At 41.8% G+C, this 72,089-nt stretch overlaps 1 protein-coding gene and 1 long non-coding RNA gene across 2 annotated transcripts; one reads left to right on the top strand and one right to left on the bottom strand.

The window, feature by feature from the left end:
- Positions 1-33,038: 33,038 nt before the first annotated feature.
- LOC143473467 (uncharacterized) lies at positions 33,039-36,281 on the bottom strand. The gene is made up of 3 exons (XR_013120534.1): positions 35,448-36,281; positions 35,188-35,314; positions 33,039-35,092 (listed from the first exon to the last, which is right to left on the bottom strand). It is a non-coding gene; the product is annotated as an uncharacterized LOC143473467 (long non-coding RNA).
- A 1,108-nt stretch (positions 36,282-37,389) lies between these two features.
- On the top strand, positions 37,390-62,693 carry LOC143473456 (uncharacterized). The gene is made up of 2 exons (XM_076970462.1): positions 37,390-37,528; positions 55,896-62,693. Exon 2 carries the CDS (start codon positions 55,983-55,985, stop codon positions 57,630-57,632), a length of 1,650 nt encoding a protein of 549 aa, XP_076826577.1. The 5' UTR covers positions 37,390-37,528; positions 55,896-55,982; the 3' UTR covers positions 57,633-62,693.
- Positions 62,694-72,089: the final 9,396 nt, after the last annotated feature.

Here is a 72,089-nt window from a genome sequence, read left to right as displayed (position 1 = left end):
TATTTTGTTTGAATTGATTTGTGATCGTGTCTGTCCAAATTGCTGTTCTCTGTACCCGACCGTTTTTGTGTTTATCCTGTTTCCCGTGCTCCCTGTCTTGGTATGCCTGTCTTTGCGTGTTTCTCGGACTGCCCTCCTGCTATCGACCCTGCCTGGCTATCTGACGACGAGTATGGTATTCCCTTTAATAAATCTCGCTCTTCTCAGCGATTGTGTCCGTCTCCTCGCTCCGTGGCGCGAGCCACGTTACATAATACCAGACCCCCCAAGGACACAGCGAGAGAGCGAGACTCTGGTGAGTTCAAACACTGTAATGAGATGTTGGCTGGTTTAATCCGGTTCGACTCTCCAGTATTTCAGTGCGAACAAGCCAGAGACAGGAATACCCCTGGCGCTGTGGGGACAAGGAGGTCTCGTCGCAGACCTAAGAAAGCGCAGCCACTTTCGGCTTTGGCTGGCTTTTGCGACGAGACTCCTATTGAGCGCTATATGTCTGCCCGGCTTGAATACTACGAGGAGGAACAACCTGTAGTACAAGTCGTGGGCAGACGGTTAGAACACACCGACGAGCGTTCACTTAACCCTCGGTTGGCTCTCCATAACAACTGCGAGCTCCCGACGCCTCGAGGGAGGCGGAGCCGTCGCAGGGAGAGCAACCGAGGAGCTTGTGTGTCTGTGTGTTCTGCCAGGCTCACCCAAGACCCTGAGGAGGAGGACCCACCGCCTTTGATCCTGCCGGCTACTCCACATGACAACCCCAAGTATTTTTTGGGGGGGAGTACAAGCCACGTCGGCTTGGCGGTCCCGCCCCCCGATGACGTCAGTATGGCGGTCCCGCCCCCCGATGACGTCGGCTTGGTGGTCCCGCCCCCCGATGACGTCAGTATGGCGGTCCCGCCCCCCGAGGACGTCGGCTTGGTGGCTCCGCCCCCCGAGGACGTCGGCTTGGTGGCTCCGCCCCCCGAGGACGTCGGCTTGGCGTACACGCCCCCCGAGGACGTCGGCTTGGCGTACACGCCCCCCGAGGACGTCGGCTTGGCGTACACGCCCCCCGAGCGCATCTCCTCACCCCAGGTTCCAGTCCCCGCTGCCCGTCGGCAGTCCACGCCGGTTCCGGTCCCCGCGACCCAGGAGAGGTCGTCCACGCCGGTTCCTGTCCCCGCGACCCAGGAGAGGTCGTCCACGCCGGCTCCTGTTCCCGCTGCCCGCCAGCGGACCCTGCCTGTTCCCGCTGCCCGCCAGCGGACCCTGCCTGTTCCCGCTGCCCGCCAGCGGACCTGGCCTGTTCCCGCTGCCCGCCGCCCGGCCACGCCTGTGCCCGCTGCCCGCCGCCCGGCCGCGCCTGTGCCCGCTGCCCGCCGCCCGGCCACGCCTGTGCCCGCTGCCCGCCGCCCGGCCGCGCCTGTGCCCGCTGCCCGCCGCCCGGCCGCGCCTGTCCCCCAAGAGACTGTGCTGCCCCCTGTTGGGCATGGACTCCGTGTACTGTCTGCTCCGCCCTGTGTTCCTGCTCCTATGCCCGGGTTCCCCATGTTCCCCAGTCCTGTCCCTGGTTTTGTTTTGGTTCCTGTCCCTGTGGTTGTGTCTGTCAAGGTCTGTGTTCCTGTTCCCGTGTCTGTTTCCGGTGGTGTCCTCTCTGTCCCGGTTCCCGTGTCTGTTCCCCAGATTGTGACCCACTTCGTTCCTGTCCCAGTCTTCGTCGTCCACGCCGTGTTTGCCTCTGTCCTTGTCTCTGCCCTGTCCCCTGGCCCCACTCCTGTGTCTGTTCCCAGTCCTGTCCCGTCCAGCCCTGCTCCCGTGCCTCGTCCGGTCCCTGCCTGTGTTGCCATTCCCCGGCACAGCTCATGGCCAGCCTCCATGTCCCCTGTCTTTGTCCCTGCCATGCCCCAGGCCCCATGTCCTGTTCTGCCCGGTCCTGTCCCTCTGGTCTGTCCTGTGTCTGCTGTTCCTGTCCCTCGCCGTGTACCGTAGTTCCCTGTCCTGTCCTAGTCTGTGTCCCTGTCCTGTCTGCTCTTGCGTACCCCGGAGTGGCACGCTTTGAGGGGGGGTTCTGTCACGTAGGGCAACGCCCCCTCTCGTAGCTGTCACTCTGGGTTCCCTCATGTCCGTGTTCCCTGCCTGTTTGTCCCGCCCTGCTCGTTGGTTTTGATTTCTCGTTTGTTACCACACCCCTGTGTCATTGTCATCACCTGCCCCTCGTTAGATTCCTTGTATTTAAGCCCCTGAGTCTCCCTTGTCCTTTGTCTGGTATTTTGTTTGAATTGATTTGTGATCGTGTCTGTCCAAATTGCTGTTCTCTGTACCCGACCGTTTTTGTGTTTATCCTGTTTCCCGTGCTCCCTGTCTTGGTATGCCTGTCTTTGCGTGTTTCTCGGACTGCCCTCCTGCTATCGACCCTGCCTGGCTATCTGACGACGAGTATGGTATTCCCTTTAATAAATCTCGCTCTTCTCAGCGATTGTGTCCGTCTCCTCGCTCCGTGGCGCGAGCCACGTTACAAATACTAGTGATGTGGAAAAACTAATCCATGCATTCATATCCTCTCGTCTAGATTATTGCAACAGTCTTCTAGCTGGATGTTCTGGTAAATCGATAAACAAACTCCAGCTGGTCAGAACGCAGCAGCACGAGTTTTAAACGAAAACTAAAACATTTGATCACATTAGTCCTGTACTATCGTCATTACACTGGCTGCCAATTAGATTCCTCGACTAAAAAATACTTTTATTAACATAAAACACTACATGGCTTAGCTCCAGACTACCTTAGTGAACTTATTGAACATTACAACCCAGCACGTTCACTTCGCACGCAGGACGCAGGGTTATTAACTGTTCCTAGGATCAAAAAGATCACAGCAGGTGGAAGAGCCTTTTCTTTTAAAGCTCCACAACTGGAGAATAATCTTCTTGCCTCTATTCGGGACTCAATGTTTAAATCTAGACTAAAGACTCATTTGTTTACATTGGCCTTTGATTAATCTGTTACATATTTACCACATCACATATCTTTCTTCTCCGAGGTTCACCCGGGGAGTAACACTGCACTCGGAACCTACAATACCAGTATCATTGCTCCGACACGGAATGAAAACCTGGAGTTCATCACAAGACATTTACAGTGACAATATCAACACCCAGAATTTTCATTCTAGTTACCTTATACTTAGTCTGATTGTGTGATTTGTGTGTGACTTGTGTGTTCGTCTGTATAATTTGATTTTGTGTAATTTGTTTGTTAAGGGGCCGCCCAATGGAGGATGGGTTCCCTTTTGAGTCTTGGTCCTCCCGAGGTTTCTTCCTATTCCCCACCATCATAGGGAGTTTTTCCTTGCCACTGTCGCCTTTGGCTTGCTCATTAGGCATTTGGACCCATAGGACCCATAGTATTGTTAACCTTGTAAATCCTGTAAAGCTGCTTTGTGACAACATGTGTTGTGAAAAGCGCTATACAAATACATTTTGATTGATTGATTGATTGATTGTTAGGCCTTGGCTGTAATGTTTTCCCAGAGGGCGTGGACATTTTCTTGGGCGGGGGTGGATGTAACAGGTAGGACCTGTTTTAGAGGGAAGATGTTTCTGGTAGGACCCATGGGAAGCACTAGGAGTAGGCCTGTGTTGAAAAAATCGATTTTCCGATTCAGAATCAATTCGCATATGATGATCTGATTATCGATTCGTACGTCCAAAGATCGATTTTTTAGTGAACTTTTACCCCCGCCTCAATTCACGCTGGCGTGCTCGGTCTAACTAACTGTAAAACAACATGGTGTCGGACAGTGACGGTAACGACGATAGTCAAATCGGCAATCTAAAAACAGAAGGACAGTTTATCCAGTGTCAGTGACTATTTACAGTTAGTCCGTGTCACTGACCATTTACCCAGTGTTTTTACAGTTTAAAAAAAGTTTTAAATGTTCTTGTAACGTTGGGCGCAAGGCGATGAACGAGACAGAATCCTTTGCACTTTCCAAATCGTTACATTTATTACATTTACCGAAGCGCAGACAGCGCACATAAAACACGTTTACATAGAACATGTGTGACTCAAACAACGACGAGCACAGGACGCTGCGCGAGCGCAAATTAAATAGACAAACCACATCAACCCCACATGACGAGACGAGCCACAGGTGAGGACTATCACAAGACGCACCCGCACCCACGGAGATACACCGACGTAGACGATTAGACGCAGACGACGTTAACACGCCCAAAACGGAGGGGTCGGTGACCGTAACGTGAGAGTTCTGTTCTTATATTCTCACTTTAAAGAAAAATACACGTTTACATTTTATACTTTCAGTTTATTAAGTGTGAGCACTTTTAAAATAAAAATGCATTTGGTAGCAACAGCTTTTGGGTGAATTCTTAATTATTTCAATCATAATAATAATGCACTGGTTAGTGTCCCAGTAGGAGCCCACTGTTGCAGATGTCCTCTGTTTATTGTCCTGGATTAACTTTCTTGAAGGTAGATTTATGATGACCCTTTTCACCAGTCTTCCAGCCATCAATAACTACCAACTACCAGTAACTATTTGCTGATTAATATCGATATAATACTAGTTTTAACATGTTGCTTCTGTACACAGTCAGGAAACAGCTCAAATACATTTTTAATAACACTAAACCCCGAATTGGATCGAATCGATTAAATCGGATTAAATCGAAAAAAATCGATTTTTAATCTTCAGAATCGGAATCGGATCGATTCTTGGAATTTGAATCAATACCCAGCCCTAACTAGGAGGAGAGGAGGGGCTATTTTTCCCCCTTTATAGGTAGCACTGGGCAGCGCCTACAGCTATCCGGACATGCGCAGTATCTGGACATGCGCAGTAGACGCGTTAATGTAAATGGAATATGCCTATATATACGTGGACAGGCGCAGTAGCATTTGTTTGCCGTGGTGAACTCACGTAACATGAGATTTGCAGCCCATTGTGGATGCGAGTAATTAAGATACCCAGACTAGACTGGTTACAGTAATTTGGTTATTGCATAACATTGGCTACGGGAGTCCGCACATGTCCTTGCTATCAAAGTACATACAGGAAAATAGGTATGCCTGTGTGTACGTGATGCGTGCGCACCTTTTCCTTTTTGAATCTCCCTCCTTAAACGGTACTGCACATTGTGATTTTGTCCGCTGTCTGTTACAGGTCGTTCTGTGGGGGTACCAGCCACTGTTTTTCCTGTTATAAAATTTTATATAAATATATGTTTTTTATTTCCCATTCATCACAGAGTAGTGTGTGTGTAAGCCTGCCATTTAAAGGTAGTGTTCCCTACAGTGTGAGTGGAGGGGGTTCTTGGATTCATTAATTGTTCCTTTTTTATTTTTATATAGAATAATAAATCGGTTGGCAATGGTTAAATTATATATATATATATATAATTTAACCATTGCCAATATATATATTCCATATATTCCTTTTGCTGTATCTGCCCTTTAGAAGTTGTTTTATTTTTAAGTCTGTGTATTATTATTGTGTCCCTACACGATTTTAGGCTGATCGCCGACAGAAACTGTGGTCGGAGGCAAATCGGCGATCACTCGTCGCTCGCTCAGTCGTGTAGTGTGAACTGCTGAAAGACGCTGTTGTGATTTGGGGTTTTTTGCTTAGCAATTAACACATGCTTTGTTTACTCTTTTAACATAATACAGTATTCTTTTAACATAATACAGAAGTAAAATGTAACCACTGTTTAATGTAGAAGTAAAATGTAACCACTGTCTAAAGATGTGTCCGAGCTGTGAACCCTGGGGGGAGGATGTTGAGCAAACCACACTGTAGAGTGAGACCTAAAAAGCAGAAGGCGTAGGCCTGATTGTGCCGATGTTGAGGAAATATGAATTTACAGCATCTTCATGGATGGTGGCCTCTTTCCGGCCTATCAGTCCATCGGCAGGGACCACAAGTCTATTAGGGAAAAGTGTTGGGGGTGCAGAAAGAAGAAGTGTGGTACGTGTGGATGACATTACCATGTAAGGCAGGGGTGGGCAATTAATTTTTACAAGGGGCCACATGAGAAACCTGAATTGTGTCAGAGGGCCACACAAACAATAATGATGTCATCACAGTGGCTCCGCCCACCTCCGCGTCACATTCTGTGCAGAGTTCTCCGAAACGATGTGTGTTGGTATAAAGAAACACCCCTCAAAAACAGCGGTGACCAATTTACCATTTACCTGACCAATTTTAATGTTGCTTTTTGTTTCAGATTTGAAAAGTGCTGGAATTTAGGCTAAATACTTGAAAATGTTTGAAATTGTCACTACTTCGTTTCACAACAAATAGCCATCTGAATGAGCAGTTTTCTTGTATTACGTTAACAAATACGAGCCTCTTGTAATTCCAGGACGAAACATGAGAGAACGTGAAGACAGATTGGGCGTTTTGAAAATAAACAATAATTAAATAATGTGATAAAAAAGCGAATTATTTCGGATCACTTCGAATATATGTATAAATATTTAACTTAATTAAGTTTAATGTGCTGAGAAATATTGAAATGGACCTTGAAAGTGACGTATATTCCACCTTGTAAAGGTGTATGAACCCTGCAAACATGACTTTGTTCATTGCGCTGAAGCGCGGCGCGCGCGAAGTTACAAAATTCGAGAGGTGCACGACCTCGCGAATCGACAGCGCGCGAGGCCACCGTAATTACGTCATTTTCGCCGCGCGGACCCTCGCACGCGTCAACTATAAACCAGGCTTAAATCTAGCTTTAAAGCACTTCTATGGCACTTTCAAGGTCCATTTCAATATTTCCCAGCTGACTCAGGTTCTCTCTTAAGCTCGATTTCTGGAACGGAAAACCTGAGCTTTCGTTAACTCTGAGTTTACTTACCCGCTTTCTGGAATACCCTCCTGTTCAGTCAGCTATTTGTTGTGAATCGAAAAACAGTTACATATTCAAGCATTTTCAAGTACTTTAGCCTAAATTCCAGCACTTTTCAAACCTGGAACACAATGCACAATTAAAATTCGTCACGTAAATTTTACGCCGTTTGCGGAGGTTCGCGCGGTGCAACGTTCACTCCCGAAAGTATAAATTCAGCCTTAACTTGTCGCTGATCACCTAGTGTTCTCGCACAGCTCACACACACACGCAGGTATGTCCACACGGAATTAACACAAACGTAGCGCTTTCAAAATAAAAGCGTCACAGTTGTATTGTACGCACGACATAGATATTTGTTTCATTTATGATTGGCCTCTCGCGGGCCGTGGTTTGCCCAGGTCTGATGTAAGGTATAGAAGAGTGGACGGAGGGGTGGAGAAAACAGTATATAACGACTGCATCTAATCATACTCTTTGAGAATTCTCTGATGCACAGGTAGTGTTGGTGTCTCTGAGATTCTCCCGAGATATATCTCTGATTTTTTAATAAAGCCTTTTGATAGCATTGCAACAATTTGGCTGGTGGCTCCTGTTTTCTCCTACAATCGAACGAACACGCTGGGCTGAAGTGGTGGGAACGTGGTCAGCCCTCAACAACGCTCGCCGACTGAGAGTCGGCAGCAACGTCTAGCTACAGCCAATGGGAACGCGGAGAGAGAACCGCGGCACCGCTGAAGATATCTCTGAAGAATGTAAAAAACTTTCAAGAATACTTTCAAAACAGTAACCCAGCAAACACACAAAATCCTCACCTTTCTTACAACTTTACTACAACACTGTGTTTAAGTTATTGTGACAGCACTGGAGAAATAGTGCGATTGATTATATTTATGTTCACTTGGGACTATGGAGTGTTTAAACGGTAAAAAAATAATAATAACGAAAATGTGGAGTACATGTACATTGTTTTTTTTTCTTCTACGTGGTGTTGCTGGTTCTCGCGAGAGTTTCTTTTCGTGTTCTCGCGTTTTTGGACGGCAGCCAGATGAGTCGGCGATTCCCCAGTCGTGTAATTCGTGAGCCGCGTCACCGATCAGTCATGTAGTGTGAAAGCCACAACAACTGAAAGACTCGCGATTACAGCACAACCAGTCGTGTAGTGCGAATGGCACAAAAACCTGACAACTGAAAAGTCGTGTAGTGTGAACCAGGCTTTAGCTGATCTAGGAAAATTTATTAACTAAATCTAGGTGGGTTACAACGAAAATGTGTAAACATAGTGTTTAAAATGTGTATGTTTTCCCTACAGATTATTCTTCTTAGCCATAACAAATGAACGGCTTGCGTCCTAACTTTCAACACTAACAGTTGTTTTAGCTATCAAGCTAGCTAGTTAACGTAGCTAGGTTTGGATTAAATATAACGTCAGGCATTACATCCTCAGATAATTTTCTTTCTTTCTTTGTATATTTGTTCTTTTACACATTGATAACCAAATTAGAGAAACCGGATAAAAAGTTAATTACTTACCTCAGTGAATGATTTCTCCAACGGATTAAAAAATACGCTTTCAGTCAGGCCAGGCGGGAGAAGGTTCTAGACTTTCGTTGGGGGCGGGGGCACACGAGAGGAGGCAAGGCAATGGTTTATTCCATAAATCTGAAGCAGGTACATTCACTTTGTTGTTTTAACTTTGTTAATATTTTGAATGAATTTAGTTATTATAACTGCTTCACAAGTTAAACTATATCAACATGCAATTTATTTGTTTGTGTGCCAGAGAAATATCCAGTTCTACTATCATTTGCTTGAGCTGAGGTATAAAATTCTGTACTATGTAAAAATATCTCTTTTGTAAATGGTATTTAAAAGTCCATTTTTAAAAATATTAGGGTCATTCCAGGATTTTGGTACATTTCAGGGGTGGTAACTTCTGAAAATTTGATCTTCAATTTGATCATTTTAAATCATATATTTATAATCTACAGGTTATAAACTATCAAAAAGTTTGATTTGTCAATCTCAGATATGGAAGAAGTTTTTTCTTTATTAGATTGGTGTGCAGTAAATTGGTATGCAGTAACAGGATTGCGACTAACAGGGTTGCAAATTTAGGCTAAGTTGTGGTCTACCCCAGGAACAGATGCTCACTGTAAAATTTAGCTATGTATACAAGATCAAGGACAAATATGGTTATATAAGTATATAAAGTAAATTTTGACTCTACTCAATATTAGTCTTACAATATGAGGAACAGGGTTGCATTCACTGAGTGACACACACAACTTGGACAAACATATTTGGAAAAAAACCTTGAAAATTGTTAGAGCACTTACCATTTTTCTTGCCATGTGGATGCAAATTCCTTTGTGCTAGTACACAAATATTTTTAACCCTTTCTCTGCCAGATAAAATTCCTTATGGTAACAGGGTTGCGCGCATGTTGTGGGACACAACTTAATAGTGTAAAAACTGTGACATGCAATACAATGTAGACCAAATAAGTTGTTTTCATAAGTAAAGGAGATGCATTTCAACAATATACAAGAGGAAGTAATTTATTTAGAGCTTATTTTAATTGTTAAATTTGGCAAAGGAGTTGGTCACCCAATGTGTGGGACAAGAGAAAATGGCCATTTTTTGAGGTGGTTCAAAGGTATTCGGTCTTTTGAATAATATCTAAGGCGCTTATTTTTCCACCAAATTTTATAGTTTGTCTTATAACAAGTACAATGTTTAAAAAAAATACTCATTTAGATATTTTGGATATGTACATTTGAAATTTAAGTGGTGGGACAGGAAATGTACCAAAATCCTGGAATGACCCATTAGGCTGTTTTAAAATTCAGGCCCACAAATGTAACTGAACTGGGGCCCAAATAGAACCTTTAAAAATACCTGCTCTAAGCCCATGCCCAGATAAAACCCATACTGCCCAGTTAAATCACATGTGGGGCCCATGTGGACATGTTGGCTGGGACTATTTGATGTGATTTCATCAATAGAATCTTCTACATGTGAACTTGACCCTTTACCAACATATTTTTTATATCATTATCTAACAATGTTCTAACAATTGTTAATCAGTCTCTGCAACTGGGAATTCCATAAAATTTTGGCCTGGATTTTTTCTTATTTTTCATGTCTACACATATGTTTAGAGAATGTATAGTCATTAAAATTTGAAAGTCATGGAAACGTCATGGAAATTAATTGTCAAAAAAGTGTATGAACCCTGCAGGGCTGGGTTCAGGACCATCCCTCCTGTCGCCACTAGAGGGAACCCGCGAGCTGATTCTGTCAGGGCTGGGTCCAGGACCATCCCTCCTGTCGCCACTAGAGGGAACCCGCGAGCTGATTGTCAGGGCTGGGTCCAGGACCATCCCTCCTGTCGCCACTAGAGGGAACCCGCGAGCTGATTCTCATGGGAGACGCAATAAGCGGTGAGGACCTGCAGCTGTGCCTTCTCCTATTTAACATGCACGGTTGCAGTGCCTCACTGCTGAGTTGTCTGTTGCCTCTCGCTCTTGCAGCCAGCCAGTATCCCAGTTACCTGAGTGTTCATTTTCCTTCTTCTCTCTACTCTGTTTTTCGAGGTCTCTTCTCCTGCGCCCTTACCGGCCTTTCTCAAGTTTTCCCCCACACTGTTTTTTCTCTATTTTTGGTTTTTGTTCTTTTAGTTACAGCCAGCTCCTTTCTCTGGCTTATATTTATTTTGTTCGTTTTGTGCTCATGTTTGATCGCCGACACGTTGAGTGGTTTTCCTCCATCTACTTTTGTTTACAGCCAGCTCCTTTCTCTGGCTTATATTTATTTTGTTCGTTTGTGCTCATTTTTGATCGCCGACACGTTGAATGGTTTTCCATGTGTGATTTGTTTTTCTGCCAGTCCGTTTCTCTGGCTTGTATTTTCTTTGTTCATTTGCGCTCCCTTTTGACACGTAGAGTTCTGTTCTCCTCCGTGTTTTTTTGTTGTTGTTGTTTTCACTTACCTGGGGGGTATTCCACGAAGCGAGCTAACTCAGTAAGCCAGGCTTTTTAAGACAAGCCTGTCTCATTTTGCTCAAATTCGGTTCCACGAAAGAGGCTAGACTTAAGCCTCGCTCAGTTACTACAGCAACATATACGTTTGAACAAACCTGCTCTGTACCAGGCTAGAGTTGAGGCTTAGCTTAGCTGGACCGCTTCTATTGGCTGAGCAGTGTGACGTCAGTCTCGCCATCCGGGAAACTGAATTGAGGAACAAGGTTCCGCTGCAGTTCTATCCATTAAATTGCTGTGGATGTAGCATATCAATTGAGTACTGTAATTATTAGTTTGAAATGATTGCAGGTTATTATCAGAATTTATTAATTATATTCCCAACTTAGTGGTGTGCTGATAACGGCCAACCACTAATTAAATTTAACTCTCTTGCAGATAGTGATGTGACATTTGAAGCGATGCCTCGGAGCTTGTATCGAGCAAAAAGGGGCGTGCCAGATGAAGCATCGGTTCGAGGCATGTGTCATTACCGTAAAAATCACGTGACTGCTGACAAACGAGGCCTCGGATTCAGTGGGCCACGTCATCATTTCATTTTGAGTGTCACAATCACATAAAGGGGGTTTGAGCCTTGTGGCTCTTTGTGGGTTTTGAGTCTGCGTTTGGTGTTGTGAGAGGTGTGCATTGGTTAAATAGTTAGATTTAGTGGTTGAAGTTCTGTTATAATATAGATTAGATTACCTATTCTTTATTATTATTAATAATATTAATATTAATAATTATTACTACTACTATTATTATTATTATATACTTTAGGCTAGTTGTAAGCTAGGTAGGCTTCTGCCTGTCACCATGGAGCCACCATGGAGCCACCCAGAAAGAGGAGGACTTCTCCTGTATGGGAACATTTTGAATTGGTTGCTCAGAACAAGGTAGATCATAGCTGTATTTAAGTTTCATCATTATAACCTTCTCCATAGCCTATATAACCTTTCCTTATGTTTTTTTTCATAATGAAGGTAAAGTGTTTGCTGTGTCATAAGGAGCTCACTTACAGCAACAACACATCCTCCATGCTATGACATTACAGAGCAATACATGAGCTTGCCCAGTCTGCTGACAGTGGTCCAGACACCTGTCAAAGTAATAGATAACACAGGTCAACAAAAAAAAAATTTACTGGTGCCCAAAATATTTTAATGAATTTGGGGTATTTTTGGGGTGCTGATTCTGAATATGCTATCAGTTTTGCCAGATTGGCTCAAGTTTTTGAGATTTTTGGTATCTTATTTATAGCACTTATATAGCATTAGCATATAGCATTTATAGCACAAGAAGAAGTTGTAATAATGATCCAGACACATTCTGTTACATTTGTGGTGAATATACACTGCAAAAACATAGAAGAAACATAACAGACTTCATAAAAAAGTGTATTTGGCCTATTTTGGGGTTATGCTTGGGGACCAAGACAAGTCTTGGGCACCACACATAGTGTGTTTTTTTTTACACATTTCACGAAAAATCTCAAAAACTTGAGCCAATCTGGCAAAACTGATGACATATTCAGAATCAGCACCCCAAAGTTACCCTAAATTCGTTGAAATATCTTTGGCCCCAAAAATGCTGTTGACCTGTGTAATCTTTCTTGAATTATTTATATCATTTGGTTGGCCCCTATAATGTCCCCCTTTACATTTTGTTTCAGATTTCAGAAAGAAAATGGTGGATGATGCACTAGTTAATATGGTCATCAAAGACTCCCAGCCCTTTTCCATTGTGGAAGATGTGGGTTTTAAGGAGCTCATACGTGTACTGGATCCAACATAAGTTCTGCCAACCAGACAGGTGCGTATTGTAGGAACATGGATTAAGTGTTTCATTGCTACTTGAACATTAAATGAATAGTAGGCTACATATTCATATTTGTGTTTACAGACTCTGAAGGCAATGGTGGACAAGCAGTATGAAGAGGCTAAGGAGAAGGCCAAGGAGAAACTCCAACAAGTTGTGTCTGTCAGCCTCACATCAGACATGTGGACTTCTATCAACATGGAAGCATACCTTGCCGTGACCTGTCATTTCATTGATGGAGAGGACCAGCTTGGGACAATTTTGCTTGGGGTAGAGCATTTTCCAAGCACTCATACTGCTGAGAATTTGGCATTGGCTCATACAAGATTCCTGGAGGAGTGGGGCATACAGGACAAAGCTAAATGTCTAGTGACAGAAGCTGCAGCCAACATGATTGCATGTGTTAACAAACTGAATGTAAGACATGCTCTATGTATAGCACAATCTTTGAATTTAATTGTCAAAAAGTCATTTGATGAAGTACCAGGTCTGTCAGAGTTGAGAGAAAAATGATGCTAGATGGTTTCATATTTCCGAACCAGCACCACTGCAACAGAAACACTGACACAAGTACAGAAGCAGATGGGACGACCTGTTCTTAAGATGATAATAGAGGTGGACACCAGGTGGAACAGCACATACAACATGCTGGAGCACCTGTATGACCTCAGAGAACCAGTTGGAGCAGCTCTGGCCTCTCTAAGGACCCAAATAACCCCACCAACATCTTCGGAGTATGCCACCATCAAAAAGACAATTCAGGTTCTCTGTGCATTTCAGCAGGCTACTGTAGAGCTTTCAGTGGAGAAATGGGTGAGTGCATCTAAAGTTATACCCATGCTGAAGATGCTAAGCCCAGTTTAAGACTGAGAGCTTAACAACAAACATGGCAAGGCAGCTTGGTGCCAATTTGGTACACCGGGTCATAGACCGTTAATTGAAAGCAGAGGCAATAACTGTGATGACCATGCCCACTTTACTGGACCCAAGATTTAAAAAATTGGGTTTCTTCAGCCCAATGAAATTAGAAGAAACAATTACAAGGCTGAAAGGAAATTGTGCCGAGTTAATAAGAAATACTCCATCTTCAACCCCCCTTCGACAACCAGAGACTTCACAACCTGGACAATCTTCAGACAATAGTAAGTCTTTATACAGTTTAGTAATATTATATAATGTCAATGTCATTAATAGATGATTTCCCCCCTTGTACACTTATAGGTGACCTTTGGCATCTCCTGGATAGCACTGTGGCACAGAGCAGGCAGAGCGCAAGTGCAACGGCTGATGCTACAATAGAAGTAGACCGTTACTTGTCTGAGGTTAACCGGCCAAGATCTGAAGATCCACTACTATACTGGAGCAAACAAAAACTACAATTTCCTCATTTATATCAGCTAGCACTGACATTTTTATGCACTCCTGCTTCCTCTGTACCATGTGAAAGGGTGTTTTCTAAGGCTGGGGATATTGTGTCCAAGAAAAGGAATCGACTCAACCCCAACACTGTTAAAAAGCTTCTTTTTTTTAATAAAAATCAGTAATTTATATTTGTTCCATCTGTTGCAGTTTCCTGTCTTTCTGTTCCATAAGCACTCTTGTACTCCCAGTTCCACAAGCATTTATTTTAAGTATTTACTTTTAAGTGTTCAATATCACTCAAATAATAATATTTCCATTTAAAAACAAACACACTTTTATATTCATTGAGACGTGGCAAAAATATTTTATTTCATACACAGACATTGCAGGATTCTCTGACTCAGGATTCATTGAGTGTCATATATCCTTTTGCACAGCAGGTGTCACTAGTGAGAATGAGGCTTCGAGTAATGAACCTTTTGGTGAACCTTTTAGCTGGAAAGCCCCATTGGTTCATGAAGTCTCGTTTTGCCATCACTACTTGCAGACCGTTTTTATCAGTATATATATATAATATATATCGAAATATATTATATACTGATAAAAACGGTCTGCAAGCGAGTTAAATTTAATTAGTGGTCGGCCGTTATCGGTGTTAATGGCGTTAACGGCCCACCACTATTCCAAATGCAATTTATATTTCGATCTTCAGAGTACATAATCAGTGAGGTTTCTGCACATTTCAATGTATTGGTTTAATCTTAACAAATTCAGGTCAGTGTAAAATGGAATACAGTGTATAATCGCAGTTATGGTCAACAAAGATACATTAGCATACACTCTATATCACAAAAAATAAAATTATTTGTACCTGAGTGCAAGTTTTGCACTTCTTTGCCAGTGGCACATTTCTGTACAGCGTTGGGGATGCAGAACATCTTAGTAAGGCGACGGTCTGCCACGAAATTCAAAATGATTTTTTTTTATTTACTCAAAAAAATCACTTGTAATAAGTTGACAATTTTTTAAAAAGTTTGCTGAACTTAAACTTTTTTTTTTTTTTGCTCTGACATCTTACGTGATGAAGACCATGGAGCAACTGCTGCTAAGTCACCTCAGACTTCAGGTCCACCATGCTGAAGATTCACTGCAGTTTGAACCCTGGGAGAAGGTGGGGGTGGAAGACGCCATCCTACATCTCCTGCACAGAGCTCACTCTCACCAGGACAAGGGGAGTGGTGCTGTGAGAGTCCTGTTCTTTGACTTCTCCAACGCCTTCAACACCATCCAGCCCTTACTGTTGAGAGACAAGCTAGTGAAGATGGAGGTGGACATGCACCTGATCACCTGGATCATGGACAACCATACTGGGAGACCACAACATGTCAGGGACTGCTCCTCTGATACAGGGATCAGCAACACAAGAGCACAACAGGGGACCATCCTCTCTTCAGTCCTGTTGACCATGTACACATTGGACTTCAAATACAACTCGGAGTTGTGCCACATGCAGTTTTCTGACGACACTGCAATTGTGGAGTGTGTGCATAATGGACAGGAGATTGAGTACAGAAACCTGATTGAGGACTTGATTGGTGTGGTGCAAAATAAACCTTCTGCAGCTGAACATCACCAAAACCAAGGAGATGTGCATAGACTTTAGAAGGTCCAGGCCCTCTCAGCAGCCAATCTCCATCAATGGGTTCGATGTGGATATGGTAAAGTCCTACAAATACCTTGGTGTGCACCTGGATGAAAGGCTGGACTGGTCAGTGAACACTGTCTCCCTCTACAAGAAAGCACAGAGCAGACTGTACTTGCATCATTCAGGATCTGCCAGAAATTCCTGCGGATGCTCTACCAGTCTGTGGTAGACAGGCTGGTGAGGAAAGCTGGTCCTGTGCTGGGATTAGAGCTGGAGTCCTTATCACCCCTGGCAGAGAGAAGAGTCCTCAACAAGCTGCTGAATATCATGGACAATGTTCTTCATTCTCTGCGCAGCGCGATCACCAGGCAGAGGAACTCGTTCAGCGGCAGACTGCTGTTGCAGTCCTGCTCCACGGACAGACACAGAAAGTCTTTTGTCCCACAGGCCATTAGACTGTTTAACTCCTCACAGACTAAGAACTAAGAACTCTGAGACACTTTCATTCTGGTCACTCTAATGGACATACCCCCATCTCTGCTGACACACCCTCCTAGTTACCCTATTTTTATTATTTTTACTTTTTTACCATATCCTGCACTATTCTGCAATATTAGTTTATCCAGTGTGCACTGTTTACATATTGCAAAATTGCACTGCTAATTTTAATCTTTTATAATTTTTTCATATACCCACATACTTGCACTGTCTGTATGGTTGGCATCAGTCATTTTCTCAATTTGCACAGCAACTGGTGTACACTGTCGTTCTAGTTAGTAGTTAACTGCACTGCCTCCACTACATAGTCACACTAAAATACTATACCTTTATAACTTAATTTTATACTTTATATTTTATTGTTTATTTAATATATTTCTACCGTATGTCTTAGGAGTGTCACGATTTTGATATTTAATCGAAATTGATTCAAATTATGTCACAATCTCGACATAATTTACGTAGTAATTTATGTACTTTCTGGAGCTGTAAGTTGTGTTGTGTCAATAGAAAAAATTCCCAAATTTTTGTGTAAATTTGTGTAAATTATTTTTTTGTGTGTAAATACTGCATTTTAGCACAACATACATTTTGTTTTGCTTCTCTTTTTTGAATGTTATTTCCATGATATTGGTGATTTTCAGTGGTGAATAAAACCACTATATCAAAAAAGGCCATTCCAATTTTTCTACCATATAATCAGCACATATCAAAGTATATAACATAACAAAAAATAAATATAGGTATTTTGGGAATCAGTGTCCAACATAGACAACAAGTGCTATCTGCTGAGTTCATGCTCATTTAAGTACTCAACAAACAGGTGAGTCTTCTTTCTACGTTTGAAGACGGCAAGAGACACTGCACTCCGAGCAGCTATTGGAGGATCCTTCCACCATCTTGGAGACAGGACAGAGAATAGTCTTGAATTTTGTCTTCCGTGAGACTTTAAGCATGGAGTCTCATAAATCATACAGCATATATAAAGCATAATGCATTACTTCATGTTAGTCAACACCACTTACTCTGCACTTCATATAAACACAGCATTAACTAATGCAACTGTTACATGTTTACTTAACGTTAGTTAATTATTGTTAGTGTGTTACTTCATGTGTTGTTCATGTTAACTAATGCATTAGTTAACATTAGTTAGTCAACACCACTTACTCTGCACTTCATATAAAGACAGCATTAACTAATGCACCTGTTACATGTTCACTTAACGTTAGTTAATTATTGTTAATGTGTTACTTCATGTGTTGTTCATGTTAACTAATGCATTAGTTAACGTTAGTAAGTAAAGGTTTAATGTAAAGTGTTACCACCATATCTTTACCTAGTGGCAGTTTTTCAAAATACAAAAACTATTTTAAATAAGGTAAAAAAAAATCAGAGCTATTTTGACTGATGAAAATGCCACTTATATGCCACTATAATTCAAATATTATGTTTGTGTCAATTTCACATTATTTCAACCTTTTACAAATCAAATCTCAAACATATCCTGAGATGAGCAGACTTCTTCTTGCAAGAGAGCTTGCAGTCTCATGAGGCAGCCAAAGGTGTGTATTGAAAGGTGTGTCAACAGCAACAGCTGACACATGCCTCATTTACATAACACTGGAGGTAAGAAGGGCTAATCACACCTACCAAGAGAGCAAGAGACTTTACCGTTCAAAAGTTTGGGGTTACTTAGAAATGTTATTATTTTTTAAAGAAAAGCAGTTTTTTTTTCAATTTAGCTAACATTAAATGCATCAAAAATACACTCTATACATTATTAATGTGGTAAATGACTATTCTAGCTGTAAACATCTGGACATTAAACATTTTAATGCAATATCTACATAGATGTATGGAGACCCATTTCCAACAACCATCACTCCAGTGTTCTAATGGTACATTGTGTTTGCTAACTCTGTAAGGAGGCTATTGGATATTTAGAAAACCCTTGAAAACCCTTGTGCAAATAGGTTAGCACAGCTGAAAACAGTTTTGCTGATTAGAGAAGCTATAAAACTGACCTTCCTTTAAGCTAGTTGAGAATCTGGAGCATTACAAATGTTGGTTCGATTAAACTCACAAAATAGCCAGAAAAAAACAACTTTCAATTGAAACTCAACAGTCTATTCTTGTTCTGAGAAATGAAGTCTATTCCATGCGAGACATTGCCAAGAAACTGAAGATTTCCTACAATGGTGTGTACTACTCCCTTCAGAGGAGAGCACAGACAGGCTCTAACCAGAGTAGAAGGAGAAGTGGAAGACCCCGCTGCACAACTGAGCAAGAAGACAAGTACATTAGAGTCTCCAGTTTGAGAAATCGACGCCTCACAGGTCCTCAACTGGCAGCTTCATTAAATAGTACCTGCAAAACACCAGTGTCAACGTCTACAGTGGAGAGACGACTCCGGGATGCTGGCCTTCAGGGCAGAGTGGCAAAGAAAAAGCCATATCTGGCTAATAAAAGAAAAAGATTAATATGGGCAAAAGAACACAGACATTGGACAGAGGAAGATTGGAAAAAAGTGTTATGGACAAATCAATCAGTTTGAGGTGTTTGGATCACACAGACGAACATTTGTGAGACGCAGAACAACTGAAAAGATGCTGGAAGAGTGCCTGACACCATCTGTCAAACATGATGTAGGTAATGTGATGGTCTGGGGTTGCTTTGGTGCTGGTAAAGTGGGAGATTTGAACAGTGTAAAAGGGATTTTGAATAAGGAAGGCTATCACTCCATTTTGCAACACCATGCCATACCCTGTGGACAGCGCTTGATTGGAGCCAATTTCATCCTGCAACAGGACAATGACCCAAAGCACACCTCCAAATTATGCACAAACTATTTAGAGAAGAAGCAGGCAGCTGGTTTTTTATCTGTAATGGAGTGGCCAGCGCAGTCACCAGATCTCAACCCCATTGAGCTGTTGTGGGAGCAGCTTGACCGTATGGTACGAAAAAAGTGCCCATTAACCCAATCAAACTTGTGGGAGCGGCTTCTGGAAGCATGGGGTGAAATTTCTCCAGATTACCTCAGCAAGTAACATAAAACAGGAAGATGATAAATCCTGCACCTAACATCCGGAGTCATGCAACAGGCTTGGCTAGGATGTATTAACCAACCAACAACCATGATCCAACAATACCTACACAATACTACTAAGAAGACAAGATAGATTTCACACACCCTATGCACACACTAGTTGCTTGAACAGAACATAGCAGCAGCTACAATCTGATACTGGCTCGACAAGGATCCAGAAGCACAGCGCACTATGTTCATGGTCCATTGCCTCAACTGCCAAGTACTCAGACCACCAAACAAACCTGGACTGACCTTCAAAACAAAGTGACATGGACACACACAATACCTTGCAAGCTTTTCCTTGGGGTCATCAGGAAGGCACCTCCCTTCGTTGGTGTTTCGATGACACAATGGCAAATAATGACACAATGGCAAATTAACAGCTAGAATGCCAAAGGTCTGCAATGCTGTAATTGCTGGGGAGGGAGCATTCTTTGATGAAAGCAAAGTGTAAAGTAGAAAATTATTTAAAAAAAAAAAAAAACATTATTTCTACCTTGTCAATGTCTGGACTATATTTCTATAAATTTTGCAACTCATTTGATAAATAAAAGTATGAGATTTCAGGGAAAACACAAAATTGTCTAGGTGACCCCAAACTTTTGAACGGTAGTGTGTCATTTGACATAAGTTGGGAGTCTAGTAGGGAGTCTGTCTAAAGACGAGGGTTTGGTAGTTCTAGTGTTAAAGGGGTGTGGCGATAAGGTGATTGACAGTTAATAGCTGCGTTGATTGACATCTAATACCAGACGCTCAAACGTGAACACGCTCAGCAGCAAAACTCTATCAAAACTCGACAGCAGTATTAAAACCTTTTACCTTTGTTTATTTTGTAAAACGTCAAAAGTGTATTTATACCACACCTCAATGTTTTGTTCTGCAGTAAATTGTTGTAACAGACCATTAGGGTCAAGTTCTTTGCAATTCTTTCAGTAAGTAGCTCAGTTAGATATTTGACTAGCTAGCCAGATGTTAACTTTAAATAGTCACTTGGACATTTTTTTTTTCAACATTACTTAATCACATTTAAAATAGTTTTATTAGATGCAGCACAATATAACAAAAAAATGCCTTAATTGTCAAATTTGATCAAGCAAGTCCAAAGATATTCAAATTTAAATCAGCCCTATTTTTTTAATGCAATTAACCTAAAACAAAAGGAAATCTTGTGATCAAGAAATGTGCTCTAGTTTTAGCATGTGGCTAGTTTTTCTTTTCCGTGTCTGCCGTGATCATGTTTCATCGGACCAACACGTTGTCTTGGGACCCTTAAAAAACTACCTGTCACAGTACGGCGGCCCCCTACTGGTCGCCCCCGTCTACAGCAGCAGCTTGTCCTGTGGGTGTGGCATTGTGTTCGTCCCTCAGGTGGGCGGAGCCCGCGATCCGTCTCACCTGAGGGTCGTTTGTTCGTCTATATATGCTTTGTCTTTGTACCAGTTGACTGCTGGTTATTATATCCTTAATTCGGATCAGTTCACGGGCTTTGGTTTGCGCACTTTACATATTAAACCATCCTATTTCCCTGAGACTTGGCGTGATCGCTTCCATTTATTTTCGCTCACCCTACCCGTCACAGAATAACCAGCCACTTTCGGAAGCCGCCAGTCTCCTTTGCTTTCTCCTTCGTTCGTGGTCATGTCTCGTGGTAAGTGTTTGTCTGCGTGGTGTTTTGTTTGTTGTTGAAGAGCCCTGCCGTGCTGAAACGTTGTGTGTGTGTGCAGCACGGCGGTGACCAGGGCAGTCGACCCCGGTCGGGCTCTTCGTATATGTGGTCACAGGTATGTGCATGTGTGTGTGTGTGTGTGCGTGAACGGAAGTATGGAACATTGTGCGTCGCTCGCTCGTGTTAATTGTTGAATGTGTTGTGTGTGACGCTGTCGCCGCTCGTCACGGTCGCCTCGCTCCCCCGTGTGTCTAGTGTTAAATGTGGGGAGCGACTGCGAACTTGAGCGGCGCGTCACCACTATTTGTGTAGAGCGCGCATGTGTGGGTCCTGTCCGTTTGCCGTTTTGCACCGTGCTTTTGTCTAGTCTTTGTATGTTTTGTTTTAGCATGCTTGTGAACTGTTGTGTGTAATTCCACACATGCTCCTCCCCCTTGAGTGTGTGTGTGGGGATGGACCAGTGATGGTCCTGAGGGCGTCGCTCCTAAGGGAGGCCCTGACCAGCAACGTGGGGGGTTCTCCTGAGCAGGTGGAACTCCCCTGCTAAGATGGAGACCCCTCCTCCATTGTAAGGGGGATCAGGGCAGTGCGCGTCTGTGTTTTGTGTTGGTGTGTGTGGGTGTGTGTGCATTTTGTGTTTTATGTGCAGGTGCTTCTCCCTGGTGTTGGATCGTGGCAGTCCTGGACCTTGTGGGGGTCTCCAGCTGGCAGGAGCCCCCTTATGTTGTGGGGTGACCGGAGCCCGGTCGGAAAGAGCCCCTCCCTAGAGGGCTGGGGTCCCCGGATGTTTGGGGACACATACACCCCGGACGGACACGGAGCCGTGGCCCGCCGTCCTCGCACCTGTGGGGCTATGCTGCTTAAGGCCGGTTAGGGCGTGAGGGCCCTGTGACCGACCGGGGCGTGGTTTTGTCTTGTTGACGGCCCAGTCGGTCCAGGGTCCCGCCCAGGTAGGCGAGCTAACCTGTGTTTGTGTTTTGTGTTTCAGCTCCGGGACTACAGGGGGTGTGTCCCTTGTCCCTGCCTGCCTGCCCCTTTGTTTTGTGTGCTGCTGCTGTAGGCCGCACAGCCGGTGGAGGGGAGTGCGGCTTGGAGGGGTGATCTGTCACCGTACGGCGGCCCCCTACTGGTCGCCCCCGTCTACAGCAGCAGCTTGTCCTGTGGGTGTGGCGTTGTGTTCGTCCCTCAGGTGGGCGGAGCCCGCGATCCGTCTCACCTGAGGGTCGTTTGTTCGTCTATATATGTTTTGTCTTTGTACCAGTTGACTGCTGGTTATTATATCCTTAATTTGGATCAGTTCACGGGTTTTGGTTTGCGCACTTTACATATTAAACCATCCTATTTCCCTGAGACTTGGCGTGATCGCTTCCATTTATTTTCGCTCACCCTACCCGTCACACTACCTTAAACTGTACAGACTGGGATAAAATTTCAGGAAACAATAAACAAGAATATAATGTAACGGTCCACTTATCTATTAATATCTTTTGAACAGTCCAACGATGTTTTTGAACGGTCCAAACGCAAAGTTAAATTTCAAACAGGCTAAAAAAGAAACAGAAACGCGAAATTCTTCTAATGGGATGAGAGAAAGCGCTCATTCAATTACGCCATATTACAAAAACTCTGGGAAGAACCTCCTACAAACCGATGAAAACAGCGATTTATTTACAGCGCCATTGCGATCACTGACCTCGCATAGACAGTGTGACTGGAGAAAAATGGCCGCGGTTCAATCATTATCATGTGGGGAAATCCAAGTCAATCAATCAATCAATCAAAGTTTATTTGTATAGCGCTTTTCACAACACATGTTGTCACAAAGCGCTTTACAGGATTTAAAAGGTTAACAATACTATGGGTCCAGAACCCTAATGAGCAAGCCAAAGGCGACAGTGGCGAGGAAAAACTCCCTATGATGGTGGGGAATAGGAAGAAACCTCGGGAGAACCAAGACTCAAAAGGGGACCCATCCTCTATTGGGCGGCCCGTTAACACACAAATTACACAAAATACAGACAAATACACAAGTCACACACAAATCACACAATCAGACTAAGTAAAAGTAAAAATGAAAGTTCTTCCTGAAGGTTATGATATTGTCACTGTAAATGTCTGTTGATGAACGCCAGGCTTTCATTCCGTGTCGGAGCAGCGATGCTGGTATTGTAGGCTCCGACTGCAATGTTACTCTCCAGGTGAACCTCGGAGAAAAGATACGAGATGTAGTAAATATGTAACAGATTAATCAAAGGCCAAACTAAACAGATGAGTCTTTAATCGAGTTTTAAACATTGAGACTGTGTCTGAGTCCCGAATAGAGGCAGGAAGATTATTCCACAATTGTGGAGCTTTAAAAGAAAAGGCTCTTCCACCTGCTGTGATCTTTTTGATCCTAGGAACAGTTAATAACCCTGCGTCCTGCGAGCGAAGTGAACGCGCTCGGTTATAATGTACTCCTCAACTACAGTGATACCTCGAGATACGAGTTTAATCCGTTCCAGACCCGTGCTCGTATCTCGAACTGCTCGGTTCTCGAAGCAATTTAACAATGTAAAGTATTGTAATTGGTTCTGGTCCTTAAAAAAGTCACAAAACTAGCGTAAATGTGGAAAAAAAGACATGTTCTTTATTAATAAAGGCACACGCAACATGTATAATTAAACAATAAAATAAATGTAGGAGAAATAGTTATTACAGTACTACAAAAAACGTTTGTAGTATTGAAATACTGTACTGTATACACCGTACTGTTACTCGTTGCAAAGCACATGTGCGAATGGCTGTGATGACCGGGTACAGGAGTCGACCTTACCAACACCTCAAGAATTTAAAAAACGCTATTGGCTGCTAGAACCAAATGACGTCATCTCCGCACATACAGGTATGTTTGTGTTTTTGAACCTAAGGTTGTGGGGGAGGGAGAGAAAGAAAAGCGTTTGAGTGTGTCTTTGAGCTGATTAATGATTTCTTTTTTCCATATAGTACTGTACTGCCACCTAGTGGTTCATGCTCGTATCTCGAGCGTGCACTCGGGTGTCGAACAGAAATTTTGCTCGTCTCGGTGCTCGTATCTTGGATTGCTCGTATATAAAGCAGCTCGTATCTCGAGGTACCACTGTACTGAAGACAGGGGGAGTTGCAGTTGACCCGACCTGATGTAGAGGCCCACTGATGAGAAGCTTGGTGGAATACCCAGCCACCTCTGCAGATGCTTGTTGATCCTTCTCTCAATGGTCTCGGTGGTAGTCATGGGAAACTTGTAGACTGTGAATAGCCAGAGGAGCCTGGGCAAGAGGCCGTGTTGATACAGCCATGTCTTAAACTTGCCTGGGAGTAATGACTTATCAATCTTCTTCAGCCACTCCTCGGTCTGCTTCACCGCCTCAGCAACATTGGCACCATCCGTCAGTGATGCATTAAACCTCTTTCCCAGGCATTTTACTGGGTTGCCCTCGATGGATGAAATGACCTTACCCTGGACTTGAAGATTAAACCTGCTGGTGACTCTGCCCTTTTTGATGATCATACTCCTGGACTTCCTGGCCTTGAACAGCATTCCTGCCCAGGAAGCAACGCTGCCCAATGTATCCAGCACCCATCTTGCTTGGACATGCGTCACAGTGGTTACTGTGATATCATCCATAAATGCTCGCGGCACTGGCTGCATGACGCCAGTCTCCAAACTAGGGCCCTGGGTTATGCCCTCTGCTGCAGATAATAGAATGTTCATGCCCATAATAAATAAGATGGGGGAGATGGTGCACCCTGTTGGAATACCCTTTTGGAGGTCCAGCCAGTTAGAGGTCTGCGCGGGACTGCTTTTTTTATCCTACTCCCACCCGCACCTGCATGTTTTAATCCCGCTCCCGCCCGCACCGGCCAAAAAAATCGCTTGTTTTAATCCCGCACCTGCCCGCCACATACACGTTTCTGTCGTCCCCGCCCGCAATCCTAATATGAATTGAATGAAGAAAATTTCAAGTACTAAATTTAATTATGTATTAAAACAGCAATATAGCGATGGATCGCGCTGTCCCATTTCTTACCACAGTCCAAACACATGGCGTCGTACAGGTGACGTACACCAACACACACAACACACAGTCTCAAACCAAACAACAAACAAACTAGGTAGCGGTGATACACTAACGCTAGCTAGCATCGCCACAACGGGCGGAAATTATCACAGTTAAGCCCGCCCACTAAGAGGGAAGATATGATTGGTCAATTTTACTGTCATTTGAAATTGGCATTGCGCTGAATAGACTACATGCATGCGCTATTTCCGGGTTTAACTGAGCCAGCCTACTTTCTTTCTGCAGAACAGGAAGTTATGAGCCGTCAGCAGCTGCCGTCCGCTCTACATCTCTTTAAGATGTCTTTTTACACAAGGTGTTTACGAGACCTTCCACCGGATCATTAGACTTGCATCCATTTCCGTTTCTTCAACCAGCAAGAGAGAGAAAGGCTTCAAGCTTTATGTCAAGCTACATCAACAACTACGAGGGTAAGTTAGGCAACTAGCTATTTGAACCTCAAAGATCCTATTTGGCTTTACTAATACTTTTACTGACTTTTTATGTGTATAAAAACATTAGTATTTCAGTTATGCAGTGTTTTTGTAGCAGAGACGCAGTTACGACCTTGATTATTTCAGTAAGTTTTGTTATTTACATGTGTTTTCCTTCATTTCTCAGTCTCTAATAAAGAGCAGGTGACAGGAGAGGTCAGCGTAAGGGCGATATGCTATCGTTCATTGAGAAAGATGGAGAATCCACACAGTTTGAGAGTAGGGTTCTAGTTAGCGACAGAATAAAAGAGAAAGTTTAGCTAAATTATTTGATTGTTTTGTTAATGTGATTAAAATAGTTTCTTGAAGACCCTTGGAATAAATAATCCTATGTTCTTATAAGTTGTGACGCTGGGACAGAGGCAGCAGGAGGCAGAGGTATCGGATGCTCGGGTTTATTATCCATAGCAAAACGACAACAAAAGGACTCAGGCTCAAAGGCAAAACAGGTATTAAACAGAAAGGTGAACACCGAAGTAAAACTCTTAAGTTGAAGTGGCAGGACTCTCCCGCGTAGCGAGGCGCTGAGGTAGGTGAATGAGCAGCGCTGGAAGGATCGACCTGTGGGAATATAAAGGGAGAGCCTAACGCGGAACAGGTGTCAGAACACAGGTGATTGGGAGCGTGGGAGTGTCCTGCGCTGTGAGGGTGTGTGTTGTGAGATGGGGGGCGTGGTGGTGCGTGTGCGGGTCGCTTGGGACGCCCTCTGGTGGCGTCCGGGCCGACTCACCGTGACATAAGTGCCAATATAATATGCAAACTTGACAACCATGTCTTTAGCTTTTTTTGTATTATCAGGTTGATGCTAGTTTCAGGATGGAGAAATTTATACAGTTACCTGTAAACGTATAATAAACATAACACAAAGGGTGTTGATGAGAGAGTAGAACAAGAGAATTTCTGTATTGCGACTGTGAAATCAAATTCTTAATCTTCAAGAAACTGCTTTAAACTGTTATTCATTACATATAACTCACTCAGCAGATATCACTTGTTCACTTACTATGCAGTATGTCTTATTTACCATTCTGTTGCAAATTGTGTTAAAGGACTCCAAGCCTGTGATTTTGACCCACTGTCAGTGCTCTTGTGTTGCTGGAACAGTTTTATGCAACCATGCAGTTGCTTTACTGTACAAGACAGCACATTACAGGGTTGCCAACTTTTGAAGATTGCTTGGAATGAGATTTGAACCCGGAGGAGGTTATTTCTGTGGTTGGCACCAGAGCGAACTAGTAACTAATTGAATCATAGATGTGTAGAAATTGTTTTTTGGCGATGCGTGTGTCTCATGCTCAATGCATGAGAGTTAGCAACCCTGACATTATTCCCAGCTGGGAATACATGCAGTTCCTCCTGTCCGTAGCTGCACAGAGAAGGAACAGGCTTGGCACAAACCTCGAACAATGGTATGCCTGTTTGAAAACTTTTTGAATAGTGAAGTTTTAAGTAATATTACCTTATTTACATGTTTTTGTTTATTTTGATATTGCCAGGGAATAAAACCAGGCCCTGTGGAGAGTATGGCAATTGTTTCAGCAAGGCCTGAAGACAGGAAAGTGGCTGAGGGAGTGAGGTAAGATATAAAACATATATCATTTTAATCAGGGCCGGCGCTAGGGGGGGGCAGAGGGGGGCATTGCCCCCCCAAATTGTGTCTTTGCCCCCCCAAGCACAATGCAAGCAACGGCTTTTTTTAATTATCTCTGAACCAATCACAAAAATGCATTTTGCTTTACAGCGTGAAGATATTTCCTTGCTTATTCCTGATTGGCTCTTTGAGTCATATAAAAATCGGCAGACCGCCCCAAATGGTTCAGTTCGGCAGTATATGTTCTGTTAGTGTGAGTGAAAGACAGGTATACTGGTAAACACTCTTCTGAGTTTAAACTGACTTCCACATGGTAATATTTGCTTAACTGTGGTTTTTCATTGCTTTAATGTTACTCACCTCTTACATAGGTGTTGCTTAAATTATTTTATTAGCCGTTAGCGGTTAGGCTAACTTGGTTCTCCTAAACCTGCGCGAACGGCGGAAGCGTTTAAATACTTGCCGCGCAGTGTTGTCCGAAACGATATGTGGTAATAAAAAACAGGGGAATGAACATTTACCTGACGAATTTTAATGTTGCTTTTTCAGATTTGAAAAGTGCTGGAATTTAGGCTAAAGTACTTGAAAATGTTGAAATTGTAACTACTTCGTTTCACAACAAATATCTGACTGAATCGTTCTCTTGTCTTAGGTTAACAAATACGAGCCTCTTGTAATTCCAGGACGAAACATGAGAGAACTCGCGACGCTTCGCGCTGCAGTGACTTCGCAGGCTACCGTTGCATTGTGGGGAATGTAGTGTTTGTGCGTACAAAACACCATCGGGCGGCTGTGGCCTGCGGGCTGGTTCTAATAGTAATTCAATATCATCCAGGGGGCCCTAGATAATCAATTCGCGGGCTGGATCTGGCTCGCGGGCCTTGACTTTGACATATGTGGTTTAAACCATGAGCCATGACGGCTTGCACGGGGGAAAGAGCAGCCTCGCGCGCTGTCGTGCACCTCTCGAATTTTGTAACTTTGCGCGCGCCGCGCCTCAGCGCAATGAACAATGTCATGTTTGCCGGGTTCATACACCTATACAAGGTGGAATTAAAGCACTTGTACCTCACTTTAAAGGTCCAATTCAATATTTCTCAGCACGTTAAACTTAATTAAGTTAAATATTTATACATATACTCAAAATAATTTGCTTTTTTAATCACACTTTCAAAACGCCCAATCTTAACGTCTTCACGTTCTCTCATGTTTCGTCCTGGAATTACAAGAGGCTCGTATTTGTTAACCTAAGACAAGAGAACGATTCAGTCAGATATTTGTTGTGAAACGAAGTAGTTACAATTTCAACATTTTCAAGTACTTTAGCCTAAATTCCAGCACTTTTCAAATCTGAAAAAGCAACATTAAAATTCGTCAGGTAAATGTTCATTCCCCTGTTTTTTATTACCACATATCGTTTCGGACAACACTGCGCGGCAAGTATTTAAACGCTTCCGCCGTTCGCGCAGGTTTAGGAGAACCAAGTTAGCCTAACCGCTAACGGCTAATAAAATAATTTAAGCAACACCTATGTAAGAGGTGAGTAACATTAAAGCAACGAAAAACCACAGTTAAGCAAATATTACCATGTGGAAGTCAGTTTAAACTCAGAAGAGTGTTTACCAGTATACCTGTCTTTCACTCACACTAACAGAACATATACTGCCGAACTGAACCATTTGGGGCGGTCTGCCGATTTTTATATGACTCAAAGAGCCAATCAGGAATAAGCAAGGAAATATCTTCACGCTGTAAAGCAAAATGCATTTTTGTGATTGGTTCAGAGATAATTAAAAAAAGCCGTTGCTTGCATTGAAGTAGTAGTTACCATTTAAAACATTTTCAAGTACTTTAGCCTAAATTGCAGCACTTTTCAAACCTGCAACACAAAGCAACATTAAAATTCGGAGTCGCGCACTATGGTCACTCGCGAAAGTATAAACCTAAATCAGCAGTCAGAGCAGACATCAACGTTCAGCTATCCCCCTTCTCAAAAATGACTAAATGTAAGGTGGACACTGAGAACGGGTTTCAAGCCAGGTGGGAGGCAGAGTACATGTTCACGGAGGTAAAAGGTAAACCTGTGTGTCTTCATGTGATTTTTCTTTGAAGGAAGTTTGCTTTTATCTGTTTGCCTGTTGAAAAATGTTTTCACTTGAAATTACTGACAGATCCATAAGAAAATATTGCTTTATTCATTTAAACATTAAATAATATACACTGTGTTAGGTCTTGGTTCAATAGGCTATGTGCAATCATTTCAATATGTTTTAATAAACATTGAACCAGTCCGGCCCTCGGCTTGTAGCAAATTTGTTTTTTTGGCCCTCGGTGTATTTGACTTTGACATCCCTGGTTTAAACAATTCCTCGCCATCACAGCCAGTATTGTTATACTGTGCATAAATACCGCATTGTACCAGTACGTTTCATAACATCAATTAAAACTTCAATACTTTACCAGATTTTTTACCATTAAAGTGCAGTAGATAGATTTCTTATTTTATGTACTTTCATATTTTTTTCTTTTTCAAAATAGAAATGTGACGAATACTCCCTTTTATAACAGAATTTGTATTCTTTTGTTTTCTTTATATTTTAATTTCCCAGTAATATAAATATTCTCAGTCATTCCTATTTCCATGTTTGAATATTCTCAGTCTGTGTATAGGTACATTTGTCAGCCTTTCATGAAATAGAGTTGTTCTATTAGTAATGGCAGTATTGAAATGAAATACAATTAGATAATCTTTGTTCTCCATTTACATAATCAACATGTATTTTTTAATCATTGTGTTTTAAGTTTTAAGTTCGAAAATGTGCATTTTTATTTCTTTACCTAATACATCACTTTAAGCCAGTATCAATAGTCATCATTCATGCACAAATCAAGCCTTGAATATATTTCTGGCTTCATAAACATGACTATCAACATGCCCCCTCATTATGTTTTACTGCCCCCCCAAGCAAAGCAGTCCAGAACCGGGGCTGATTTTAATTCTGACTTTGAATTTCAGTAAAATACAACAAATAAAAAAAAATATACACAGATTGTGCTTGGTAGAATTTGTTTTGTTTTGTGTTTTGCGCAGGAGCACAGTCTTCAAAGCTGGGGGATCTGCATGATGTTTCAGTGCTTCGAGTGGCAGAGGTATGCTGGTTTCAAGAAGGGTGCACCGATGATTACAACAATGGACATGTCCCCCGGTATTCCATTGGTTGACTCAGCCTTTGGTAAAGTTCAAGCAGGTAGTGTGCTTTCTTATTAGCAGCCAGCAAAGAAATCCCCGACATCACACGACATAAGGATGCTCCACCTCCACCACTTTTGCCATTGAAGGACTACCATCTTGAGCAATCTCAGTGCACATTTGTACCCAGTGAGCAGGAGATGTTACACCTGATTTCATTGGCACACCTGAGATCGCTAACCAGATTGAGAAGGCAACAAGGTCACAGAGTTCATCCCGAGAATGGCATGAACTACGGAAGCCACTCATGACAGCTTCACGCTTCAGAGAGATTTGCCATATTAGGGGGTGGAGTTCAGCAGAAAATCTGGCTGAAAGAATTTTGAAGGGCACTCACCAGACAGCTGACATGAGACGGGGGCTGGCAATGGAGGCTGCTGCTGTGGAAGAGTACTGTGGCTTGAGAAATGCGAACTTCTCACCTTGTGGTTTTCTTGCTCCTTGGTTGGGGGCCTCTCCTGATGGTCTCATTTATGATCCCAGAGAGTACCCACCTTATGGCCTTGTAGAGATTAAATGGCCAAATATCAGGAGTTCTGTTGACTGCACTTACCTTGGTGCTATGAATGGCACCCTTGCTCTGAAGCACCAGCAAGCCTATTACTGGCAAATTCAGGTACAGCTGTTGATCTCAGGGCTGAAATGGTGTGACTTTGTGGTTTATACACATGATGACATATTCATTGAGCGAATTCACATTGATAGCCAAGTGAGAAAGACAATAAGAGAAAAGTCAGATTTTTTTTGTCTTTCTTAAAAGATGTGTTGATATAATAGCTCATTTGTAGATACACCACATAAGCCCAGAGTTGAGGACTTCCCAGTAAGGTTTCCCCCCCCCTATTGGTAGGCTTGATTATTTATAAAAATTGTTATATTGTTAAGTAATCCTGTTTTGTTAAATACTTACCTGGTTTTGTGTCACGGTGAGGGGGCCGGGTCGCCACAGGAGGGCGCGCATCCCGGCCAGCAGCCGATCCCAGCACACACCCCCGAGCACGCAACTCCCACAATCACAATCACCGGTATACTAAACACAGGGTTTGTACGGTCATGAAAAACCTGGAAAAGTTATGGAATTTGAAAATAGCAATTTCCAGGCCTGGATAAGTTTTGGAAAAATAAAAAATACTCAAATGTTTTGGAAAAGTCATGGAAATTTGCTTGACACAATAAATGTATGTTGTTCTGATAACCGGAAGAAAAAATAAATATATATATAATATAGCCATTTTTTTTCATTGTGAGGACCGCTAGCGTAACTTCACACGTTAGTTCACTGCGTTAGCGTCGGACTCCAAGCGGAGCTGTAGATTGTACTTTGATGACATGTAAATCAGCGTAATGCTGGTAAATGCCGATTCAACAATGGCTGCTTCAGTTGGACAAATATAAGCTATGGCTTGTGAAAGACAAGGACACGGGGCATGCAAAATGTGCACTCTGTGGTTAACCAATCGGTTAACGATGGGGTTAGAGACTGAAAAGTCCGTCGTAAAGCAGTTTTCGTTGTTAAACGCGACCCTAGATTTAGATACGTTTTGCTCGTAAACACAGTATAGAAAAAAAAACTAACGATGTTTTTGTGAGTACAACGTGAGAAAGAGCGATCGTGTTGCCGAGATGGGCTGCAGTGGAGGCTGTGCTGCCTCAGCTTATCGTACACTGCTCCTCCGCGCACCACGCGAAAAAAAAAAAGTTGGTCGTAACTCTGGTTTATATTGATATTGAAAATACGGTAAATGTTTATTTTTTCAATTAAACCACATGGCTTGTCATTAATTTATGATATAAGCCTACTGTGGAATTTTGGCCTGGATTTTTTCTTATTTTTCACGTCTACACATATGTTTAGAGAATGTATAGTCATTAAAATTTGCCTCAAAGTCATGGAAATTAATTGTAAAAAAGTGTATGAACCCTATAAACACCTGTTTCTTGTTACGTTGCTCTTCTTAAGCCCGCACGTCGTCTGGTCCAGTGCTGCACATCGCCGCTACAAGAGCATCTCTGGATTTGGGGAGCACTTCACCTGTGTTCCTTTCCTGTGTGTGCGCTAAGAGCTTTACTGGTGTGCGCTGAGAGCATTACTTTGCATCACTTTCAGTGTGTGCGCTAAGAGCTTTACTGGTTTGGTTACCATGGAGAATAAACTCCTTTCTGTTCAACCCACGTCTCTGGCTGCCTCTGTCCCGACGCCACTGGCGTCACATTTTGTATGACACAATGTCATGTTTTTGTTGTTCAACAGGCAAGAATTATTTCAGTGTTTATTTTGTTGCCTCTTAGTTCATTAACATTTAAAACATGTTTTCATGTAATGCAGAGTTCATAATGTGTACACAAGTTATTAATTTTTTCCACACAATTACTTTTGTTTCTTCAAAATACACATGATGAAATTTAAAACTTTCATTTAATCATTGATTATTTTTAAGGTACGATCAATACTACAGACATGTATGGGAATAATACTACAGAAATACAAGCAAGGGTAAAATGTGTAAATGTTTATTTGTAATATTTGAACTTCAAGTAACAAAGTAACATTCTAATTTGAATGAAAACTTTAGTACTGACACATACGATACATGGGTAGAACAGAACATTGTATAAGTAGATTTGATGATTGTACAGCATTGTGTGTAAATAAAAATCCTTTATATTTTTGCAATGTTTTGCTGCTGTTTGACTTTAAAACAAATAGAATAGTCAAAAGTGCATACCTGTAAATCTAATTAGTCTTAATTCCTCCATAAGTACACAGCATGCAATTTGGTAATCAAAGTTAAATAGCAAAACAAACATGTAATTTCATCAGTAACTTCTAAATTAGATTCACTTTTTAAATTGCTTTGCTGTTTGTGTGTAAACTTTGTCTATTGACCCATTCTTTTACTAAAGGTCCATTCTGGTAGTTCACTAGTAGACACGCAGCAGTGTAAAACTGGTTAAAAGTTCCTGTGATGCTCAGAGGGATAACTGTGTCAAAGAGCTTGTGCTGCTTCACCCTGCGTATCAGGCGCTCCACGTAAACCCAAAGTCATGCAAATGACTGTGTCTCCCTGACCTCAGAGGCTGGCATCTGGGATCTGCTGGACAGGAAAGCAGGTCTGTGGACTTTACATGGAGTTAGTCAGATTGTTACACGTCATCCACAAGAAAGCCTCTGTCCACCATTATACAGGGTTCGTACGGTCATGAAAAACCTGGAAAAGTTATGGAAATTTGAAAATAGCAATTTCTAGGCCTGGATAAGTTTTGGAAAAAATAAAAATACTCAAATGTTTTGGAAAAGTCATGTAAATTTGCTTGACACAATAAATATATGTCGTTCCGATAACCGGAAGAAAAAATAAACATATATAATATAGCCATGTTTTTTCTTTGTGCGGACCACTAACGTAACTTCACAGGTTAGTGCGCTGCATTAGCGTTGGACTCCAAGCGGAGCTGTAGATTGTACTTTGATGACGTGTAAATCAGCGTAATGCTGGTAAATGCCGATTCAACTATGGCTGCTACAGTTGGACAAATACAAGCTATGGCTTGAGAAAGACAAGGACACGGGGCATGCAAAATGTGCACTGTGTGGTTAACCAACTGGTTAACGTTGGGGTTAGAGACTGAAAAGTCCGACGCAAAGCAGTTTTCGTCGTTAAGCGCGAACCTAGATTTAGACACGCCTTGATCGTAAACACAGAATAGAAAAAAACTAACAATGTTCTCGTGTGTACAGCGTGAGAAAGAGCGATCGCATTGCCGAGATGGACTGCGGTGGAGGCTGCGCTGCTTCAGCTTATCGTACACAACACTACACAACACAACACTCCACTACACTCCACAACACTCCACAGAGCTGCCACTGCACCTCCACGCACCGCGCGAAATTAAGAAAAGTCGCTCGTATCTCCGTCCGTCGTTAACCAGACCCGTCGGTAAAAGGGAACTCACCAGCTTTTAGCCCGGATACGGCTTATAGCTACAACATTTTCCATTAAAAAAAACTTAGATGCGGCTTATATTGATATTGAAAATACGGTAAATGTTTATTTTTTCAATTAAACCATGTGTCTTTTCATTAATTGATGAATATCATTGATGATGATACTGTGGAATTTTAGCCTGGATTTTTTCTTATTTTTCGTGTCTACACATATGTTTAGAGAATGTACAGTCATTGAAATTTGTCTGAAAGTCATGGAAAAGTCATGGAAAAGTCATGGAAATTAGTTGTCAAAAAAGTGTATGAACCCTGATTATAGCCATCTCTGGTGTTAGCAACTGCACAATTCCTGACTCCTTCAGAATTTGTTTGTCGCTGATAGAACCTGCGTTTAAGGCAGAGACGAAAGTGACAGCACCATGAGGTGCCATGCCAACCAAGCCCTTGAAAGTGCAATGAGACTTGTAGCTTGAGAACACTTCACTTTGCAGGAGAAGAGAAGATGGTGTTTGACAACGCAGTTCTGTGCAATCAAGGATGACCAGTGTATCTTCATAGTCCTCGAGTTCTTCTGGTAGGTGAGCCTTGACTGCTTTCTGTGACATCCATATGCACACAGCCCCAAGCACTGTGTACAAGTAATTTGCCCATGTTACCAGAATTTGACTCACAGTGGACTGACTGATGTTAAATCTGTGGGCCAGGTCCCTCTGTTTCAGTCCCAGGGAGAGGCAGTTCATAAATTAAAAAAAATTGTCTTTGGGTTGCAGGGACTGTGTCTGGAAAATGATATATATGTTTGATGCATAAATCATATCTCTCTGAGCAAAATCATTTAGAAATTACATTAGTTCATGTAGTTTATTAGACTTACTGCAGGAGAAGAAATGATGCCTTTATTCTTCTTGGATGCTGCTCTTGTTCTGGTGATATGCAACATTTTGCCCGTTGATGGTTCTATAAGGCTCCAAAATGCCATTAGATGGTTGTATGTTGCACACCTGTGTTGTAGAAAAAAACACTGGCTTAGATCATCTTTAAACCAGCTTCTGGAAAATGTTATTCTTAACTATAACCTCTGCATCAATATCTTGGTTGAGTACGGTAGCTATGCATACATCATGTTTAACCTACCATGTATAGAAGTGTATGTCTTCATCAGAAGGTGCAAATATCCTCAAACAGAACTGTTGTCTAACCGATAAATCTTCTACTTGAGACCTTAACCTCGCTACCTCTTCACGCAGCTCATCAGTCTGCTGGAGTTCCAGATCAAGGGCCGCAGGATCAGGGACAGCGCAATAGTCATGTTCAAACAGGTGATTTTCTTCCACTGGCTCCTCTTCACTCAGAGGTTCTTCAGATGGATGTTTTCTCCTTTGCCAAATGCTTGGTCTCAATACTGGAATACTGTAGTTGTTCCATTGAAATAAAACTGGAACAGCGACCTTGCGAAGTCTCAGATGTCCGTTAGTTTTTGATGGTAGATCCTCTTGAAGGAAATGTCGACTGCACACCCATGTATGGTTGTTAATAGCAAAACTGTCCCAATCGAATGTTTACAATCCATGTTTTACGTAAATCTTGATCCACCGTAAAAGTGTGAAAGCTAAGCGTACTTAGGAGAAGCATCACACAGGGATACACAGCAATGTTTTGCTGTAGAGCCAATACATCGCTGCTTTTTAAGCGGTCTAAAGCTCATGTTCAGTAGGAGAATTGTGGGCTAATAGGTAACACAACAGCGAAAGAAAAAATGCAAAAAAATGGTCAAATGTGTTTACAAATAGAAACCGCACTCACCGCCGAACAAGCTATTTGCTACTGTAAACACCGCTCCGGAAGTAACCAAACTGGCTTGTTTTTAGGCGGAAATACGTAGGGACTACTTCGTGCATAGAGTCTGTCATAACTGCCTGGTCCTCTGTAAATGAACAGCAGGACCACCAATCACCAACATTCTGCGGAGGCATCACAGTCCTGATAGGGGGAGACACAGGCTCACAGGCTTCCACTTAACCCCTCACCTTCCAACACAGATTGAATAGACATGGTTGAATTATATATTTGCTTATATTTTTGTAATTGTTTAGATGTCGATTGTCAAATTGTAAGTAGATAAAATAAAATTGGATAATTTTATATATATATATATATATATATATATATATATATATATATATATATATATATATATATATATATATATATTATATATATATGTTTTAAGAATACTTTAGGCACTCTGAGAGGGCGTAGAGGGCCCTGATGGTTCTCCACTGGGTTCAACACTTCTCTTCAATTAATACTCTGAAGACCACATGTTGTCCACAGGTTTAATAACGTAGAAAGTGTGAAACTGAATAAAAAATATAACAAAATACAATTACAACATATACTATTGTAATCATACACGGTCCCTACAGTGTAACATAGCATACATTGACACTGTATTACTGCACTATAAACATGTGGCTTCAATAACATATGACAGCTACAGAATAAACTTATTTGATATTGCAAAATATAGTGATAGAACTAAAGATAAGTAAATAATAAACAATATACATACAGATGATACCACGAAAGACAAAGGATGAAGGCAGATGCATGTGGATTACTGTCAGTCATCAAACACCAGAGAGGCAGTGAAAGCTCACCACAAGTTGGATGCATATAATCACTTTCTCAGTGGAAAAGTTAGGAATATTTGTTTCTACTGTGCAGAGGGAATCAGAATTGTATATGGTGAAGTTGGAGCAAACTGCCAAACATGTCAGTATTTCTAAAACATACTGCACATGGTTTCTTAGTAAGGAGTGGGGGTTCTGTTTTGTTAAACGCTATATTTAATCATATATTTTCTATGGTTTAAACATTTCTTCAACTTATCAGAGACAACCGTCCGTTAAAAAACACTTGAGCAACATTTCTTTTTTAATTAGTCGATTAAAAAAAATTAATGTATAGTAATATGCATGGAACGAATGTATACTGATTATAGACGCTTAATATTTGTTTTTAAGTTTTGAAGGATTACGTGACCCCCCTTTATAAACCACACAGTGGTTTGGTCCACTGCCCTACCGTCACCATCGTGCATTTCAGACCACAGGTTTCTTAACCTTAATATCAGCATCCGTCGTTTAGTTGTGTTGCATCTATTAGTCTACTGTGTTGGTGTCTGGACGTGTTGGACTACTGGTTGACCTTATGTAAGTACTTAACTTAGTAGTACGTAACACGAACACGTAACATTTTTAACCAGATTATTTTGTTCGTTCCGGTACCTCACGATTGAATCTCGTGTCATGCTAAGTTGGTCGAAAATTCAATGTTGTAAGCTGTTTTTATAATAAATGATCTACCGCTAACTAACCCAGCCAGATATATTATTTGTTACTGTACAAATATTACTACATTTGGTTCTTTTGTTTAGTAGCTCAGTGACAAAGAAAAAAGCTAGTTAGTAGTAGTAGTATGCTAGTAGTTTTGTTATAGTTATTGACGTGCGCTTCGGATAATACACCGGCGAAAAGGAATAACTCACTGAACACGGACATAACTGGTTAAACAGGAAATAATATCATTCCTTTACTGTGTACAAAAAATATACAATTTCTCCGACATTTTATCTCGGTCAGAGTTGTCGACTGGTGCAGTAACAAAGCTTCCCGCGGAGCATGCGCAGTACACATGTTCACATGACTGGTGATAGCTAACAATGTAAATGATAGGATTATCACGTGTCGTTAAAATCCTTGAAAGTTTGTGAATCTGAAAAAATAAGTTCAAGGCCCTGGAAAGATTTTAAAAACGGGCATAAAAGACAGCCGTCCTTGAAGGTCCTTGAATATTTTAGCGGGTTTGAAATTTCACATGGATGAAGACCTCGGTCAAGGAATAATAGGGCACAGTTGGTAGGAAGTCAATATTTACAAAAGATTGCAATGAAAAAGATTGTCATGATGTTTTAAATTTCTCGTCCTTTTGATGAAAAATATGATCTGATATGATGTTATAAAGATTTTAAGAATGTCTGCAAAATGATTCCTTTAGCATTGATTTAATTATCGGTAATCAAAAATGTCATTTTATTTTCAGAGTTGACTGTTTCGATGCCCATGTTAAAAGTAAATGACTGTAACTTAGTTGACTTCAAGTGTAATTAGATTATCACTGATGGTACGAGACAAAAGATATAATAGAGATTCTTTCAAGAGACATCCTAATACAAATTATAAAACATTTACATTTATGGCATTTTGGCAGACGCCCTTATCCAGAGCGACTTACATTTTTACCTCATTTTTATACAAGTGAGCAATTGAGGGTTAAGGGCCTTGCTCAGGGGCACCTCAGTCATAGCCTCAGGTCTGGGAATCGAACCCACGACCCTCCGGTCACAAGACCAGTTCCCTAACTACCAGGCCATGACTGCCCACAATGGCTTGTCAAATAGCCCATATCTTCTAAAGTACGGTAAAAGAGACTCATTTCAAAATAATAAATAAGATACATCCTGTAGCCATGTTTCTTGAAAGAAGATTTAAACTTGATGTGGATTCATGAACCTTTTGTAGGTCAGAAGATGAATCCCAGGAGCATTTGTTTTTTCATGTCAATATTCACAAAGTTTTTGCATGGACACTAGAAACTGGATTCATCTCAAACTTAACATTCTTTCTTTTGATACCATTTTACTTTATGCGGAAAAAGTTCGGATTTCTCTGATGCAATAAATGTAGTTGTACTTTTAGCTAAATACCACATTCATCACAATAAGTGGAGTGGTTAAAAGCCTTCTTTCTTTATGAATTAATTTAATTCATATTATTCTTCATTAAGTAGATAAAAAAACTTGGAAAATGCTAGAATCATCTCACACCAGATTTCTCTAGAACAGGGATGCACAACTTGAAGGAGGAGCCGGGCCAAAAATAAATGTAAAGCTGCTTGAAGGGTGCGAGTTTAAATTGTCGAGCGGGGAGGGGTGGTGGCAGGGCCAGCGCCAGAACATATACAGTGAGGGGGCGTCAGAAAATTTCGGGGGGGGCGAACGTAAGAGTTGTTGAGCGGGGGGGGGGGGGCGGTGTAAAATAAATGGGTCTTATTTTACATTGAGGGGGCGGGACGGGACACCTCGCCTGAGGGGGGCGACGCCCCCATTCGCCCCCCCGTGGCGCCGGCCCTGGGTGGCGGCGAGTTTATATTGTCGAGTGGGGGGGGGGGGGGGGGGGGGGGGGGGTGGCGAGTAGTGTAAAATGGAGACAAATTATGTCGCGATCGATTCTTAATGTTTACTTACTCCCGCGGTAGCCCAAAAAACAACACTGCTGGTTCGTCGTTTGTCGGCGGGCCAAATTAACTGAGCGGGCGGGCCGTATGTTGTGCACCCTTGCTCTAGAAATCTATAGTTCTAATCTCATATGGCTTTGCTCCTCTGTTTTATACATGTACTGAATGTGTATGTGCATGTGTGTATTATTGTTATTATTATTATTATTGCTATTATTATTTGTCTACTGTCAACGTGTCATTATTTTGCCAGCACAAGTTCATTTAAAATTACATTGATTCTGCAGGACTTCTGCTGATTTTTACTTTGCAAACGTTTGGTCATTCTCCTGTAGAGAAATTTGTTTGTTTGTTCAGCACTGAAAGATAGTGTTTCCTGTATGTAGTTAACTCACGTGTAGCCGCTTTAGGTGAATGTCACCTTCTCACAGGTGCATTGCTAAATTGCCAGTCATGTTGAGTGTGAGTGAGGTTTCCGTTGAATCAGCGCTTAATGTCATGCACAGAAAATTTCAGGATGCATGGCTTGAAATGACAGTCTTATGAATTTGCGTTGTATTAACATCGTTTTTTGATAACATATTCAGGGGTAACAGTAGGTAAATGGTGCCAGGTGCAGTCCTAGAATTTGAGGAAGTTGGTCCTGGAAAGTCATTTAAAGGTCCTTGAATCTGATGTTAACCAAGGTGTGGGAACCCTGAAAAATGCATAATTCAGTATATTCAGACAGAGCATTATTTTATTCAAGTGAATTATTCAGTTATTTTCTCCATCTATATTTATACAAAACGTTTAAAACATAAGATAAACAATTTTTAAAAGTACTGTATTAACATAGTGAAAATTATGTTCTGCAACACTACTGTCTGCTAGACTTACGAGGGGGGTAGCGGCCGCAGAGATGTCCACACCGTGCCGTCTTTTTATGTGTCGCCAGGTTCGTTGTGCTACTAACGTATTTGATAGCCCCACGGCATTGTTTGCAGATTGCGTGCGTCTTGTCAAGTTGACCACCTCGCTTAAAAAATCCAAAATATTGCCACAGGTTTGATTTGTGTGTCTTTTTTTGTGCATTAAATATATTTGTCATTGCTAATGCTCTCGTTTCCCTCCATCTTTGTTGTGTGCGTGTTTGCGTCAGTACCTGAGGACACGATGGTGCATTTATGTTGCCTCGAAAAAAAAAATATCAATAAAAACATGATTTTTTTATGAATCATAAAAAGTATGTTGACTCTGTAAATACGTTAGAATAAGGAATAGATGTACTGGAAAACAAAACACCCGATTTAACCATGGTATTTGCCGATGCAAAAAGGTTAGAGTCGATGCACCGTAAATTCGCCCGCAAATTAAACCCGATGCACGTTGAATCTACCGGTGCAGTCAAATCGCAGACGTGTGCAGATTCACCGATGTGAATCTCCCCATCCCTAGTATAAGGCCTTTGAGAGGCCCATTTTTTTAAATATGTAAAATAATTGGCAATTTTCTAAACATTTGGAATGTAGTCTAAACATGAATGTCTGTGAAAACTTCAAACAAAGATATTTTAGTGCTTTTAAACTCAAATGAATAGGGCAACAACCTTAAAAAAGTCATTTGGGGCAACCGCAATTTATCTTAAAATTAATAGATTTCCTTAACATAACTTATATTTTTATAAGTATCAGTACCTAATTGAACTGTTTAAGAAAGATATACTGATGTGTCATTTCATTTATTGCAAATAATGTAAATACATTTTATCTACGTATCTATCTCATAAAGCAATTCCATATATTTTGTGGGTAGATATAGTGTCCACTTATTCATGTTATACCAAAGAATTATATTTCAACCAAAATGGACAGACTTTTTTTTTTTCTACAGAATTGAATATCGTTGGTTACCCCACATGACAGGTGGTCGCCCCACATGAGGAAAAACAGCAGGCAATTAAGTCTATTCATTGATTTTGATAGTTAAAACCAGGCTTCCCACACCTTGGTTAACATCAAATTCAAGGACCTTTCAATGACTTTCCAGGACCAGCTTCCTCAAATTCAAGGACTGCACCTGGCACCATTTACCTACTGTTACCCCTGAATATGTTATCAAAAAACGATGTCAATTCAATGCGAATTCAAAAGACCGAATGCCATTTCAAGCCATGCATCCTGAAGTGTTCTGTGCATGACATTAAGCGCTGATTAAACGAAAACTTAATTCACACTCAACATGACTGGCAATTTAGCAGTGGACCTGTGAGAAGGTGACATTCACATAAAGCGGCTACACATACAGGAAACACTAGCTTTCGGTGCTGAACAAACAAACAAATTTCTCTACAGGAGAATGACCAAAATGGTATCAAAAGAATGAATGTTAAGTTTGAGATTAATCGAGTTTCTAGTGTCCATGCAAAAACTTTTGAATGTTGACATGAAAAAACAAACACTCCTGGAATTCATCTCATGACTTACAAAAGGTACATGAATCCACATAAAGTTTAAATCTTTCAAGAAACATGGCTACAGGACAGTGGGGAACCGTCAGGGCCCTCTATGCCCTCTCAGAGGGCCTAAAATATTCTTAAAACATATATATATATATAATTATCCTATTTTATTTTATCTACTTACAGTTTTACAATCGACATCTAAACAATTACAAAAATATAAGCAAATCAATTATTCAACCGTGTCTATTCAATCTGTGTTAGAAGGTGAGGGGTTAAGTGGAAGCCTGTGAGCCTGTGTCTCCCCCTATCAGGACTGTGATGCCCGCTGTTCGTTTACAGAGGGCCTGGCAGTTATAATTCAGCATAATACCAGTTTCAAATGACCGTAAAATTGACCAATCATATCTTCCCTCTAACTGTGCGTTCACACCGAAAGCGATAAAATCGCTCTCCGTCGCCAGCATCGCATCGCGTGTCCAACATCGCCAGCGTGCAGCACGTGACCGATATGCAAATCACGTTTTTTTAAGCAGGACGCAGTATTTATTTATTTAATTAATTTATTCTATTGATGACAGGACACACGATTATAAAGGAGTGCGTGTATAAAACATAGTGTGTGTATAAAACACATAGTATATGGTCACGGTTTGCTACTGCTACAGGATATATCTTATTTATTATTTTGAAATGAGTCTTTTACTTTAGAAGATATGGGCCATTTGACAAGCCATTGTGGTTTTATAATTTGTATTAGGATGTTTCTTCAAGTGTAATAACAAGATTGTCATTCACTTTTAACGGGCATCGAAACAGTCAACTCTGAAAATAAAATGACATTTTTGATTAATTGAATTAATGCTAAAGGAATCACTTTGCAGACTTTCTTAAAATCTTTACAAGTATCATATCAGATTTACATTTACGGCATTTGGCAGACGCCCTTATCCAGAGCGACTTACATTTTTATCTCATTTTTTATACAAGTGAGCAGTTGAGGGTTAAGGGCCTTGCTCAGGGGCACCTCAGTCATGGCCTCAGGTCTGGGGATCAAACCCACGAACCTCCGGTCACAAGACCAGTTCCCTAACCACCAGGCCATGACTGCCCCTATATCAGGTCATATTTTATGACAATATGATATATGACAATATTTATGACAATTTTATGAAACATTATGACAATCTTTTTCATAGCAATCTTTTGTAAATATTGACTTCCTACCAACTGTGCCCTATTATTCCTTGACTGCGGTCTTCATCCATGTAAAATTTCAAACCCCCCAAAATATTCAAGGACCTTCAAGGACGGCTGTCTTTTATGCCTGTTTTCAAAAACTTTCCAGGGCCTTGAACTTATTTTTTCAGATTCACAAACTTTCAAGGATTTCAAGGACCCGTGGGAACCCTGTAAAACACATTTAATGAAATTTTATGAAGAATCAGCATATCCATTTCATTTAACACAGACATCATAACATTAACAGTTTCCTCACTGTTTCATTTGACACAGACATCATATTAATATTTTCAATACTAATGCATTAAACACTTGGACATTGAACACCATTTTCCTTTTTCATTTCATTAATCACTTAAACATACATTGTTTGCATTTTCCTTATGATTTCATTTAACACTTGAACAGAACAGCATTCTGCAGACACATTGTAGGCATTTCTTTAACCCCAGCTATTTCTGAATGCTACCCAGTCTTTGCAGGTCAACTTTGAGAAGCATGAAGTTGCTGGCTCGGGTTCTGAAATGACAGCATGAACATCTTTCCTAAAGTAGAAAGTAACATCTGGAGTTTGTGGCCAAAAGAACAAGTTCTTGTCATCAGACTGTCGCATACAGCTGATCTGCAATTCCTCTTCCACAACCTTTAGGACCTGACCTACATATCGAAGCTCATCGTAGGTTACTATCACAAACCTTCCACATATATCTTGGACACTTTCTTCTTGCCTGGAGAGGTGGAGGTGGAGAGCTTGACGGGTCCTCAGGTTTCTCAGTTTGCCGTATGGTGGCTTTCAGGTCTACCATTATTGGCTGGTAACAAGGGGATGGACTCATCTCTAAGCGCTTGCAGAAGCAAGATACTTCCCTGTGTTATCTTTGCAGGATGTGATGACAACTTGGTGGATCTTCATGGTGCCTTTTACAACCTCCAAATTGCCAGGAATCAACTTGTCCCTTTTTTCAATGCTCTCACTTGTCACCCAGTAGAGAGTGATACTTGGGCTTCTTTTTGTCAGCATCTCATAAAGAGCTTTTGGTGTCTGCAGCTCACCTCCTCTGTTAACAGAGATCCGCTTCTCTCTTTATTGCCCCACCAATCCCATCTGGGGGCCCCTTTCCATGAGATTTTTCAGAGTAATTTCAGGTCACATTTGTAAATCCTGAGAGGAAAGGCACAGTACTGAGCAAGTAAAAATTATTTTTATTTCAGTACTGTTACAGGCCCATCACTCAGAATATGGAGAGTAGTGATTTGTGGGAAGGATTCCCGAAGCTCTTTCAAGATCGGCTCTAGATGTGCCCATACTGCCCGTTCATCATGGCGAAGGCAGTCAGACAGTGTTGCATAGGATTTGGTTCCATGGACAGTGTACAGGACTGCTGTGTGAATCGTGGCCTGTTGTCTACTGCCACCAAAGTGAAAGGACTGGATCTCTGTGCTTAGCTTACATGCATAGTTTTCCGAAAAGTCTATGTGCAGCACAGCTTCACACTGTGATGTTTTGTTTGAGGAGGCGGAATTGCTCTGCCTGGTGGAGCCAGTTGAACTGGTGGACTGCCAAGGCTTCTAGTTTTTGATGGAAAAGCTCAGTCACGTCCTTTATGGTTCCGCTCAAGGTCTGTTTGACCACGTTAGAAAATGTTTTTTCTCCATTAGTGGATGTCACCCTCTTCCACTGCTCCCAGGTGACTTGTGTGCTGTTCTCTGTGTCAAGGCACTCTACTTGTTCAAAGCATGTGCGATCCATGCAGGCTTTATTTTTGGTGTCACACACCAACATGCCCAGCAGCTCAGAGATGCTTTTTGTTTGTAGTACTCCTCTGCTGTAGAGCTTGTTGACCAGCAGGTGCACATTTTCATGCTCCATACATGCACATGTCTCCCTATCTTGGACCCTTGGTTCTGTTACATAGAATGACTGTCTTCAGGTGAACTGCCTGTAAGACAGATGGAGACTCTTATCCATCTCATTGTCGTAAAGTGTATGCAGCTCTTTCAGTGGCTTTTGTAAGCACACGTCTTTGATACTTCAGTTTCTTTTTGGTGATGGTATCTTTTTTGCCGGATAAAAGGCAACTGTTCTCATCTCGTCAAAAAACTAACAACTGCTTGCGCTCTCTGTGTTGCCATTTTTTTCTTACCTTTGGGTTTGAACATCTCACTCAGCCGTACCCTTTCTTTAGCCCTCATCTCACTCTTTCTGGCTTTTTCCTTTTCGTTTATCATCTTTGCTAGTTTTTTTCCAGTTTTCTGTTCTTCTCACGTAGTTTACGATTCTGAGCCTGCAGTCTCTTTCTCTGGTGTTTTCTCTCTGGTGTAGAGGACATCCGTGGGTAGGGGTGGGCGATATGGGAAAAAAATAGTATCACGATTTTTTTTCATAAAATCACGATTTCGATTTTTTTTATCACGATCTTCCATCCAAAAAAAAAAAAATTGGGGCTACAAAGCTTTCTTTTTAAGCAGATTTAAATGAATGATATTGCAATTTCCCATGTGCAAACATTGTAAACAAAAAATGTAAACACACGTGACACTGTCACGTAGGGCTACGCCCCCCTCTCCTAGCTGTCACTCCGGTTTCCCTGTTCCTCGTGTCTGTTGTTCCCTGCTCCTTGAGCCCGCCTTGTTGTGTGTTTCTATGGTTTCCCCACGTCTGCCATGCCCATGTCGTTATTGTCTTCACCTGTTTTCATAGTTGCCAGGTTTGCGGTTTTCATGCCAAATTGGGCTTGTTTGAAAATCCAGCCACGGGTCAAAATTCTGGGGTCGCGGGGTGCGGTTCTTTGGGCTACTTTTGAGTTGGGCCACCACGGGGTTACAAGTCAACACAAAGAATTGATTGCGGTATAATATTTAATTTGTCTCCATTTTAAACACTCGCCACCCCTCCCCCCCCTCCCCCGTCAACTACTTTGGGCTAGTTTAGGCTGCTGAAGGGTGGGTTTTACACTGACTTTGTGCTGGATATTTTTGTAGGACCTGGCAACCCTGACTGTTTCTAGTCTAGTTCAATGTATTTATAGTCCCCGTGTCTCCCATGTTTGTATCGGTTATTTTGTGCTACTTACCTGTTTATTCTCTTGCCTCGTTCGTGCCCTAGTGGATTTAACTGTTTGTTTCGTCTTCGTCGTAAGTGCCGTTCAGCCTAGTCTTTGTTTCCCCTGCCTTGTTTTGTTCTTTGTTCCACCATGCCCGTTTATATTTAATGTTCGGACTGCCTACCTGTTATGACCCCTGCCCGGTATTACGACTCTGTCCATTTTATAAATCTCGCTCTCCTCAGCGTTTGTGTCTGCCTCCCTGCTCTGCGTCACGCAGTTCCTTACACTGTTAAAGTGCACTATTGCACTAAATATTTCCCAGCACTTTAAACTTAAAGTTAAATATTTATACATATAGTCGAAATGATTCGATATAATTCGCTTTTTTATCACATTATTTAATGGTGGTTTATTTTCGAAACGCCCAATCTTAACGTCTTCACGTTCTCTCATGTTTCGTCCTGGAATTACAAGAAGCTCGTATTTGTTAACAGATAGCAATTTGTTGTGAAACGAAGTAGTTTCAAGTACTTTAGCCTAAATTCCAGCACTTTTCAAACCTGAAACACAAAGCAACATTAAAATTAGTCAAGTAAATGTTCCTTCCCATTTTTGAGGGATGTTTCTTTATACTACCACATATCGTTCGCGCGAGGTGTGGCGGAGTCGCGCGCTATGGTCACTTGTGAGACGGCTGCCTGCATTGTTTCACTTTCGGCATATTACTTGGGATGTCTACGTCTCAAGTGATTGAATACATTTGTTGTACTGGCATCGGACGTTTTCATGTGTTCACTTTACATATCGCTGTAGTTTGGTCTTGGTCAGTGGAAGAAAATCCGAATCAATTTCAGATTACAGAGCTGGATTTCCTCTTCTTTACCAGCTCCTCGGTTTGGCTTTCAGCCCTCGTTGTCCACACAGTTTTTAGTTTTTACAAACACAACATGGAGGCGTGGAAGACACACAGTTCGCTGTGATTGGTCAGTCCAAAGCCGACCGCTTCGGTGGGAACCAGCATTAAAAAAGTCATTGCTCTGATTGGCAAAGGCGATCTATACGATTTCTCTAATTTGGTAGATCGCCTGCGATTCTCCACTCATTATCGCCATTCACAATTTTATATCGTCATATCGTGCACACCTATCCGTGGGTTAAATTCCTCCTCGAGAGGTAGGGGATTCACCACAATTTACCCTGGATTCTCGTGCCGCTCATAAAGCCCTATAGCAACTAAAAATGGTGGGGTGTTTTCCAAGGATGGTGGTGTCATTTCCTCTCCCTGTAATCTTTTGATGCAGCCTTCCACTTGGCTTTCTGTTTCTGCCTCTCTCTGATAGTTCATCTGACTTAATGTATCTAATTGTGCCCTTTTGCTTTCTTCTCTGGTAGCTTAAACAAATTATTGTATAACAAATTATTCACATTAGTATACTGTCACTGATTCTGGTGGCCTAAGTAACATACATATGTGATATTACATTTTATATAATAGATTTTCCCTTTCTTTTTTCCTGGCAAGATAGACAGCTCTTGCAGGATCTGCATTGATCCGCTGCCTGTAGCGAGTGTCTTTACTTTGCTTGTTAGTGTGGCCATCTAGAAAAACGTTATATAGTCAAACATACGGAGTTAGAAAAGGAATTGAAAAAGTAGAATGAATGCTTAATATTCACACATTTCTCTGATTAAAACACAATAATCAAAAAGAAGTAAGCTTAGTCATCTCTGACGTAGGATGAAAATGACTGAAATCTAGAAAAAATATATGTTAAAATCAGAGGTGGAAAGTAACTAATTACATTTACTCACATTACTGTAATTGAATACTTTTTGAGTAATTTGTAATTTTCTGAGTAGTTTTTGAAATGTAATTTTTACTTTTACTTGAGTACATTTTGACCCAAGTAGTTTTACTTCACTACATTTGAACGCCCTCACATTACTGAGTAAAAAAATATTGATGGTGAAAAATTAAATGCGGGCAGAAATGTAAACTTCTGAGTCCCAGAACTGAAGGCCAATTGCATGGCATTGCCTTGCACGTGCCCTTTCCATTGTCTCATAATCAGGTCGTAATCTGGTGCACTTTTTTTTCCAAAAGGATGAGATTGTTCTATTTTTAAATCTTCTATCTATCAGGTTCTGTGGGATCCTGTGGACATTTTATTGTGAATAGTGGGATCCGGTGGGCACTGTATTTTGAATAGTTGGATCCTGTGAGCACTTACTTTTAAATTGTGGGATCCTATGAGCATATATATTTTTTTTGATGTGGGATCCTGTGGGCATTTTATTGTGAGTAGTGGAATCCTGTTGCATTTTAGTTTGATTTGTGGCATCTTGTGGGCACTTAATTTTGTGTGCATTTTGTTTTTTGAATAATTTGTCATTTAAATTTCTTTATTCTTATCAGGCATGAAAATCTGTCACCTTTCGGCGAAATTCGCCATTTTGAAGTTGAAAATGGTGACCTACGTGAATCGAGTAGATCCGATGAGTTTTTTGTTTGGGGGGGGAGGGGGGGTCGGGAGATTATATGTATATATTTTAATTATCATATTGACTTAATAAGCAAACAGAGCACTTCCGAAATTGGCAATTTCAATGACAGTGGCCAGCAGTTTCCGCCCAGAACCTTCATAGAGGCCAAATAGCGTTTCAATCATACAAATGTTCTTCATTCATGTTATTCATTTACTGCTAAGTGGGACGAGAAGCAGGACCTAGTGCTACACCGGGGACAAGGCAGAAGAGCGTACGTTTACCACTACATTTACCAGATCGTACATTTTTAATTGGGTGGATTTAATTGGGTTATTAATGGTTTCAATCGTTTTCATATTTTGCGGTAAAACAAAGTTACTGCCGTTCACTACAGCGTTGAACACTGTCAGATCTAACCACAAGCTCTTGTGATAAATAGGTAGATAGATGGGCCTATTAAGTTCGCGTCAACCCCGTGTAGTTAACGGTGACATAAAATAAGAAACAAGATTTTTTTTTTCTAGTGTGTCTGTAGTTGTAACTGGTGAATCCAGGGACGTGTGAGGATCACATTCGCACCAGGGCTGAAAAGGTTGAAGATGAAGTTGTAAACACTTGTCGTTTGACTCTACCCTGTGCTTTAGCCCAGGTTAGAAAATAAAAACACGTGAACCTGGTATTTTTACACTCATTTTCGCCGCTGATGTATTTATTGGTTCATTAAGACGTAATGGTTTTGACTGAGCCATCCGGAATGGCGAGAGCGGCTTCTTGCGTTTACGGATTGCGTTTACATTGAATCCATTGACATGACAGTCAAAAAATTTTTTTTTATGGATTTTACTATATTTTACGGAGCCCGTAAGGTGACATCATGTAAAAAATAAATAAATAACGCGTGGCCACGACTTAACACGTGGGAACAAGATACTAACGTCGCCTTTCACACGCGACAACAAAGTTTATTTTTTCACAGCAAAGCAAGCAGATCCCAGGGATGTTCGCGAACTGACTGCCCAAGGAAGGTAAACCTGGCTTTATATAAAGTAATACTTACTAACGCGTGCGAACAAGATAATTAAGTCGTTCGCATGCGTTAGTAAGTCGTGGCCACGCGTTATTATATTTTTTACATGATGTCACCTTACGAGCAATATTTGGCATCACCTGTCGCTGTATCCCCGTACAGCAGCAGCCACCCCCCCGTCGCAGTATACCCATGACATCACATGCCCCCCCCGGTCTTCTCACCTTTTTAACCCCTGACCCATTTTCATGCCTGTCATATTATAGTGTTGTCCATTGGACAATAGGACTGAAAATTGTTTGCACTTTATGGTACAGGTTGTGACTGTCCTTGTGCTGTGAGGAAGTATGTTCCTGAGCCCAGCTGGTCTTTTTGCAAGTGTGGATGTGCATTTAAATACACTATGAAATCGATTAAAATAACTTGTGCTGAATTTGGTTCATGATTCATCCATGCATTAAATAACTGAAAGTAACTAAGTAACTTTTACTCAAATTACATTTTAAATGAAGTAATTTTGTACTTTTACTCGAGTAAATTTTGAGATGGGTAATTTTACTTTTACTCTGATGTAGATTTTAGGCAAAGTAATGATACTTTTACTCAATTACAATTTTTCAGTACTCTTTCCACCTCTGGTTAAAATATAGAAAGTTATTTAAAACAACTAAATGCATATAATGAATGAAAACATTTGCATACAGAAACTACAAATACAGGATGTGTTTTCTATCATTTAAGCAATCAGTGGTGGTCGCCCCATATGATGTTTTCAAGTTTAATCAAATATAACAGGCTAATGCTTAGCTATAGAATCCAAGCTAGCTACTTCCCACCACATATCACTGATACATTTAAAATAAAGATTTGCACATAAAACTTATTATTTACAGTTTTAGGTTGGTCGCCCCACATGATATCAAAATGTGACGTATACACTGCAGCAGTTATAAAAAGGATTCATTTGTAAAAATGAGAGTGACCACTCACCTGCTAGTTGTCTCTTTGGGACCCTCACCATGAGGCTGGCTGATGCAACATCATCTTTGAGATGATTGTCAAAATCAAAGTCCCTTAATTGTACTTTCTTGATGGTCGCCCCAGATAATATTTCAGACAATGAACATATTCGGACATGATTTGTTTGTTTATTATGATGGAAATGTGTGTACAAATGTTTCATAACTTTAACTTTAAAATTATGCCACATAGGGTAAAAATTATATTTAAATTATTTTAATTTGATTTAAAACCAGTTGTCCAAAGTTTTCATACTTCAGATAGCAGAAAATGGCCAATAGCCAACACGTTTAAAGAAATAAGAGTGGGCCTATGTATAAGGGAGGTGTTAGACATACATGTTATAATTTTATTCATTTTAATGTTTATTAATGGGTAAAAAGTTCAGTTGGACAGAAATGCAAGCGTCACGTCTTTGACCCAAATTCAATTTTTAAATCCTGCAATCTACAAATATTTCTCATCCATTTGGAAATAACTGATGTGCTAAATAGTAAAGCACAAGAAATTGTGTGATTTTAATATATTTGTGTATTCAGCAATCTCATATGACTAGCATGCTAATTACGAATTGCAGCATTTTCTTTCATCGAAGTTCCAACTTGTGCTAGGCTGTGTTAAAATTATTAATCTCTTAAATTTGTAAAAAAATGGTGATACTTACCCAAATTAAAAGTTGCTATATATTAAAATTGTCTAAATCTGAGGGGTCTTTCCAGATTTAAGTTTTCATGTAGCTTTCAAAATGGCCACCACGAAGAGGGAACATTGACAGGATGTTATCAGAATATGCAGCAGTATGATTGGCTTTAAAATGAATGAAATACTTAAAAAACAACTACATGTATTGATTTAGTTATCAAGCGGTATAATAACTTGTTTCTTTATTAGCATAATATGACAAAACAGACGGGTTTAAAACTCAAATGCTGATCCCACAGATCTCAAAGACCGTTACCAAAACTACATGCACTCTAGGTAACCAACATGCAAGCTTGAAATAATGCATGTTATTCCAGTCATTTATTTTGTCTGCACTGAAACAGGAATGAATGGTAAAAACACATTATAAGACTCTGAAAGACCAAAGTCTGAAAGTTACAAGGTTGCTGGTGTAGGTCCACCATGTTATATCAAGACTAAAGTCAGTGCAGCTGTCTACCTGGACATTTTTAGAGCATTTCATGCTTCCCTCTGTCAACAAGCTTTTTGGACTACCAGCAGGACTTGGCACCTGTATGTACTGCCAAAAGTACAAATACCTGGCTTAATAACCACAGTAGCGCTGTGCTTGATTGTCCGGCAAGCTCACCTGACATTATAGAGAATCTATGGGATATTGTCAAGAGCAGGATGAGAGTCACCAGACCCAACAATGCAGTCGAGATGAAGGCTGCTATCAAAGCAACCTGGGCTTCCATAACACCTCAGCAGTGCCACAGGCTGATCGCCTCCATGCCACGCCGCATTGATGCAGTTATTCAAGCAAAAGGATCCCCACCAAGCCACCAATTCCTCAGAAATATTTGTTATAAGATGATCATCTTTAAAAAAACAAGCTTTGGACAATTATTCCACCAAATGACGGGGAATGTATATGTACAAAACGTTATAAATGATAAAACATTATAGCATAAAATAAATTAAATCGTACAGTAAAGCTACTGTACTGTATAATAAATATAACATGAGTATACTCTCATTTCAGAGTTCCCACACCTTGGTTAACATCAGATTCAAGGACCTTTAAATGACTTTCCAGGACCAACTTCCTCAAATTCTAGGACTGCACCTGGCACCATTTACCTACTGTTACCCCTGAATATGTTATCAAAAAACGATGTTAATACAATGCAAATTCATAAGACTGTCATTTCAAGCCATGCATCCTGAAATTTTCTGTGCATGACATTAAGCGCTGATTCAACGAAAACCTCACTCACACTCAACATGACTGGCAATTTAGCAATGCACCTGTGAGAAAGTGACATTCACCTAAAGCGGCTACACGTGAGTTAACTACAGCACTGAAAGCTAGTGTTTCCTGTATGAACAGTGTAATTTTAAATGAACTTGTGCTGGCAAAATAATGACACGTTGACAGTAGACAAATAATAATAATAATAATAATAACAATAATACACATATGCACATACACATTCAGTACATGCATAAAACAGAGGAGCAAAGCCATATAATGATATTAGAACTATAGATTTCTAGAGAAATCTGGTGTGAGATGATTCTAGCATTTTCCAAGTTTTTTAATCTACTTAATGAAGAATAATATGAATTAAATTAATTCATAAAGAAAGAAGGCTTTTAACCACTCCACTTATTGTGATGAATGTGGTATTTAGCTAAAAGTACAACTACATTTATTGCATCAGAGAAATCCGAACTTTTTCCGCATAAAGTAAAATGGTATCAAAAGAAAGAATGTTAAGTTTGAGATGAATCCAGTTTCTAGTGTCCATGCAAAAACTTTGTGAATATTGACATGAAAAAACAAATGCTCCTGGGATTCATCTTCTGACCTACAATAGGTTCATGAATCCACATCAAGTTTAAATCTTCTTTCAAGAAACATGGCTACAGGATGTATCTTATTTATTATTTTGAAATGAGTCTCTTTTACCGTACTTTAGAAGATATGGGCTATTTGACAAGCCATTGTGGTTTTATAATTTGTATTAGGATGTTTCTTAAAAGAATTTCTATTATATCTTTTGTCTTGTACCATCAGTGATAATCTTACTACACTTGAAATCAATTAAGTAATTTACTTTTAACATGGGCATCGAAACGGTCAACTCTTAATTATCGGTAATCAAAAATGTCATTTTATTTTCAATCAATGCTAAAGGAATCATTTTGCAGACATTCTTAAAATCTTTATAACATCATATCAGATCATATTTTTCATCAAAAGGACGAGAAATTTAAAACATCATGACAATCTTTTTCATAGCAATCTTTTGTAAATATTGAATTCCTACCAACTGTGCCCTATTATTCCTTGACCGAGGTCTTCATCCATGTGAAATTTCAAACCCGCTAAAATATTCAAGGACCTTCAAGGACAGCTGTCTTTAATGCCTGTTTTCAAAAACCTTCCAGGGCCTTGAACTTATTTTTTCAGATTCACAAACTTTCAAGGATTTTGGGGACCCGTGGGAACTAGAGGTGTGCCAAAAAATCGATTCATATATCAAAAATTGATTCTCATTTACTATGATTCAGAATCGATTTTAAATGTCCCAAAATCGATTCTAAGTCGCGTTACGTAATTACAAAATTACGCGAGACTTAACACAGCAGGTTCTGGGACACACTCGTGTGCGGAAAGGTTTCAAAACGGATGAAGGAAAGAGATATTCAACCTGTTCCGTCTTCATTTAAGGCAAACATATGGGTTCATTTTGGTATTTACGAATGCCAGGGAAGACCAAACTTGACACAGTGTAGCTGTTGTGCAAGGCGTGTGTAACGCGGTGAGCACGGGAACGTACACACTGCGTGAAATAATATAGAGAAGGGTGGACACGAGTGCCGGCTCGCAAAAGCAAGACGTTTGACACTCGTCACATGTATTAGCGAGAGGGAAACGCGCACAGCGACCCAGAACAAACAAACAAAACACGGCAGACTCAACGCACAAGAGAATAGAAACCAAAACCGTGAGGGCATGGAGCAAATAGAAACAAAAAACAACGCGGAAAATACAACGCGGGAAAAATAACAGTTAACCGTAGTGAGACGGGAGAAAGAAACAAAACAACAACAGTAACTAAAAAACAGCGCGGATAAATGCAACGCGAAAACGAAACCAAGGACGCCAGAAGTAATTGGCAAAAAACGCCGCAGCAAAATAAAACCCTTCCCAAAAGTAAAGGCAAAACGGATAGGAAGAAATGCAGGATTGGGAAAACTTGAGATGGGTCAGGAAGCAACGCAGGAGATAGATACTTGAATAAGTAAAGAGAAAGCATAACAGAGAGAGGTGGCGAGACCATTAAACGATAAGCAATCACAGAGAAAGCAGAGACTGGCTGAGAACGTACGGTTACACTGGTTTAGTCTGGGACTAACGGCTGGGGGAACAACATCCGAGTCAGCCCTGACAGCTTGTAAAATGAAGCTCAAGAATTTTGGTAACAACAAAAAGCATTTTATTTTACCAAAGCACATTATTTTTGTTAATAAAATGTGAGAGACACTTTATTTTCTGTATGTGTCATTCTGTCTTGCAAAGCAGACTGTAGTAGATCATGCAGATTTTATAGACTTAAGCAGAAATTTTTATAAACCAAATCGTTTTTTGAATCGAAAATCGTTTTGAATCGAAAATCGATTTTGAATTGAATTGTGGCCCCCAAAATCGGAATCGAATCGTGAGATAGTAAATGATTCCCACCCCTAGTGGAAACCCTGTATATTGCTGTTGAGAGAAATGATAAAGGAATGGTGACGCTGTTATACACAGTTATCTGTAAAACCATTTTAAAGTACCATGAAAAGATTGCATTTTTATGACTGCTAAAATTTTTTGTTCATCCTCAAAGTAGAAGTAGATATAGGACCCTACTAAATTCACAGCAGTGAGAATCACATTACAAACCATGAAAAGAACATTTTACCCATTAAATGTGACATTTTCTGTGATCTCTTGGTGCTGCCCATAGATTAATTATCTGATGCAAAGAGATCCAATCACACTGCTGGAACTCATAAGGAGCTTCAACAGATCAAAGCAGCTCTGCAGCACCATGAGAGAGAGAGAGGAAGGAAAACAACTTTGAATATGAAGTTGATGAGCCCTACAAAATAAAAGTCCCTATAGCCTGAACAGTGGCACTGGATCAAACAGAGAGTGACGTGTATCACAAATTGGACAAGTGTTTTCATTTTAGTGAAGGAATGAAGCCTAGCTCTTCTCATGATGGTTTTTAGTATGAATGTCTTTAGTATAGTGCAGAGCCCAACACTTCTCATAATTGTTTGCTCTTTTTTCCCTTTAGAAATCAATACTGTCCATTGACGCATCTTCTCCGGCAATGTCTTCTTTCCTAAATATGTCAAATTTACCTACATAAACACATTTATCTATGAGGAGTGTCAGACAGCTGAAATCAGGAAGCATGGAAAATGAGAAAAGCTACAACTGCTCAGAGTGTGGGAAGAGTTTTACTCGACAGGGTAATCTCAAGCAACACCAGCGCATTCACAGAGGAGAGAAGCCGTATCACTGCTCAGAGTGTGGGAAGAGTTTTAGTAAGCACAGTTATTTCAACGAACACCAGCGCATTCACACAGGAGAGAAGCCGTATCACTGCTCAGAGTGTGAGAAGAGTTTTAATAATAAGACAAATTTCCACAACCACCAGCGCATTCACACAGGAGGGAAGCCGTATCACTGCTCAGAGTGTGGGAAGAGTTTTAATAACAAGAGTATTCTCGACAACCACCAGCGCATTCACACAGGAGAGAAGCCATATCACTGCTCAGAGTGTGGGAAAAGTTTTACTCAACAGAGTCATCTCATCCGACACCAGCGCATTCACACAGGAGAGAAGTCATATCACTGCTCAGTGTGTGGGAAGAGTTTTAGGCGTGACGGTAGTCTCCAGGAGCACCGGCGCATTCACACTGGAGAGAAGCCGTATCTCTGCTCAGTGTGTGGGAAGAGTTTTAGGCATGATGGTAGTCTCCGCAAACACCAGGACATTCACAGAGGAGTGAAGCCCTATCACTGCTCAGAGTGTGGGAAGAGTTTTACTCGACAGAGTTGTCTCCGCAAACACCAGCACATTCACAGAGGAGTGAAGCCCTATCACTGCTCAGAGTGTGGGAAGAGTTTTACTCGGCAGAGTAGATTTCAACTGCACCAACGCATTCACACAGGAGAGCAGCTATATCACTGTTCAGAGTGTGGGAAGAGTTTTAATAATAAGAGTAATCTCCACAACCACCAGCGCATTCACACAGGAGAGAAGCCGTATTACTGCTCAGAGTGTGGGAAGAGTTTTAATCAGCACAGTTCTCTCAAAGAACACCAGCACATTCACACAGGAGAGAAGCCATATCACTGTTCTGAGTGTGGGAAGAGTTTTAATAATAAGGGTAATCTCCACAACCACAAGCGCATTCACAAAGGAGAGAAGCCGTATCACTGCTCAGAGTGTGGGAAGAGTTTTATTACACAGAGATATCTTCAACTGCATCAACGTATTCACACAGGAGAGAAGCCATATCGCTGTTCAGAGTGTGGGAAGAGTTTTATTCAGTACTCTAATCTTAAGCAACACCAACACATTCACACAGGAGAGAAGCCATATCACTGCTTAGAGTGTGGGAAGAGTTTTACTCAACAGAGTAGACTTCAACGGCACCAGCACATTCACACAGGTGTGAAGCCATATCACTGCTCAGAGTGTGGGAAGAGTTTTAATAATAAGAGTAGGCTCCACGAACACCAGCGCATTCACACAGGAGAGAAGCCATATCACTGCTCAGAGTGTGGGAAGAGTTTTAGTCAGCACACTAATCTTAAGCAACACCAGCGCATTCACACAGGAGAGAAGCCCTATCACTGCTCAGAGTGTGGGAAGAGTTTTAGTCAGCATACTAATCTTAAGCAACACCAACATATTCACACAGGGGAGAAGCCATATCAGTGCTTGGAGTGTGGGAAGAGTTTTAATAATAGGGGTAATCTCCACAACCACCAGCGTATTCACGCAGGAGAGAAGGCATAGCACTCAATTCCACACACAGCGCACGAGCCTATTGGAGTGTTTATACTGGACGTGTCACATTCTTTGCAGTAATCTCCGAAACAATATGTGGTAGTGTAAGGAAATACCCCTTAAAAACAGGGGAAGGAACAATTACGGTAAAGACCTAATTACCTTCTCTACATGGCTGCCCGCCTACTCGAGGAACACTGACATGAGGAGAGATGACCCTTTCCAGAGATCCATCCTGGGCCGGCCACCTCCCGCCTAACCAAATATGATGGAGGACCAACCCACTGCTCTGACTAACCAGTGTGGATGATGGATAAAGGATGATGGATAGGACTAAACAGGAATTACATAAAGGACTCATGTTTATAAATATATATCAAAATGGACTCACATCTTTTCCTTTTTTTCTCTCTCTCTAAATTTTTGTCATGGAGACCATGACAAAAGGAGGATTGTCAAGGATTGTCTGCCTGCCAGAGGAGGATGGGTTCCTTCCCCCCCCCCCCCCCCCGAGTCTTGGTTCCTCTCAAGGTTTCTTCCTCATGCCCTTAGGGAGTTTTTCCTTGCCACTGTCGTCCTTGGCTTGCTCACTGGGGGCTAGGACTCAGACACTTGTAAATCTGCTTTGTGACAACAACTGTTGTAAAAAACCGCTATATAAATAAAATTTGATTTGATGACATGTAAAATGGGCCACTTTTTTGGTAAATGGTTTATAAGACCATCAAACACGCTATACCTGAGATTTAAGGATATTTTTATAAATGGACCTAGTTCTCTTAAACCTATTTTTTGTTTAAAAATGTAGGGAAAATATTGTTTTAGATTTATAAGAGTTAGAAGCTCAGCAGGTTCCCTCTTTATCTTTGTCTCAAAGTTCAGTAAAAATGGGCCAGTGAAATGAGACGGCACAATTAAAAATTAAAATTTATTTTTAATTTTAACAGTAAATTGACTGTCTTTGTTGTGCCATAGAAACAACACCATGAAACATTACATGAAGTAAAAAGTTGAACAAATACTTCTTTATTAAATGCATTTAGATCATCACCACAGACACCAGCCCAACCAGTCCTCTGTGACCTTTGATCCTTCAAATCATGGTTTACGCTCTGGCAAGCTGTGCAGGGGTGTTTGCTAATCTTGTTTTGTATTCTTTTTAAATGTCTTTGTTTAGTTTTTTCAAGGTGCCTGTAAAAACATTATTCTTAAATATTTTTATTTTTTGTAAGAATACACCAAGAAATTACATTATTTTGATCTTGTCATTTGGATTACAAAAGAACATTGTGATTTAGTACATGTCATTCTGATTAGCAGAAGGGCTGCAAATAGTGTAATTCAGTATGTAATCATGTACGCATGTGTGTGCGTATATTGTAACCTGCATCAGAGAAATGTGCAGAGACAGAAAGAACTGTTATCTGGCTGTCATCCCTCTGCTATAGCTTACCCATCAGCTGTTTCTGTGTACAACTGATACGTCTGTTTTTTCCACTACAAGCAGGAAAGCTCCATATTAGGAATACACGTGAGATGAGAACAATCTACTGTGTGTCGGTATGTTGGAACATACTGTGCTTAGATAAGACATGTAACCTGCCTGCTAGAATTGTACTGCTAAAACAGTATTTTATTTATTTTAACTTTTATTTTACCAGGAAATATCCCATTGAGATTGAAAATCTCATTTTCAAGGGAGACCTGGCCAAAAGGGCAGCGCAAACATAACACAGTTGCATTTTACACATAAGACAAAATTATTCAAACACCCTATGAAAAACAAGTGCATGTCGGCGGTGGCGACTATCAATCAGAAAGTATGTTTGCACCCTCCTCCGAAACCGCACCTCTGAATTTGGTTCCTACTGATTATTTGTTCTGATTGCAAAATGGAGGAGAGATTGATAGTGGCCGTCTCTGGATGTCCCTCACTTTACGAGGTGTCACTATTTATTTACAGGGACCTCGTAAAAAAAAAATGAAGCATGGCAAAAGGTGTCAGAAATGGTCGGGGTACCAGGTAAGTTTAATTAGCTTATTTCATGATTTTAAGTGCCATATGAAACTGGAAATTATAGCTAGCATGTATAGCTAGTCAGACCCTCCAGAAAGTCGCGATGTTGCGATTTGCAACTTCAACGCAACTTCAAGCAAACCCCGCGAATTCAGGGCGGTGTTGCAACTTCAGCCAATCACCGCAACTTTCCCGCAAATTTGACCAATCACTGATGTCGTATTGATGTGACGTCGACAAACTCCCGCCTTACTTCCGTATATACGTTCAAGAGGAGCAGACTGAAAGCAGCATGAGCGACGAAAATAACGGCAAAAAGATCGGGAAAAGCAGTATCCCGGTACACTACATGAAAGCGGGGATAAACTGTCCAGATCAGACCCGCGAATTGATTATCTATGGCCCCCTGGATGATATTTAATTACTATTAGAACCGGCCCGCAGGCCACAGCCGCCCGATGGTGTTTTGCACGCACAAACACTACATTCCCCACAATGCAACGGTAATCCCGCGAAGTCACTGCAGCGCACGCAAGTGGCGAGGGTCTGAGATAAAGTTTATAAGTTTAAACTTTAAACTGAGATAAAGTTTAAAGTCAGAGATAAAGTTTATTTATCTCTGATCCATATCTATGAGTTACTAGTTCGCTCTGGCGCCAACCACTGGCGATCGATCTCGATATAATACTTAATTTGTGTCCATTTTACAGGCCGCCCGGTAACAACTTACGTTCGCTAACCCCGCCCCCCCCGTCAACAATTAATGTTCGCCACCCCCTCCAGGTTCAAATCTCACTTCAAGCGATCTTGAAAAGTTGGCAACCCTGAATAAATAGGTAAATAGATAATTAAAATGTACTACTAAATAGAGGAAACCATACAACATTTACTCCCTATTGCAATGTACTCACAAAAAAGCAAAAACACACCGCAACTTCCATCGCAATTTTTTTGAAAAACACCCGCAACATCAAACATTTTAGCCCGCAACAATCACAAAAAAGGCCCGCGAAATCCTGGTGGGACTGGCTAGTGTACTGGAAGTGCAATATGTTCTAAAATGGTGGAATCATCATTATTATTATAAAATTCATATAGTCATATTGTTAAATAGAAAACTTATATGGTGTGTGTTTGCTAATCACATAAATCAAAGGTTCATTTTAAAAAGATTTTTATATTGTGTTCATTAAATACTGGAGGAGTGCAAGAAAAGGTGGAAAAATTTGAGGGATACGTTCCGGAGGGAAAAGACCAGGAAGAGAGAGAGAAAGAGGAGTGGAGCAGGAGCAGTCATCGCCCGCCCCTTGCGCTACATGGGGATGATGGGCTTCCTCAACCCCTTCATGGAAAGCAGGCCTGGCAGTGGAAACATGTCTGGAGGGGTTGGGGAGCCCATGACCCAGAATAGTCAGGGTGAAGAAGATCAGAGTCAGGGACAGTGTAAGGAAGTGCAGGAAGAAAGAGGAGAGGGGCAGGATTCTTCAGATGAGGGAGCTACTCCATCAACTTCTGAACCGGCTCTGTCTGCTACACCAACTTCAGACTGTTAGCAGCACTAGAAACAGTAGCACATCTCATCAGGGTCCTCCAATTGAGGACCCTGATGAGATGTTTTCCCGCAGCTTACTGGCTGATTTTAAAATGTTCCCAGAGAGGAAAAGGGACAAATTAATATTTTAAATACACCAGTTTATTTATGAGGGAAAGTGCCAAGAGGCAGATGCCAACAAATAGTTTTTGTTAGTTTTTTATTAGTGTTAAAATCTTTGTTTTTACTCCCTTGTTCTCTCTCTCACACACACACGCAAACACAGAGTGAGGTGCAGCTGACACAGTAAGCTTATTTCCCTCATAGTCTTGTCAGCTGCACCTTGCTGTGTGTGTGTGTGTGTGTGTGTGTGTGTGTGTGTGTGTGTGTGTGTGTGTGTGTGTGTGTGTGTGTGAGAGAGAGAGAGAGAGAGAACAAGAGAGTAAAAACAAAGATTTGTTTAACTCGCCTGTTTTTACTCTTGTTCTCTCGCGCACACACACACAAAGAGAGAGAGAGGTGCAGCTGACAAGACTGCGAGGGGTGTCAGTAAGCTTATTTCCCTCAGTCTTGTCACCTGCACCTTGCAAAAAAGTTTGTTTAACTCACCTGTTTTAATGGATGTTCGTTGTTTTTACTAAGTTATTGTTGTTTTTACTAAGTTATTGTTGAATAAATAAATAAACAGTTTAAATTTCATTGTGTTCAGTTTTTCTTATATAAAATATAATAATTTCCTTAAGTGCTTTAAATGGGTGTAATAGGAGTGAAAATATTACAGTATTACATTTGTATTGCATTGTAGTTTTATTAAGTGCATTAAGGAAAATTTATGTTACTGTGTATGTACGAAAGACTGTCGTTCTATCTTGTTGTTTTATATAAGTAGTTTGTTCTCATTGCGTTGCTGTACATTAGTCCGGGCTTGTAGAATGCACACGTGCAGCGTCTGTTGGTCCTTGCCGTAAGGATAGGAGAGAGAACTTTGTGCAGCGGTGTGTCTCATCTTCATCTAAAAGTTGTGTGTGTCAATACATTAAAAAGTGAGTTCAATATTGTTAGTACTAATGTAGTACATGCTACCACGAGTGTGATATATGTACTAGGTCGACGTGAGCCGTTATTATTTCGACCTGTGTTATTGTTAGTTTCGCTAGCGAGCTAATTAGCATACCGGTACGGGAGAAATTCAGTAGCCTTGTTAGCTCGTTATGAGCGATTGAGTAATTTACAGGTGTTCTGTTATATCATTCAGTTTATCTACACATGATCGGTGATCTGTTAGATGTAACATTTTCATTCATTGGATTGATTTCCGTTTGTCACTACTAATTTCGAGGATGTGTTTGCTTAGCCTTGTAGTAATTGATTGAATGTACTATTAAAGTAATTCATCTGTTTTTTTTCTGTAATTACAGCCACACACATACAACCCTCTACACATATCGTCACGGGCATCTATCCCAATTCATGTCTGTATCATCCATCTCTCATCCAATCCTTGTAATATTCCATGTTCAATAAATAAAAGGTGGATAACTAAAATCTTTCTGAGTCCAGCTCTCTGACCGGAGCTGCCAACCTCCAAAGTTCACCAGATCAGCACACATTAGAGCCAGTTACTCTTTTTCAGTGTAAATGGAATTTGTGCTTTTAGTTATGGTGGGTGGCTCTTAAAAGAGCCTTTGTTTTGACTGTTTTGAATCTTAGGCCACAGGCTGCCAGGCAACAGCACCCTCTGAAGAGGAGAAGTAAGAGGCATATGACTCCCTAACTCGTACTGCCTCTCAGGATGAGTTGTTGCTACATAATCTTCTGGCATCGTGAAGAACAGCAACATCACCTTCACTGCTGAGTGAGACGGGCTCCTAAAAAATTATGCAGGACACATGTGGCCTTCACACAGGTCTGCATTGGCAGGACTGATGCCAATGACACACCAGTACATGCGCCATTGGGCTGTAAGTATACCAAATGTGTTCTCACCAATCAGCCTTGCTCTTGATAACCTATAATAAAAAATTATTTGTTATTGAGGTTGGAACCTGGGAAGGGTTCAGATCCCGCCGCAGAGGGAAGGCTTCATCACCCACAAATACATGTGGTTGAGGTCCAAGGGGCTCAGTACCGGTCAGCACAGCATCTTCTGGGAGACCAAGGTTCCCATCTTTCAGAGCCTGACCAAATGGTGAATTGGCCAGAATCCCTCCATCACTGGTTCGCCCGTAGCCATCGACATCCACTACACGGAAGCAGTACTTGGCATCCACAACTGCCAGAAGCACAATAGAAAAAGTCCCCTTGTAGTTGTGGAAAAGTGATCCAGAGTTATCAGGAGCCTGAATCACCACATGTCACCAGCGATGGAGGAAGTCGGCTGCAATTGCTCGCCAATCATCTGTGGTGGGGACTGTTGGGAATTTTCTCCTCCGACCCAGACGGGCCCCAACACCGCCCCGATGAACCGACTGGTTTTTGACTGAGTGGTCCAAGCAAAGTCTTGACAACAAAAGTTCTTTTAAAATGATTTATATAGAATATTAATGAATGCAATATAATAGAAGTATTCGTGGTACAAACTCTTCAGTGCACTGGTGCTAGTTGCCTAGGAATCTACCTAACCCAAGTGGATCTCAGCAGTGTCCAAGCGAAAAGCCTCTCGTGCTGGGCGATGTCCTTTCTTTCATACTCTCTGTCCATAAGTTTCGATTTGTTAAGTTTCGATAACTCCCCAATCCTGGCTGCTCTCCATGGAAAATCACCTGCTCCTCTTCTCCCAGCCTGTGTGCCTGGTTATCTAAAAACTGCTTGCTACACATCCTGCACTGAATAGGCCCCTTCTGTTCTCCTCAAGGCCACTGAGGCCTCCTTACTCCTGCTTTCCCACAGTCTTCCTGGAAAACACTAAATTGACACATCAAGTTATTAGCCTTTAATTTTCTTTTTTCCAACATTCCCCCTTTTAGACCAAAACATTGGTCTAACTCTAGTCTAATACTAAAATCTATCTAGCCCAGTGCACTTATTAAAAGAAAGACAATCATAAAAATTCCTAAATGTGTATACATTCATAGTGTGACTATGTCAGTTAGTACAACGTCTATGTGTTCTTTTATGTGATTTGTGGGTTCTGGATCACTCCCCAGTCGTGGGCCGAGACCTTTCAGACTATGCGGAGATGCCCCCCTTCATCTCCCACGGTCTCGTGACTTGACGTTGTCCCCGAGACCCAGGTCCCGCCTGGTGGGAGATCACCTCGACCCGTTCTATTAATGTGCCCATGTGTCATGCATATTACTTTTAAACTAGTGAATCAGCTTTCATGTGCTGTTGGTTGTGCTCTAATGTGTGGTGCGTCTTCATTCTTCATCAGTCGCAGACGCTGCCAATACCTACAAAGCAAGCATAATTAATCAAAAACAACAAGTTTTTCACACAGAATCGTCTTCTTCAGATGATATGTCATCATCATCCTCCGCCATCAGTGGCATGGTGTATGGTGGTGGGTTCTTTGCGTCCCCCTTCTCAATCGCGGCTGTGATCAACCTTTGGGTGAGAGATCTGATACATGGTATACAACAACATCCACAAATAACAACAATTGCAATGAACACGGCTACTGACATAAACAAAGACATAATTAGTGCCTTCCATTTCCCAAACACCTTCGTGAACCACTCCTCCATGGGGTTACTGATACCTGAGGCCTCCTGCATCTCCTTAGATAAAGCCTTCAGTCCATCCAGAGCTCTGGTCACCGACCCGTCCGGTGCGGCGTTATTGGGAATGAAGGTACAACAGTTGTCGCCAAACATGAAACATACACCCCCTTTTTCCGCCAGGAGCATATCTAGAGCCATTCTGTTTTGTACGGCCATCAGTGAGGTAGCTCTCAGTTGTTCGCTCAGCCCCTCTATTGCGTCTCTCGTTAGGTTGGTTAATCTTAGTACATTGTAATGGACAAAGTTGATCCTATCTACATTCTTGTTCGGTGTTACTGGAAACAAGGCTGATATAATTGGAATGTTCTCAAAGCCCGTAGCTATTTGATCAACTAGCTTGTATTCATTGGGAAACCCCCGAGGCACTCCTATGGAGTCAATGTATGTTGGTGACCCTATGGACAAATCAAAGGCATCACGCTTCTTTCTCCCTTGTGCTGTAGCAGGCTGCGGTGTGATTTCCCTCAGCCCTATCATTGTTATTGGTGTGATTAGTCTAACCATAGCACAGATTCCTTTAGCTTTTCCTGGTATTAATGCCAACAGAGTGTGTCCTCCGCAGTACCACCAGATCCCTGCCCGGGCTACTCTCCCTATCCCCGGGACCTTCGTTGTGGCGTTACACCAATCTGGTTCAATTTCTCCCACACTCATGATTGCGTCTTTCTCGGTCAAGTTAAAACATTGGTATTGCCCTGTAAGTTTCACTGGCACGAAAGGAGCGTTACCTCCTTCCAAATTTTTGACATACGGAAAAATACTGTCCAGGTTGGAACAATTTGAGGTCGTAATACTTTTCACCTTAGTTAAATTCAACATACACTGATATCCTACTGGATCTGTTTCAGGATTCAGTGGGGCTGGTGAGGTCATTAACGCAGGTCGGGCCACTGCACAGGCCACACCACCTTCTAACCCATTTTCTCTACTGTTTTGTTCTAGCCATGACAACCACAAATTCGAGCCGCTGTAACCGGTTGCTAATTCTATTAACTGCTGGGACGATAATTTAGTGAAATCTGTGGTTAGAGTGAACTTGTCTGCTGAATCCTCCACCTCTTTTATTTTTGCCTCAGGTTTTGCTGGGCTGAGTGGCTTGGGTTTGGCTAAATAGCTGAGTTTAATTATTCCCCATATGTCACGTCCTGATTGTTCCACCCCCAGGGTGAAGTACAACGGTCTGTTATTACCCCATATCTGCCCATTCCATCTGACAGAAAAAGTTACTGGATTTTGGGACACGTGATAATCTCGCTGAAACGACACATCGACCCACCATTTGCTCAAAGAGGTCGTGGAAGGGTTACCTTTCTTATCTCCTAATGTCGGTTTCTATCTCCCCGAGTACTTTATCACCGACCCCCAACCAGGACACCAGTCTGCACTATAGAAACTCCCCCTTCCATGACAGCCCGCATTAACTTGATTGGTCCAACATATGTACAAATCACATCCTCTGTATGAGGCATTGGCTCCCCCGCAGTCCACTACCTCACATAAGTCAAAAGTCCAGCTCGAGGCTGTACCATCTCTATAACTCAATTCCACACCTCCGTATGTCCGTACACACCGGTCCTTGGACTGTCCTACTGGCCTGGTTCCAGCTTCTCTTGGTTTTCTTACTTTAAAGTCTATTTTCTCTGGTTTGGTCGCGTTTACTAGCGGGTTAGGGCTGTGGATCTCATCGGGCCTCACCTCTTTGCAGACAGTGTGATTGTCGTCCCACCGACACAAAGTTACGTTCACGTTATTGGGTTGTTTCTGATTTCCTACACTAAATATTACCACCGCTCCTATTATCACCGCGGCTAGAAACGTTCCCCCCCATAGCCAAGTCCATGTTCTCAAAGTTAATCTCCCTACTCTAACATATTGTTGGTACTGAGCCTCATCTGGACGTCCGACACGTCCCGACAACATGTCTCTTATTTCCCACAGTTCCATCCTAGGATGGAAGATGATGCACCACCACCTTGGTACCGGTTGGTTTAAGTAAAGTTTTAATGATTGGTTTCACAGTCCTCCAGTCTAATCCGTCTAGTCCACAACCCAGCTTCGGTATGGCTAGAGTGTTAATGTTCAATGATATTAACAATGTGGCCAGGTGTTGTATGCTTGAAATCAGATCTCCTAATTCTGGCTTCTCCCTGTAGTATCTTTTGGTCACTAAATGGAATATGATGTGTGTCTGTGTGGTTTGTGTGGCACACTTGCCTATGGGCACCTTGGCTATACCTGTAGTGCCAAACGCTTGTCTGATCTGCAGAGCCACTCCAGCTCCCAGGTTCAAGTCCGCGCTCACACAGTGTGCTATAGCCTCACAGTCAGTCTCCAACAGGTCTCCTTCACCTTCCTCCCACCAGTCCTCGGCTGTGATGTATTCTCTGTAAAAAGCTACACTGGGGTCGGTACTCACCACCAACTCCTTCCCTGGGGCTTCTCCTGTCTCCTCCAAGTGTGTCTTGATCTCTCCTGTGGTTCTTGTTGGTTCTTTTGCTGCAACACAGTGTGAAATGTGGTACCAAGTCTTACCTTTGTCTTTCCTCACTTTCACTGAGTGCTCGTTGGCACCTTCGACCTCCCACGGGCCTGTCCACCGTGGCTCGTTCCACTTCCTCTTGTGCACCTTGATCCTTACCCAATCCCCTGGCTTCACCTTCACCTTGGGTGATTCCAGGTCTTCTTCTCCTTTTACCTGTTGAACAGACTTATTGATTTCACAAAGCAACTTGGTTAATTCTCTCATGTACTCTGACATCTCCTGTTCCTGGATTTCCAAAGCTGGTCCCTCAATCCTTGGTCGAGGGCACCCTGGCATGGGTCGTCCTGTCATGAGCTGGTGTGGTGAGAGATTGTATTCTCCCGTGGGGGTTGCTCTCATGGACATCAACACTAGTGGCAGCGCCTGAACCCAGTCCATGTCTCCTGCTGCGCACACTTTGGCCAGTTTAGTCTTAATGGTCTGGTTGGCTCTTTCCACCAACCCCTGTGACTGTGGGTGGTAGACAGTGCCAAACTTGTGGGTTAGGCCCAGCTTTTGTTCTACTTCTGCCAAGTGTTTGTTATCAAAGTGGGACCCATTGTCACTCCTAATCACTTTTGGTAGGCCGTACCTGGGAATCAACTCATTTTGCAACCATTTTATGACTGACTTTGAATCTTCCTTTTTGGTGGGTATAGCTTCTACCCACTTGGTGAATCTGTCTACCATGACCAGCAGGTACCTGTACCCCCTTACCCTGTTGTCTGGCCCCATGTCTGTGTAATCGATCACAATCTCCTCAAATGGCCCCGCGGGCACTGGGTATCCTCCAATTCTCACCCGGTATGGTTTCTTTACATTGTATGACTGACAGATATCGCATTCGCTCACGTATTGCTTCACATGGTCTCTGAGGTATGGATGCCACCATAAACATTCTAATTTGGTCACCATGGCCGACACTCCGGAGTGAGTAGGCCCATGTGCTTCGCATAGTATCAATTTCATCTTCTCTAAGGGCAGAACTACCCTCCCTTCTGGACTCCTCCAGAGTCCTTTAGTGACAGTGGCTCCCCGGTCTATCCACAATTGCTTCTCATAGACCGTGGCCTGTTCTTGGATCTGTGCCAGGTGGCTCTCTGTCAACTCAGGCATGTTATGAGTTTCCAGCAACAACAAGCTCTGTGGGTTGTACCCTCCAGCAGCTTTGGCTGCTCTGTCAGCAGCTTCATTACCTCTAGAAACAAAACTGTCATTACCCTGATGTCCTCTTACCTTTATCACAGCCACTTCTTTGGGTAACATGATAGCTTCACTCAACTCATGTACTGCTCTCAAATGTTTGATTGGCTGTCCCGTGGCGTTAGTGTACCCATTATCCATCCACCTGACTAGTTCATGGTGGATGACCCCGTGCACGTATGCTGAATCTGTGTAAATGTTCACAGTCTGACCTGACGCGTGTTCCAGTGCTCTAGTGAGTGCGACCATTTCTGCCAGCTGAGCTGAAGCTGGTTGTGGAACCACTCCTGATTCCACCTCCTCCCACTCTTCCCCACATGCTTGTACCACAGCGTAAGAGGCCTTCAGTTCGTTACCTTGTCTCCAACAACTCCCATCTGAACAGAGTTCCCATGCTCCTGGTTTAGTAATTCTGACCTTGTGCAGTTCTGGTCTGAGCTGAATGTATCTTTCTGTGGCGTCAGCGCAGTCATGTGGTGTCGCATCTTCTGCTACTTCAATGTTATCAGTCAGATTCACAAGTTTTGACGCAGTGTTGTACGTGATGTGTGGCTGTGTGAGTATGGCTTTTATCTTGTTCTGTCGTGCTCTTGACAAAGAAAAGGCTTGTGAGTTTATGAACGCCATTACTCCGTGATTGGTGCTGACTATCAGTGGGTGACACATTACCAAGTGTGCTGTCTTCTCTATCGCTGTGGTGAGTCCTGCCATGTATGTTGTGCATGGTCCTGTTCCTATCACTGGTTGATCTAATTTGGAACTGTGAAAAAATAAAATGTTCCTTCCTTCACTCTCCCCCTTCTGAAAGAGACAAGCATGAACATGATTGTCTCTTACAGAAACGTTTAAATGAAAAGGTTGTGTGTAGTCTGGTGCTGCTAATTCAGTAGCGCTAGCAAGTGCTTGTTTTAGAGTTATAAAATCCCTCTCTGCCTCAACCGTCCAGTCAAGCTCCACCTTCCCGTTACTCAGACCTTTTGACACTGCGAGTTTTCTGAGGCTGTGAGCTAAATCACTGTAGTTAGGTATGTAGTTGCGGCAGTAGCCTGTCAGGCCTAAAAATGACATCATTTGGGACACTGTAGTGGGCTTTGGAAATGACAGTATTGACTGTCTCTGATTTGGAGTCAGGGTGTGACCTTTGTGTGAGATGTTTCTCCCCAGAAAGGTGACCATCGGCCTGGCCACCTGGAGTTTTGACTTGTTCACTTTGTAACCTAATTCAGCTAACAATGTTAGAATGGTTATAGTGTCTCTAAGGCACTTATCAGGTGAAGTACTAGCTATTAACAAATCGTCCACGAACTGTATTAGTACGGTGTTAGTCAATCAAATCATTGTCAGTTAATCTAGACAGATCTTTCAACAGACATTGATTGAAGATGCCTGGTGAGTCTTTGTAGCCTTGAGGTAGCCTGTTGTATGTGTACTGTTGACCTTTAAAGGTAAATGCAAAAATGTCTTTCACATTCTCATCAATTGGTATAGAAAAGAAAGCATTAGCTAAATCTATGCATGAAAAGCTGCAGTGTTCAGTCGTCAGGTTCTGCAAAGATCGATAGGGGTCAGGTACTGGTATGTTCTCAGTTACAGTGACATCATTAATGCGCCTCAAATCATGCACCATACGATACTCATCTTTTCCAGGTTTTTTAACAGGTAGTATGGGCGTGTTCCACGGTGACGTCGTGGGTTTCAGAACTCCAACTTTGATCAAATCTGCAATGGTGTCTGTAATACCTGCCATGGCTTCTGGCTTGATTCGGTACTGTGGCTGATGAACGACTGTTTCTCCTGGCTTTAACCTAATAGGAGCCATGTGGTGTGATGCACATCCTACATCTACCTTTGTCGTGGTCCACAAGTTGGCTGGGACCGTCTCTAGTTGTTCTTTGGCCTGGGGGTGATCCAACAGTGCTCTGCCGTGTGTGGCTGTCAGGGGCTGGTTACAGAAGTACGCCAAGTCACTGGTGTCACATGCGACTCTCCAGTACTTACCATCCGACGTACCCTCTACCCCTGGCAGACAGGTTGGGCGAAACTGTTCCTTCATGGCAGTGGCCAGCATGGGGCCCAGCTCACGAGGTTCGTGTCCAGCCGAGACCAACAGCGAGACATGTGGTAGTGAATCCTGCTGGTCCGGGTTTCTCCAGTACGTCATCTGTTCTCCTGTTAACACAACTAGTGCAGCCACACCTTCAGGTCCAACAATCATTGATTCACAAATTATATTTTGTAATTGACCTTCAATGTTATTCCACAGCTGTCCGTAAACCCCATCCTCCCCTCTGATGTAATTAAAAGTGCAGTGTGTGCTGTCTATTGGTGGGGTCATACTCTGAAGTGACAGGAACCATGGTTTCCATAAATTAAACGTGTAAAGCAAATTTTTAGCAGTTGCTTGTTCCTCAGGATGTTGTAATGTGGCCCAGTAAATGTGAGCTGGGCCGTCCGCTGCTTGTTGATTAAGTATTCTGAGGCGCTCATCGTGGTTGGTGACAGAGACAGCTAATTTACCTTCACTCGGTGTGCATTCAATAATAGCTGAAAATTGACACAACAAATCTCTACCTAACAAATTAATTGGGCACTGTTAGACAAGAAATACTGAACGCCCTTTTTAGGATTGGGTAATTTATCTATCATAGTGTGCAAATCTCTGTGTGTCCACGGAGCGTATGTGTGTGCGTAACTGCTCCCTGGTACCGCCATTATCGGATAATGGCCACCAGGGGTCGACGTGTTCTTGGCTTTTGATCGCGTGACCACACCGTGTCTGTCATAGTAGGCGGGCACTCTCACCCATTGCTCGGATTCAGTCAGGTTAATAATACATTCATCTCCCACCTCGCTCTCTTCTGAAGAGGGAGTTTTCACTCGTCTGTTCGCCCCACCCTCGTCATTCTCCGCTTCCCATTCTAAATTTTCACCAGTCACAATCAATGTATCTCTACAGTCAGGTGCGCCTCTATTTCTCCTTTTATCATCCGCAGCGCATTTCTTTTGCTGTCTCGCACGCTCTTTTTCCAACTTAGCCTCTTCCTGCCTGATGGCTTTCTCCACGTCACAGACCACTTTCTCTGCTCTGTTCAACGTCTGTTCGAACCGGGTGGGGGCACTCAGACTCAAACTCTCATCCATTCGCTGTTCAATTCTTTGCAATGCATTATTTATCTCTGTTTCTCCAGCTTTCTCGCGATCACGGTCTTCGAGCCTCTTTAGTCTACTCTCTATTTTATCCATAGCCACATCACTGACAACCTCCATTACCACTTGTCTCCCCTCATCACATTCACGCTCTCTCACTGATTTTGGACGTGCAGAAGCCCCGTCCACATCAACGTCACTCATTTCACTCACAGACACAGGCGCCATCAGCGCTGCACGCGGACATTGAGGAGCACTGGGTTCACACGCTTTTTCTGCATAGGGAGGGGGCACAGGGGGTTCTGTCTTTTTGGTTTCAACTCGT

The sequence above is a fragment of the Brachyhypopomus gauderio genome, chromosome 13 (genome assembly GCF_052324685.1).
Source record: "Brachyhypopomus gauderio isolate BG-103 chromosome 13, BGAUD_0.2, whole genome shotgun sequence".
Lineage (NCBI taxonomy): Eukaryota > Metazoa > Chordata > Actinopteri > Gymnotiformes > Hypopomidae > Brachyhypopomus > Brachyhypopomus gauderio.
Note: the sequence above shows the minus strand (reverse complement) of the source record. Positions and strands in the feature narration are given on the sequence as shown.

Bases quoted from the DNA above. Each gene is read 5' to 3' on its own strand.
- LOC143473456 (XM_076970462.1), top strand. From the start codon at position 55,983: ATGAGGAGTGTCAGACAGCTGAAATCAGGAAGCATGGAAAATGAGAAA.